The sequence below is a fragment of the Labeo rohita genome, chromosome 24 (genome assembly GCF_022985175.1).
Source record: "Labeo rohita strain BAU-BD-2019 chromosome 24, IGBB_LRoh.1.0, whole genome shotgun sequence".
NCBI classification, from domain to species: Eukaryota; Metazoa; Chordata; class Actinopteri; order Cypriniformes; family Cyprinidae; genus Labeo; species Labeo rohita.
In genome coordinates, this window is record NC_066892.1 from 12,862,327 (window position 1) to 12,933,698 (window position 71,372).

Genomic DNA, 71,372 nt, shown 5'->3' on the forward strand with positions numbered 1-71,372 from the left:
GAATATCAAAATCTGATATTACTATTACAACACTACACCTAGAAAATGACTGAACATTGAGTGCGTATTAGCTGCGCTACTCTGGCAGTTAATCGGTGAATCCCAAATCATCAATTCAGTGGGTGATAAGATCCATGTGATCTCCCAAGAGCGTCTTCTAATGTCATTCTGACCCAAATTTCCACCAGTCGCTCTAACAACTAGAGTGAATTTCTAAGTAAAAATCATACAGTACCTACATCAGCTAAAGCAGCGTTCGCTGTCGAAAAAACAGCGGTGCTGTGGTTCTTAAGGCCCAGCCTTTTACAGTAGCTTCCTCAAAGCAAAGTCTCCTCCATCTAGATCCTTCAGAGAGAGGGATGCTCCGCTACTTTCAGTGTCGACCCCTCCATGCTCAGTTTTAAAATCGGCCACTAGAGGGGGTATTTCCAGATTCTGTCACTGAAGTCTGTTATGTACCTTCCCCTTTGCCTTCTTCCTGCTTGGGTTCGGAGTCGGCCAAGCTCTGGCTTTTCTCTTCATCGTTCCCTGCCTCTAAAGGAGCAAAAAATACAGAGTTTGGTAGTGAAAACGAGATGGTTTGAATAAAAAGCGGATCCTCGACGGCCTACGGCACGACAGGCTGTTTAGCAGTCGCCGCCATGGATTTTTCACAGGGATGCCCTCAGCTAACAGCCCTATATTTGATAAAGCACATCCGTGTTTGTTTCGAGCAAAAAACTGATGTGGGGAGCCACTAACATGCTCTCTAAACTCTCTAGTTTGCCCAAAGCAGGATAGTCTGATACATTATTCATGGCCAGCCTGCCTCTCAGTGCCATATTACATTACTGCAGTGTTTTCATGACACTCCATGTTCTTTCTGAAGACTCACTAACACTCACTTTACTCACCTGCTTTGCTGATATTGAGCTCAGACAGAGTTTGGGAGAGTCCGCTAGCGTCCAGGCCACCGGAGGATCCCAGGATGTCGTGTACAGCATTGCGTCTGCCTGTCCTTCCAGAGGCGATGAAGTCTTCATACGTCACCTCAACATCAGTCATATCTAACGCGTTTCAACATAGCAGTGCCTGTGATGGAGAGAGATGTTTTGAAGGCCCGCTGTGACGTGTGCTTGCCTTGCAAGTCATTTAACAGAAAAAAACTCATGTGACTTTAAGAATATTATCACACTAAATTCCTTAAAATTTTAGTGCAATTATTAAAATATTTATTGGCTTGTTGCTATACATTGGGCCACTGCTTCCCAAAAAATAAAATGTAAAAATGATTAATAATATATATATATATATATATATATATATATTCAAGATTTTTCACTTGCTCTGATGCAATGGTCCATTTTTATTTTTATCAATGAATTTTATTTTTTATTTTACATAGATACAGTTATTAATATTATAATATTATATAATAATTATAATATTATACATGTTAAAAATATTTAATTATTTAATTATAATATATATATATATATATATATATATATATTAGGGTTGTGACGATGAGGAAATTTCCCCACCGGTTAATCGACATGTGACAACACCGGTAATACCGGTATCACCGTGGGGGTGGGGGTTTCCTCTTTTTTTCTGCATTTAAATAGCTTATAAATGCGTGCGTATTATACTTTCACTTTCAGTTTTGCGGGAATTGGCAATTCGGCGTCAATTGTTTGAATGGACGACAACGAAAGTACAAAAAAAAAAAAAAAAAAAAAAAATCACTGATATTAAACAGAACTTTTATTAACATAACGAAAAAAAAAAACACAACGCCATTCTCTTTCTGTAAATTCGACTCCTCTCGTTCTCCTCACGTGATAAATGAAATATGACGTATTGTAGCCATGTTCAGTTTTTAATTATAGTGCATGCTCTCGTCTTAAGTAAATTATTTAGAATTATATTTTCCATTTAATTCAAATAAATATTTAATAAAAAAACGAGTACTTAAAAAAAAAAAAAAAAAAAAATGTGGGGACGGTGTCACGGTGGAAAAGTGATGTCACCGGTGTTGCGTCTTAAAACCGGTAACACCGTCAACACCGTCTATCGTGGCAAGCCTAATATATATATGTATATGTAAAATATAATTTTAAATATTTTGTTTTAATTTTAAAAATTGTAAATAATATAATTTATAAAATTAAATATTATTTGTTTTCATTAAATGTTTAACAAAAAAACAAGAGATATTAACATTCTTATTTAATAAGAAGACATTAAATTGATCAAAAGTAACAGCAAAAACAGTTAAAAAAAAATATATATATATATATGTACAGTCATGTGAAAAAGTTAGGACACCCTATTGAATTTCATGGTTCCCCTTCAGGAACTCGAGCCGCGTCGAAACGCTTTGGGAACGCCTTCAGCGTGATCGCGCTCTGAATCACGTGTGAAATCAAACCAATGGAAGAACGAAACGTCATAGGCGGGTGATGTCACTGACCAGGAAGCATAAAAGCACGTGCGCCAGAACGAGCGTCAGCTTCTGTCTTTCAGCAGCGCTCTGTGTTTGTCTGTGCTGTCTCATTTGGTCGCAAGTTAGCACCACTTTTATTTTGAGGCAGTATGTCCAAAAACTGTGAAAAGACTAAGAACATTAGCAAGCCAGGTTTTAGAGCGTGTGTTCCTCCTTGCTCTCATTACATCTCGAGCGGGGATACACACGCTCTATGCGTGGCTTGCTTGGGAGCGGAGCATGCGGCATCAGCCCTCAAGGGGGGCGATTGCCCGCATTGCGACGCATTACCTATGCGTCTGCTCCGCTCCCGGGAGGATCTCTTCTCCCCGGAGGGATCCTTCATCAGCGTTCCCCGCGGGTCCGGTCCAGCTTCTGGCTACACTCGTGGGGTTCGCAACTGGATCTGGTGGAGGGTATGGAGACGGGTGATCCCCTATCTCCTGCCTCACCCACCAGACCCGCTGCCCGGCCCTCGGGATCGGAAGCCCGCGCTGCGGTTTCTTCCCCCCGGGGGTCGGCCTCCATGCTCCCCATATCTTCCTCCGAGGAGGTTGATGTGGTGAGTGTGGATGAGGCTGCAGCACCTCAGTTTCCCCAGTATGAGGAGCTGCTGGAGGTGGTGACTCGGGCGGTGGCCAAGTTAAGCATCGATTGGCCCGCCGAGCCATTAGTCGAGCCGCAGAAAAGCAAGTTGGACGAGAGATTTCTGCGCTTTCGACCACCTCCAGCACGCCGGAGCTTTCCGTTCTTTCCTGATCTCCACACTGAGGTGTCAAGATCATGGAATGCACCCTTCTCGTCCCGCTTGTTCATCCCTGCTTCTTATAACTACGGTTATGTGGCGGGGTTGGATGAGCGAGGGTACAGAGCGATGCCTCGGGTGGAACAGACGCTCGCAAGCTATCTGTCCCCCGAGTCCGCATCGTCTCTGAAGGCTCCGGTCTTGCCCTCCAAGCCGCTGCGAGTCACCTCAGCGCTGGTGGGCAAGGGGTACACGGCTGCGGGTCAGGCTGGTGCGTGTCTGCACACCATGTCGGTGTTACAGGCGTACCAGGCTGACCTGCTAAAGGAGCTGGATGAAGGCGAGGAGATTAAGGATAGTGACATCTCCGAGCTTAGGAGGACCGCTGATTTGTCTCTCCGCGCCACTAAGGAGACCGCCCGTGCCATTGGGCGGTCTATGGCAGCCCTTGTGGCCACGGAGAGACATCTCTGGTTTTCCTCTTAGACGCCCCGCTTTCGCCTGCTGGTCTGTTCGGCGACGCCGTCAATGCCGTCGTCGACAGATACCAGGAGGCGCGTAAGCAAGCGGCGGCGTTTCAGCGGTTCCTCCCTCGCCGCCATCCAGCTCATAAGGGCTGCTGCGACGGAGCAGCCCCGGCCGTCTACCAGCTCCTCTCACCGGGAAGCACAGAAACAGAGCGTGGCCACTCGCACTCCTCCCCATCGAGAGCGAGTGGTCAAACGCTCTAGGTCGAGGACCTCCCAGGCTAAGCCCGATCTGAGGGTCGTGCTTCAGTCGAAGAGGTCCTCGACCAAACGGTCCTGACGGGTCAGGACCGCCGGGGGCAGCCCCATCTGGGGGGAAACGGGTAGCACCGCAGTACTCGGTGTCCGGGTCCCCCCTGTGCCCCCGGGAGACCGTTCTGCCAACCCTTCCACTGTTTCAGGGCGCAGCGGTCTCCAGCGAGCATCCACCCCAGTTTTTCCCGCCCGGCAACGTAGCGGGGCTGGGGAGCTCGCCACCCCCGCGGGGGTCTCTGGGACCGCTGGTTCAGGTGCTTCCTGCCGGGCAACCGTTTCAGGACACCGTTCCAGCGGCCCACATAACACCAGAGGCCAGCCTCGAGAGGCTGGTTCCCTTAGTAGATCATTTGGCAGCGTGGAAACTACTGCCCAATGTGTCTGCTTGGGTCCTGCATACTGTAGAGCGAGGTTATCGCATTCAGTTCGGCGCACCACCTCCGCCGTTCAACGGGGTCTCTCCCACGCTGGTGGGCCCCGAGCAGGGTCTGGTAATGGAACAGGAAGTAGCCACTCTCCTGAGGAAGGAGGCCATCGAGGTGGTCCCTCCTCACGAAAGAGAGTTCGGGTTCTACAGCCGGTACTTCATTGTTCCGAAGAAGGATGGGGGCCTGCGTCCCATTTTAGATCTGCGTCTGCTGAACCGCTCAGTCAAGAGACTGAAGTTCAAGATGCTCACCATCAAGCAAGTTGTGTCTCAGATCAGGTCCGAGGACTGGTTTGTCACGATAGATCTAAAAGACGCATATTTTCACGTCTCCATCCTTCCTCATCACAGGAAGTTCCTGAGGTTTGCTTTCAGGGGGAAAGCTTACCAATATCGGGTTCTTCCGTTCAGCCTAGCACTCTCCCCCCCGCACTTTTACTAAGTGTGTGGATGCAGCTCTGGCTCCTCTGTGACTCCAGGGCATCCGCATACTCAATTACATCGACGACTGGCTGATCCTAGCTCAGTCGGAGATAGAGGCAGTTCGGCATCGAGATGTCGTTCTCGCTCACATGAAAGTGCTGGGGTTGAGACTGAACGCCAAGAAAAGTGTGCTTTCTCCATTACAGAGGACCACTTATCTGGGCGTGGTGTGGGATTCGACCACGATGCAGGCACGTCTGTCTCCTGCTCGGATCGAGTCGATCCTCACTGCAGTCAAGAGAGTGAAGGAAGGCCGGTCACTCACTGTAAAGCAGTTCCAGCAACTGCTGGGTCTGATGGCAGCAGCGTCCAACGTGATACCTTTTGGCCTGCTGTACATGAGACCCCTACAGTGGTGGCTCAAGACCAAGGAGTTCTCCCCAAGGGGAAAACCCACTTCGCATGATCAGGGTCACGCGGCGTTGCCTACGTGCCCTGGACATGTGGAGGAAGCCTTGGTTCTTGTCTCAGGGCCCGGTGTTGGGAGCTCCTTGTCGCCGCGTAACGCTAGCGAAGGACGCGTCCCTCACCGGTTGGGGAGTGGTCATGAGTGGCCACCCTGCCCGCGGTCTGTGGAGCGGTCGCCAACTCACGTGGCACATAAATTGCCTGGAGATGCTGGCCGTGTTTCGGGCTCTGAAACACTTTCTCCCGGACCTAAGAGACCGCCATGTGTTGGTCCGCACCGACAACACCTCGGTGGTCTCTTACATCAACCACCAGGGAGGTCTGCGTTCGCGTCCCTTGTACAAGCTGGCGCACCAGATCCTTGTGTGGTCCCAGGGCAAACTCCTCTCGCTGAGACCAGTTTATGTTCCTGGGCATCTCAACTTGGGAGCAGACATCCTATCGAGACAGGGGCCGAGGCCCGGGGAATGGATGCTTCACCCCGAGGTGGTGAAGCAGATCTGGAGAGTGTTTGGTCCAGCCCAGGTGGACCTTTTTGCCACGAGGGAGAACACGCAATGTCCCCTCTGGTACTCTCTAGTTCATCCAGCTCCCCCGGGGCTGGATGCCATGGTGCAGACGTGGCCGAGGCTACGTCTGTACGCTTTTCCCCCGATCGCTCTGCTCCCGGGAGTTCTAGAGAGAGTGCGCCGGGACGGGGTGTCCCTTCTTCTAGTAGCCCCGTACTGGCCGGGCCGAGTATGGTTCTCGGACCTGATTTCTCTCCTCGACGGCTCTCCCTGGGAGATTCCCGTCAGGGGAGATCTCCTCTCACAGGCAGGGGGCACCATTCTTCACCCCCGGCCGGAGCTGTGGAAGCTGTGGGTGTGGCCTCTGAGGGGGCACACCTCTTAGCTTCCGGTCTCTCAACTGAGGTTGTTGAGACCATCCTCCAATCTAGAGCTCCCTCCACGAGGAAACTGTACGCCCTGAAGTGGAAACTTTTCACTTCTTGGTGCAGACACCGCCAGCAAGACCCAGTTAACTGCCCAGTTGGTTCAGTGCTGGAGTTCCTGCAAAGCCGGTTGTCTGCAGGGTTATCCCACTCCACCTTGAAGGTCTACGTGGCGGCCATTGCAGCCTACCACGCCCCTCTTGGTGGTCTTTCCGTGGGAAAGGACCCTCTTGTTACACGTTTCCTCTGCGGTACTTTGAGGCTCAGGCCTCCGGTACGACCTTGTGTCCCTTCATGGGACTTGTCGGTGGTGTTAGAGGCTCTCTGCAGGCCTCCCTTCGAGCCTGTTGAGGAAATTTAGGACAGATTCCTCACTTTAAAAACTGTCCTTCTTTTAGCTCTTTCCTCCCTTAAGAGAGTCGGGGATCTTCAGGCCCTCTCTGTGGCCCCTTCCTTCCTGGACTTTGCGCCAGGTCTGTCTAAAGCTTTCCTCTATCCAAAAACGGGTTATGTCCCTAAGGTCCCCTCCTCGACACCACGGCCTGTCATACTTCAGGCCTTTTGTCCTCCCCCCTTTCGGGATGCTGACCAGCAGAAGCTTAATTGTATGTGTCCAGTGCGAGCACTGGATGCATACGTCCACAGGGCTGCCAGGTGGAGAAAGTCAGACCAGTTGTTTGTCTGTTATGGCCCCCAAAAAGGGGCCTCCCTGCTTCCAAGCAAACGTTAAGTCGCTGGGTAGTGGACGCTATTCTTTCTGCTTATGAGGCCTCTGACCTTCCCCCTCCTCTAGGGGTCAGAGCCCATTCTACCCGGAGCATGGCTGCCTCCAAAGCTTTTCTTGCTGGGGTTCCCATGCAAGATATCTGTAACGCTGCGGGATGGTCCTCACCTTTGACCTTTGTCAGGTTTTATGAACTTGACCTGCGGGTCTCGCCCGGTGCCTCTGTCCTTTGTCCTAGCACATCCTAGGCAGGGACTAGGGGTCTGGCGGCGTGGGCATCTCGTTCCCAAAGCGTTTCGACGCGGCTCGAGTTCCTGAAGGGGAACGTCTTAGGTTACGTATGTAACCCCGGTTCCCCGAAGGGAACGAGACGCCGCGTCTCGTAGCCATCTTCCTGCGTCCCTGCGAGCGCTGCTTCTCTCCTGGAAGCTGACGCTCGTTCTGGCGCACATGCTTTTATGCTTCCTGGTCAGTGACGTCACCCGCCTATGACGTTTCGTTCTTCCATTGGTTTGATTTCACACGTGATTCAGAGCGCGGTCACGCTGAAGGCGTTCCCAAAGCGTTTCAGCGCGGCGTCTCGTTCCCTTCGGGGAACCGGGGTTACATACGTAACCTTAGACGTTTTCTGTATCAGGACATAATAAAAAAATGTCTGGTCCTTGGCAGGTCTTAAAATTTGGAAAATAAATCCTCAGATAAACGTCATCACATGACATATCACACGGTGTCATTATTTAATTAAGAAAAATACAGTCAAGATGGAAAGGCCATGTGTGACAAAGTTAGGACACCCTATGAGTCAATTACCTTGGATCCACTTTTAGCAGCAATAACTTGAAGCATTCATTTTTTGTGACTTTATTAGTCTCTCACATCGTTCTGGAGGAATTTGGACCACTCTTCTTTTCAACGTTACTCCAGTTTATTGAGGTTTGTGGGCATTTGTTTATGCACAGCTCTCACCACAGCATTTGAGTCAGGATGAGCTCTGGACTTGGACTGGGCTGTCGCAACACCTTGATTCTTTTCTTTTCAGCCATTCTGTTGTAGATTTGCTGGTGGGCTTGGGATCATTGTCCTGTTGCATGACCCAATTTTGGCCCAACTTTAGATGTCAGATGCCCTCGCATTTGACTCGCATTTGACTTATTTGAAAAATACTTTGATATACAGAGGAGTTGATGGCCAACTCAGTGACTGTGAGGTGCGCAGGTCCTGTGGCTACAAATCAAGCCCAAAATGATCAGTCCTCCTCCAGCATGCTTGTCTTTTGGTATGAGGTGTTTGTGCTGATATGTTTTTTAGGTTTTCACCAAACTTGGCGCTGTACATTATGGCCAAACATCTCCACTTCTGTCTCATCTGTTCAAAGGACATTATTCTAGAAGACTTGTGTTTTATTCAGATGCAACTTTGCAGACCTAAACTGTGCAGCAATGGGGTTTTTTTTATATATAGAAGATGCTTTCTTCTGCCAAGCCTTCCAAACATGCCATTTTTGTCCCATATTTTTCTAATTGTATTGTCATGAACTTCATCATTTAACATGTTAACTGAGGCCTGTAGAGTCTGAGGTGTAGTTCTTGGGTTGTCTGCCGTTTCTCTGAGCTTTACACGGTCTGATCTTGGGGTGAATTATCTGGGACGTCCACTCCTGGAAGGAGAGGTGTCTGTTTTAAATGTCTCCCACTTGTGAATAAACGTCAGACTGTTTGGAAATGGCTGTATTACTCTTCTCAGATTGATGGCAGCAACAATTGCTTCTCTAAGATGATTGCTGATGTCTTACTCCTTGGCATTGTGTTAACACACACCTGAAGGCTCCAGTCCAGCAAACTGCCAAAGCTTATGCTTTTATAGAGGCGCTCAGACTTGCCGATGATCAGTTAATCAAAGGTATTTGATTATCAGTGCTTGACTGTGATTTACCCTCTTAATTCCAATGTTAACAGTAAGGGTGTCCTAACTTTGTCACAGATGGCTTTTCCATTTTGGCTTTATTTTTGTTCAGTAAATAATGACACGGTGCAATTTCCCATGTGTTTTTGTTCATCTGAGGTTTTATTTGCAAAATTTTAAGACCAGCCAAGGACCAGTTTTTTTAATGATATCCTGATACGGAAAACCATGGAATTCAATAGGGTGTCCAAACTTTTTTCACATGACTGTGTATATATATATATATATATATACACTACCGTTCAAAAGTTTGGGGTCAGTACATTTTTATTGTTTCTTTTTTTTTTTTTTTTAAAGAAATTAATACTTTTATTCACCAAGGATGTATTAAGTTAATAATTAAAAGTTTATTATAAATAATTATAAAAGTTAATAATAAATAATTTACATTGTTATAAAATATTTATATTTTGAATAAACACTGTACTTTTTAAACTTGTTATTGATAAAAATTCAGCTTTCATCACAGGAATAAATTCTATTTTAAAGTATGTTAAAATAAAAAACATTATTTTATATTGTAAAAACATTTTGCAATATTACTGTTTTTTTTATATTTTTAATCAAATAAATGCAGCCTTGATGAGCATAAGAGACTTCTTTAAAGACTATTACAAGTCTTTATATGTTTTTTATCTTTTTCAGCAAAATAAAAAAAAAATTTGGGACCATGTGACATTGGCACAATGGTTCTCAAAAATACAATTTCAAATTTATTAGTAATTTATATATTTCAAGATAGCAGTTCCATTTTTCACTTGCTCTGATGCAATAATTAATTTTTACTTTTAGCGATGCATTTTTACAAATTTTATATAGACACAATTATTAATATTATAATAATGTAATAATTATAATATTTTACATATTATTAAAATGTTTAACATTATAATATATCATTATTTGTATATAATATATAAATATTTGTACATTATATATATATATATATATATATATATATATATATAAAAACGTACATAATTTATTTAAATAATTAATTTATACATTTTCATTAAATGTATATATATATATTTTTTTTTTTTTTCATATAATTTGTTTTCATTAAATGTTTTTCTTTAAAAAAAAAACTTGAAAATATGAAACAAGAGAAATTAATACTCTTATTCAGTAAGAAGACATTAAATTGATCAAAAGTGACAGTAAAAACAGTGTAAAAAACAAACTTTTAAATGCTGTTTTTATCTTTCTATTCATCCAGGAATACTGGAAAAAAATTCATTACTATTTTCAAAAATAAATAAATAAAATAAATTTCAATATCATTAATAAGAAATATCCCATAATATTTGTATTATTATTATTATTATTTATTTATTTATTTTTTGATCATATGACATTGAAGACTGGAGTAAAGGCTGCTGAAAATTCTGCTTTACCAACACAGGAATAAATTACATTTTAAGACATATTCAAATAGAAAACTACAATTTTAAATTGTAATAATATTTCACAGTATTACTATTTTAAATATTTTTGATCAAATAAGTGTAGTCCTGGTAAGTATAAGAAACTTCAAAAACATCTTTAAAAATCGTACTTTTGAATGATAGTGATCAAACTGATATTATTACTGACCAACATCTGAACAATAACTGTTCTAGGAATCCCAAGCAAGTAACAACGTAAAGATTATATAAGCAGCCATAATCTGGCCTAGATAAGAAGATAAGCTTGGATAAGGGACTGCTTATTCTGTGCCACATTTGTGTTCTCATGCATTTCTAAATTGTCCTTCTGGATTTGCTTCTTATCAGACATTCTTTTTTCATGTTGTGTGGGAAAAAAATATATCCCATAAAACATTTTAATAATCTGATCCCAAATCAGATGATCAAAACAGATGTGGGACAGCTCTGCAAGATTATCTAGAATTTTGTTCAACTAAATATCACTCATGAGATGTGAGGACGGTCTTCCCTGAGCTGAGAGTTATATTTAGCCCATGTTATCATCTCAGCACAGTCATTCTCAGCTGTTGCCTTCACAATGGTACCACTGTGTGATGAAGCACCCATAAGGAGGTCATCATTAAAGACATGTTCACAGTATTACACCCACACACTTTGTTTCTCTAACAAAAATATTCCATTGTTTTCATTTTGGATACTAAATAAGTGTATTATTTGTTTTACTGGACTCTCTTTATGTAGCTATATGACATACATGAACATCCAAGCATAGGTCATATTTCTGCAGAAATACAGAAACGTTCAATGGCCGCTGTAGTTAATATACCATAATATCACATTCTATTGATGTGCCTCTGGCTGTAAGCACTAAATTAGTTGTCTTTTTCCATTTATACATGGCAAAGAGACATAATCTAAAGCTCACTTGGCAAAGGCGTTCAAGTCCAAGTCCAAATCAATATGGACTTGAGTGAGCTCTTCCTCAAGGCAACCGTGACAACCATGCAGAAAAGTTGTCATACACGCTTACCCTCCCTATGTCTAGGTAGACCTCTGTGGAATCCACCAACGCACCCTCTGAGACAGCTTGTGCAACAGTTTGGACAAAACAGCCCTAACAAACTGAGAATTCAACAATAGAGGTTCAGCAGCTTCACATTTTACATAACAAAGAACAAAACAGGACTGCTGTAGAAAGAGTGCACAGATGGGTGTGCCTCTTTTTTGCATAATGTGTACACCACTAATGTTTGAGTGCTGGGACAGAACAGGTTGCAACTTAGAAAATAAAAGTTTTCATAAGGATTAAATTGTTCAGCAAGGTTTAGGTGCAACCTGTTTCACACTCAATATAAGTCATAGTAACTCGTATTTAAAAAAAAATAGTATTCTGTTATTCTATGGAAGCCACTGAATAAAAAATAAAAAAGGTAATTGCAACTTATCTCACAGTGCTGACTTTTTCTCACAATTGCGGGTTTACATCTCGCAATTCTGAGAAATTAAGTCGGAATTTCGAGACATAAACTCGCAATTTCCCAGAACTGTGACTTCATTTCTCAGAATTGTAAGTTTGTATCTTGCAGTTTTGACTTAATAACATGCAACTGCGAGTCAGAACTGTGAGATATCAATCACTTTATTTATACAGCACTTTTTAACAAAACATATAAATTTGCAATTCTGAGAACAGTCTTTTTTCCCCTCAAAACTGGACTGTATAACTTGCAAATGCAAGTCTATATCATGCAATTCTGAGAAAAAAAGTCTGAATTGTGAGATACAAACTCGCACTTGCGAGAAAACAAGTCAGAATTGCACATTTTTATCTCGCAATTCTGACTTTATTTCTTACAACTGTGAGTTTATACCACGCAGTTCTGAGAAAAAAGTCAGTACTGAGTTTATATCACAATTCTGAGAAAAAAAAGTCTGAATTATGAGTTTATATCAGAATTGTGAGATACAAACTCGCATTTGCGAGAAAAAGTCAGAATTTCAAGTTCTCACAATTGTGACTTTATTTTTCACAATTGCGAGAAAAGTTCATATTGCAATTCTAAGAAAAAAGTCAGAATTGTAAGTTTATATCTTGCAATTCTGAGGAAAAAAGTCAGAATTGCGAGAAAAAAAATTTAACATAATTTTCTCACAACTCTGACTTTATTTCTCGCAATTGTGAGTTTATATTGCAGTTCTAAGAAAAAAGTCAGAATTGCGAGATATAAAACTCATACTTGTGAGAAAACAAGTCAGAATTCCAAGTTTGTATCTCGCAATTCTGACTTTATTTCTTACAATTGTGAGTTTATATCTTGCAGTTCTGAGAAAAAAAGTCAGTATTGAGTTTATATCACAATTCTGAGAAAAAAAAAGTCTGAATTATGAGTTTATATCAGAACTGCGAGATACAAACTCGCATTTGCGAGAAAAAGGTCAGAGTTTTTCTCACATTTGTGACTTTATTTTTCGCAATTGCGAAAAAAGTTTATATCACAATTCTAAGAAAAAAGTCAGAATTGTAAGTTTATATCTTGCAATTCTGAGGAAAAAAGTCAGTATTGAGTTTATATAACAATTGAGAAAAAAAATGTCAAAATTGCGAGAAAAAAAATCATAATTTCTCACAATTCTGACTTTATTTCTTGCAATTGTGAGTTTATATCGCAATTCTAAGAAAAAAGTCACAGTTGCAAGTTTACTATCTCGCAATCCTGACTTTATAATTCGCAAGTGCGACTTTATATCATGCAATTCTGAGAAAACAAGTCGGAATTCCAGAATTCCAGAATCTCGCAATTCTGACTTTATTTCTTACAATTGTGAGTTTATATCTTGCAGTTCTGAGAAAAAAGTCAGTATTGAGTTTATATCACACAATTCTGAGAAGAAAAAACAGTCGTAATTGTGAGTTTATATCTTGCAGTTCTGAGAAAAAAAGTCAGAATTGTGAGATACAAACTCACATTTGCGAGAAAAAAAGCAATAATTTTTTTCTTACAATTCTGACTTTATTTCTTGCAATTGTACGTTTATATTGCAATTCAAAGAAAAAAGTCAGAGTTGTGAGTTGTGAGTTTATTATCTCGCAATTCTGACTTTATAACTCGCAAGTGCAACTTTATATCATGCAATTTTGAGAAAAAAAGTCATAATTGCGAGATACAAACTCGCATTTGTTAGAAATTTGTGTCAGAATTCCAAGTTTTTTCTCACAATTCTGACTTTATTTCTCACAATTGTGTTTATATCCCAATTCTAAGAAAATAACTCGCAAGTGCGAATTTATATCATGCAATTCTGAAAAAAAGTCAAGATACAAACTTGCATTTATAAGAAAAGTTAGAATTGCAAGTTTTTAATCACGCAGTTCTGATTTTATAACTTGCAATTGCAAGTTTATATCATGCATTTCTTAGAAAATAGTAAGAACTGCAAAATACAAACCTTGCATTTGCAAGAAAAAACATCATGCAATTCAGAGAAAAAAAGTCAGATTTGCAAGATACAAACTTGCATTTGTGAAAAAAAGTCAGAAATTATTTTATATCTCGCAATTCTGACTTTATAACTTGCAATTGCGAGTTTATATCATGCAATTCTGAGGAAAAAATCCGAACTGTGAGTTTATATCTGTGAGATTTAAAGTTGCAATAACCTTTTTTTTATTTTTGATTCAGTGGTGGAAATGGGCTTCCATATTATTCAGAATGTACATCGAATTTGATTGTACCTAATATTATAAGGCCCAGTTTCACAGACAAGGCAAAAACTAAGCTAGGATTAGGCCATAGTGCAATTAGGACATTTAAGTATTTTTATAAACATGCTTAGAAAATCTTGAGACAAAACAAAGGCACTGATAATATATTAAGATCAGTCAGTGCCAGTTTCTTTCAGTTGAAACAGCTCAGACTTACATTTTAGTCTAGGACCAGGCTTAAACCTTGTCTGTGAAACCGGGGGTAAATGTTTTCATAAATATATGATGGTCATTTCAATACTAATAAACAGAAGTCAAATGAAGTAGTCATTCATACTGTAGGCCTAGTTATAATTTTTAATTCATTTCAGTATCTTTTATTTTCTTTTTCTTCAATTTTGTCCTTTGACATATTATGATTAAGAATGTTCTGGAATTATAAGAGCTCTGATGTTAGTTACAATGTGCATCATAATAATAGAGATATAATCTGAGATGTGCTTCATTCATAATTAAACCCTCATTGCCACAAACTCTGAATATAAATCACCTTATTAACTGAAGCCAAACTGAAACAATGCATATTGCTGTGACATTCTAGCTCTCCCCCTTTGTCTTTGTTTAAATGAACACACAATCCTGTCAATTTGACAGATTTATGAACAATTCGAGTGTAAAATGCATTATTTTATATGACGTAAAAATTAAAATACAAATCTTTTTGTGATAAGGCACTGCCTACTCGCTCTCGTCCTTGACATATCACGTGTACTCGGTAATAACATCATATCAAAACATAGTATCCAATAAGACATGTCCAGATATGACAGCTACAAGTGCAAATCCCAATGGAGCAATCCTTTCATTTACAGCACAGCGTTTGAGCTTATATGAATGCAGCGGGTTATATAAATCTGACTGGCTATGCACAGATGCTAATGAAACAATTGTGGGAGCGACTCAGTCTTATCACAGAAAACGCCTCAGAGGGCTTATCTACAAGGCCGAGCGAATTCGCAAATCGTACCTGTTTTAAACTGGACGTTTTCCTAATTGTCAAGGCTGTGCAGTTTTGTCGCTCTGGTTAATACTTCAGTAGGATGCGACGGTGCTGTCAGTGGTGCTGTTGCTGCTGCTGGTTGTTCAGTCCATGAGTGTGCATGAGAAGACAGGGATGACGTATGCGCGTTACTGAGTGCTGATGATATGCGAGGATTATCCAAAACCATTCTATCTGCTTATGTTCAGTAGTGCTGAGACGTTTGATTCATCTCAGTGAGTCGAATCTTTTGAACCGTTCAGTTCACTGATTCGTTCAGTGACTCTTTGTTTTGGATTTCAGCGTCCGCCGGTAGGTGGCGACAGTGAGTCGGTTGGTCCTGGCTGCAGCCTGCAGAACGGGGCGGGGCTGTACGTGGGGCGGGGCTACACATATCGCCCCGCCCACAAATGCTTTCATTGGCTAATGACATGTAATAACGTAGTGAACTCCGTAAACAGGAAATGCGGTTACGAGCATAGTTCAAGCTACGATTCATTCGTGATATTAAATATCCGTTACATATAAAATATTAAACAATATATTATAAATTCGTTAATTATCTACATGTGATATTAATAAATGGTTCAGTTGGCTAATGACATGTAATGATGTAGACACCTCTGTAAACAGGAAATGCGGTTAAGAGCACAGCTGAAGCTATATATATATATATATATATCGAATATCATTCGTGATACTAACTTACATACAAAAATAAACAATATATTATGAATTTGTTAATTATCTACACGTAATATTAATCTATACCAAACGTAATACATTTTATTTTTCAATGTTTTCATTCATTATTTTGGGCAAAATTTCATTATTATTTCTAAGCAAGCATCCACTTCCTGCTTTTGACCTGTCATATCTTTGTGCTTTAAGAACTGTATATCGCAACGATTAATGTTTATTTGCAAATTTAAATTGTTTATGGGTTTTTATTTTTATTTACGCATTTACTTGTATTTAATGTATTTTTTTTTGTCACCAACTCAACACTTAAAAATTTCTTTGAAAATGTTGTCTTAGAATTATGAATTGATAAAGTGCCATTTTTATAAGAACTACATGACAGCTATTGCTTTGTTCTGATAACAAAATCTTTCACAATAAATTATGTGTGCATGTAGAGATAAAATATAGAGATTACCTCATGTTAAAGAAAGTTGGACTAAACAATATATGAAGAGGAATAAACTCAAAGAACAAGAAGATAATGCAGTTTGAGTATTTCATTTTATTGGTCATACAAAACAGCAGTTTAACATCACTGTTTTATTAGCAGAGGCCCACCTGTTGTGTCTTCCATTGTTACCACATACATTTAACATGTAATAATACACACACACACAAGTTCCCTTCAGGATAAAAAACAAGACCAACACACACAAACCTTCTGGGTTAACATTGATTCTCCCTTCTACTACGTGCCACAGGCATTCTAGCACTGGCACATAAAACAGGAGTCCATATCCTCTATACTGTCATAGAATCCTCTCAAGCAGCCACGCCTCCCATTACCATAAAACTCAGAGTAGGATTTGAACATTTTGCATTTGTTTCACTCTCTGATGTCAAAGGGCACCCACAATTCAGCCTTGGATGATGCATTCCACTTCTCCCAGTTCACAACACCTGTAGCCAAACACACACACACACACACACACACGTCTGGTTTATTATCCTTGTGGGGACTCTCCATAGGTGCAATGGTTTTTATACTCTCCACACTGTATTTTCTATCCCCTTACCCTAACCCTACCCCTAAACCTAACCCTTACAGAAAACTTTCTGCATTTTTACTTTCTCAAAAAATCTCATTCTGTATGATTTATAAGCTTTTGTACCCATGGGGACCTCAAGCCAGTCCCCACAATGTCAAAAATTTCAGGTTTTACTATCCTTGTGGGGACATTTGGTCCCCACAATGTAGCAAAAACAAGTACACACACACACGAGGGCAGTCTTATTTTAACTACTTCACATCTCCTTATACAATCGCTCATTAGTGACATAATGAACGCAATGTTGTAATCAATCATTACAACTAATCAAAATACTGACAAAACTTGTAGCTCAACTACTCACCAACGCAGCGACAAACGAGTGGAAATAAAATCCTGCTGAGGGCATTGGCGTCATTAACCAATGGTATAATTTGTGGGCGGGGTGACACATGTAGCCCTGCCCCACATGCAGCTCCACCCCGTTCTGCAGGCTGCAGCCAGGACCTTCTCGGCTGCAGCCTGCAGAACGGGGTGGAGCTGCATGTGGGGCAGGGCTACATGTGTCACCCCGCCCACAAATTATATCATTGGTTAATGACGCCAACGCGTCATTTTATTTATCAACTCGATTTTATTTCCACTCATTTGTCGCTGCGTTGGTGAGTAGTTGAGCTATGAGTTTTGTCTTATTTGATTAGTTGTAATTTTTGATTACAACATTGCTTTCATTATGTCACTAATGAGCGATTGTATAAGGAGATGTGAAGTAGTTAAAATAAGACTGCCCTTGTGTGTGTGTGTGTATTATTACATGTTAAATGTATGTGGTAACAACGGAAGACACAACAGGTGGGCCTCTGCTAATAAAACAGTGATGTTAAACTGCTGTTTTGTATGACCAATAAAATGAAATACTCAAACTGCATTATCTTCATGTTCTTTGAGTTTATTCCTCTTCATATATTGTTTAGTCCAACGCTTTTAGACTTCCAACTTTCTTTAACATGAGGTAATCTCTATATTTTATCTCTACATGTACACATAATTTATTGTGAAAGGTTTTGTTATCAGAACAAAGCAATAGCTGTCATGTAGCTCTTATAAAAATGGCACTTTATCAATTCATAATTCTAAGACAACATTTTCAAAGAAACTTTAAGTGTTGAGTTGGTGACAAAAAAAAAATAAAAAATACATTAAATACAAGTAAATGCGTAAATAAAAATAAAAACCCATAAATAATTTAAAATTGCAAATAAACATTAATCGTTGCGATGACACCTTTAAGATATATTTGTATATGTGAAATAAAAAAAAAAAAAAAGAACAGGAAGCGCTTCTGGACTAGTGTTGTTTATATCTAGCGAAATGGTCTATAACTCCTGAACGAAATGAGATATCTCTGCCAAATTCACAACACTTATGTAAGAGCTCAGTCTGAGGTCACAGTAAACAAATCGCGGAGCTTGGCCACTTGGTGGCGCTATAAGAGGAAAAAAACATAAAAATGTTTTCAACTGTGTGCAAGGTCTTGGTCTGAAGTGCCACAAGTATCTACAAGGACATTTATGTATCTAAAAAAAACATGGCTGTCATTGGATGACGAAATTTGAGCACCTGTTAGACAAAGGGCGATCAGAATGACACTCGGTGGGCCTGTTCGATTCACGGCCCCAAAGGTCTGAAAGAAATTTGAAAGAAATCAGCCACTGGAGGGTTGATATCACATTTTTTGAGGGCGTAAACGATTGTACGTCACACAGTGTTTCGCACATGTGCACAATATTCATATCATGCGATAAAAAGTCCTCATTCCAGACAACTTTGCCTCTAGAACCACTGCTGTCAATCAACTAATTTGATTGAGAAGATGTAAAAAACCTGCGAACACTCAGTCTAGAAAATACCACTGCAGTATAATGCTCGAAACTCTCTAGGCCAGTAATTATCAAAAAATGTTTACATTTACCCTTTGGGGTCGTTTAGAAAAGAGGCCTGTCCAAATGTACCCAAAATTCTATAAAGCCTAAAGGAAAACTCAAAACTCAAAACCTGGTGAGCACATGCGACGGGTGATTCTAAACAAGCATGCAAAGTTTTAAGGAGATCGGACCACTGAGGAGCTATAACAGTCATAAACATTACAAAACAAAATATTTATATGGCAAATTACCTGGATTTGACAAAAAAATGTTTTTTTTTAAATAATTGATTTAGGTGGTTACAAGCTAAATAATGTATTTTTTTATATGCCTTAAAGCGCTTGAACCCCGGTAATTGCTGAATTGCTGTATTATTTTCCCATCCACTTTCTCTCATGTTGAAACTGTGACTGATTTACATTGCTGATTCATTCATGTGATGAGAATGAGTTGACTGGTTTCACTAGGCATGAAAAAAGTCTCTCAAAAGGAATGAAAAACATTATTCATTGTATGCAAGCATTCATTCATTTAAAAAACATTGATTTTATCAATGATCCTCAATCAATTTTTCGCTACTCAACATGTGGCATTTCAGATAAAACATTGCTGTCCTGATATTTTCATTAAGTAAATTCCAGACAGTGCAGCTGTTGGTTTGAAATGATTTCCCACCACGCATTGCAGATGCGCTGGGATGCTACCCAACGGCAATCCGGTTTTTAAACAAGGGCTCTATTGTTTGGGATTTCGTCATGTTGACTGTTGCTGGCCGGGGCCATGTGAACAGGACCCTTAAAACAGAGAAATATGGTGCAATATGGCATCTGCCATAGTCAACATTCCTTTATTTTGCTTTTGCTAATAGTAAATCTGGGTCTAGAAATTTGCCAGTAAATATAATAATAAGAAAAACTACTTGTATAAATACGTGTCAGAGAAAAGTCATGCAGAAAATATTTTCTTTATCTTTTAAATAACGTCAAATATCAGTGGAAGATTATTAACCTTTCTATTGTAATGCCCAGTCTGGTCGCCTCCCACGTCCCACCTAGCGACCAGTTACAGGTACTGCACGTTTATTTCTGCAGGGAAACGGGAAAAGACCAATCAAAAATAAGGATACTAGCATGTGGAGCGGCTACCTAGAAGAGCCTAGTTGCTACAGCATCGTCCTTAGTGTCTTACCAGGCAAGAAAGATGGAGGAAATAGAAGGTAAGGCTTTAAAGAAACAAAAGATGCTAATGTAAATATTTTGAATATGAGGCGTCTAACCTTTAACAATTATTCCGTGTGGCTGTACAAAGGAGAGCAGCTTTGTTTTATTCGGTCGATGTTGTTTGAGGTTGTCACCATGGAAGAGAATGACGTCTTGTAGGAAAATACTGACGTTTAACTGTTATTTGAACTGTCGTTTTAAGGGTTCATGCATCCAAACATAAATAGATGGGTAGATGGATATCTAAACTGCTTTTGTTGTGATATCTGATTCGTGTGAAGTGAGCATTTGATTATTTGTTTTGGTCTGTATAAAAAAAGCAAATGTCAGATTCTTTACATATCATTCAGGAAATATTTACTTTTCCCCTGCATCCTTTACATTCCTGTCTTCAGCCAGTCCCTCAGTTATCTTACATAGACTGACACGAGTGACCTATTTTCACATGCTTCTGCTTGATCTGTGCTCACTTGTTTAGCTAATCTAAAACCACTGTATTTGAGTGAATTGTACGACACACCCAAACAGACTGAACTATTGATGTTTATCAATTTTTTGTGTTTGTTTTTCTGTTTTATCATGTTGATCTGTTATTATTTGCTTTTGTGTTTCCTTTACAGAATCTCCTCCCGTTTCTGAAGATCTGCTGCCCTGCAAAATATGCGGAAGAAGTTTTTTCTCAAAGGTTCTTGTAAGTATTTCCGAACTGATGATGGACTGACAGCTGCTGGTTGATAGATATCTTGCCATTCAAATATAAAATTAAAAATGACATTTTAAATTAAACATATAACTCTATAGATATAATTTTTTTCACTGTGTTACAGTATGTGCATTGTTATGTGTTGCCTAGCAAGTCGCAGTATGATACAAAATGTACACTACAGTTCAAATGTTCAGGGTCTGTAAGATGTTGTTTTTAATGTTTTCGAAAGAAGTCTTTTATGCTCACCAAGGTTAAATTTATTTTAGTAAAAAAATACAGTAACACAGTAATTTTAATATACACGACCAGTCAAAAGTTTTTGATGATTTTCTTTTTTTATTATTATTTTTAAGACTCTTTTGCTCACCATTGCTGCATTTATTTGATCCAAAGTACAGCAAAAACAGTACATTTTTGAAATATTTTTACTATTTAAAATAACTGTTTTCTATCTGGAAATATTTTAAAATAGAATTTATTCTTGTGATTTCAAAGCTGATTTTTTTAGCATCATTACTCCATTCATATGATCCTTCAGAAATAGTAATATTCTAATTTGGAGCTCAAAAAAACGTATTATTATTAGCTATTATTATTATCATTATTATTTTTGCTCACCATGCCTGCATTTATTTGATCCAAAGTACAGCAAAAACAGTACATTTTTGAAATATTTTTACTATTTAAAAAAACTGTTTTCTATCTGGAAATATTTTAAAATAGAATTTATTCTTGTGATTTCAAAGCTGATTTTTTTAGCATCATTACTCCAGTCATATGATCCTTCAGAAATAATGTAATATTCTAATTTGCCGCTCAAAAAACATATTATTATTAGCTATTATTATTATTATTATTTTTGCTCACCATGCCTGCATTTATTTGATCCAACGTACAGCAAAAACAGTACATTTTTTAAAATAGTTTTACTATTTAAAATAACTGTTTTCTATTTGGAAATATTTTAAAATAGAATTTATTCTTGTGATTTCAAAGCTGATTTTTTAGCATCATTACTCTAGTCATATGATCCTTCAGAAATAATGTAATATTCTAATTTGCAGCTAAAAAACATATTATTATTAGCTGTTGTTATTATTATTATTATTATTATTATTATTTTTTTTGCTCACCGAGCCTGCATTTATTTAATCCAAAGTACAGCAAAAACAGTACATTTTTGAAATATTTTTACTATTTAAAATAACTGTTTTCTATCTGGAAATATTTTAAAATATAATTTGTGCTTGTGATTTTAAAGCTGATTTTTTAGCATCATTACTCCAGTCATATGATCCTTCAGAAATCATGTAATATTCTAATTTGCAGCTAAAAAACATATTATTATTAGCTGTTATTATTATTATTATTATTTTTGCTCACCATGCTTGCATTTATTTGATCCAAAGTACAGCAAAAACAGTACATTTTTTGAAATATTTTTACTATTTAAAATAACTGTTTTCTATTTGGAAATATTTTAAAATAGAATTTATTCTTGTGATTTCAAAGCTGATTTTTTAGCATCATTACTCCAGTCATATGATCCTTCAGAAATAATGTAATATTCTAATTTGGCGCTCAAAAAACGTATTATTATTAGCTATTATTATTATCATTATTATTTTTTGCTCACCATGCCTGCATTTATTTGATCCAAAGTACAGCAAAAACAGTACATTTTTAAAAAATATTTTTACTATTTAAAATAACTGTTTTCTATTTGGAAATATTTTAAAATAGAATTTATATGACAGTGTATTTTAAAATGTAATATATTCCTATGATGGAACAACTGAATTTTCAGCAGTAATTTCTCCAGTCTTTAGTGCCACATGGTCCTTTAGAAATCATTCTAAAATGATGTAAAAACCTGTAAAAACCTTCTTTCAAAAAAACAGTATTTAATTAAAAAAATACAGATCTTTTGTAACATTGTAATGTCTTTATTGTTACTTTTGATTAATCCCTCATTGTTGATTAAAAATAGGAATTTAATTTAGTTTACAGTGCATTATGTGTTGCCCAGCAATAAACTAACCAATTATGTTATGTTGATGGTATATCAAGATTAGCAGCAAGGCATGTATTTCTCAGGCCACAAAGTAAACACACAACCTTTATATTATTACTCAACCAACGCAGTGCTGTCACAGTTATCTGATACCTGCTTGTTTTATCACCTGTTGTAGAAAAAACATACGCCGATCTGCCAGAAGACAGTGGCAAAGAAAAGGAAGGTGTTCGACTCCAGCAGGCAAAGAGCAGAGGGGACCGATATTTCTACAGTCAAACCCATAAAACCAAAGGTGAGGAAACAACCAGATGTAAACATTACAACACTTTTACACTAGAAGTTTGGACCTGAATCTAGTTCACCTTGTACTGTATATGTTCCTTTCATGTTCACAGTTGATGGGAAGTGAGCAGTGAGGCATTACCGTGATTTATGAGTGGTCTTTTTTTTTTTTTTTACGTTTACGTTTACATTTACATTTGTTGATTTTGTTACCCGACCATGACCACAAACCATAAATTAGTCCTTTATTGTATTATTATTTAGTTTTTGTGTGCACATTCCTTGTGGCATATTTTTGCCAGTACATATGTTCCTGGGAAACCAAGACCGTGACGTTTCCGTTGATTGTACCTTTATCAGTTAGTCTACAGAGGAATATCATGCTTGGCTTCCCCCACAACCTCAAGTGTTTTGGGGCAGTGTGAACATGACGGTTATTTCTCAACTGTCTGAATGCACCAGACCACTTGTTTGAAACTTCAAAATGTTGCTTTAGCAAAACGATGTCAACCTACCAGTTCACATGCTTTGATTCAGAACAGTCAAACTCTGTTTTGGCCTCAAGCAAGCATACAAAATGTGAAAAAGACATCTGTCTCAAACAGAGCCCACTATTCAGGGCTGTTTTCCTCCACGGCTAGCCTCATATGTCATGAAATATTCTAAAACACATTTTGGTTATGTTTCAGTTACAAAGTTCTTCCAGCAGCTCTAAGTCTGATAAAGTAAGTTGAATGTTTGATTTTGTATTTTTGTTCTCATCACTGAATTTTGTGTCTCACCTCGTCACGTCTAATATTAAGGCTGAAGCGTTTATTATTTGCTTACTTTTGGGGGAAAAAAAGAAAAAGACTAAGATGAGAGCTTTATGATGCATGCATGAAGTCTCCAAGAATATTAGCTATATTAGAAAGAAATAAGCCATAATGGAAATCTGTACTACTTCTGTCAGTTCTTCTTATCCTCAAAGAGGAACTGTGTCCTTAGCCTGAGGAAGTAATATTTTATATATATATATATATATATATATATATATATATATATATATATATATATATATATATATATATATATATATATATATTCAAGATGTTTGTCTCAAGTTTACCTATTGGGATCGGTTAACAATGTTTATCGACCTGTTCTGACTCACAGAACACAGCTATTGTCGTTATCCAGTGCAATATTCAAGATATGTCCTTTAGTATTTCAGCTGTATTGATGGTAAAACTTGTTTTCAAACTTTTTTATTACCAGAAAATATGAGAATAAATACACTGAGCAAAATTATGAATGCAACACTTTTGTTTTTGCCCCCATTTTTCATGAGCTGAACTCAAAGATCTTAGCCTTTCTCTATGTACACAAAAGGCCTGTTTCTCTCAAATGTTGTTCAAAAACCTGTCTGTGTTAGTGAGCACTTCTCTTTTGTTGAGATAATCCATCCACCTCACAGGTGTGGCATATCAAGATGCTGATTAGACAGCATGATTATTGCACAGGTATGCCTTAGGCTGGCAACAATAAAAGGCCACTCTAAAATGTGCAGTTTTGGGGGGGTCTGAAAACCAGTCGGTATCTGGTGTGATAACCATTCTCTTCAATGGCTGTGTGAAGTTGCTGGATATTGGCAGGAAATGGAACACGCTGTCATATACGCCAATCCAGAACATCCCAAACATGCTCAATGGGCGACATGTCCGGTGAGTATGCTGGCCATGCAAGAACTGGGATGTTTTCAGCTTCCAGGAATTGTGTACAGATCCTCGCAACATGGGGCCGTGCATTATCATGCTGCAACATGAGGTGATGGTCGTGGATGAATGGTACAACAGTGGGCCTCAGGATCTCGTCACGGTACCTCTGTGCATTCAAAATGCCGTCAGTAAAATGCACCTGTTTGTTGTCCATAACATACACCTGCTCATACCATAACCCCACCACCACCATGAGCCACTCAATCCACAACGTTGACATCAGCAAACCGCTCACCCACATGACGCCATACACGCTGTCTGCCATCTGCCCTGTACAGTGAAAACCGGAATTCATCCATGAAGAGAACACCTCTCCAAAGTGCCAGACGCCATCGAATGTGAGCATTTGCCCACTCAAATCGGTTACGACGACGAACTGCAGTCAGGTCGAGACCCTGATGAGGACGAATAGCATGCAGATGAGCTTCAATATTCAAGTTCAGATTTGTGAAAAATATTTGAGAGAAATAGGTCTTTTGTGTACATAAAAAAGTCTTGAAAAATGGGGGCAAAAACAAAAGTGTTGCATTTATCAATTTGGTCAGTGTAGATTAAAATTAACCATGATTAATTGTAAATTAACCATTGTAATTCCAGATTAAGAAATCTGTTTTTTTTATTTTTTTTTTTAAACAGCAGCTGTTGATCAGAAAAAAATAAAATAAGAAATGTTGGTAGATGTTGTACGTGATTTTTAGAAAGTGTTTCAGAAAGCATTTTACTTTATTTTATTCTAATGCTTATGTATATATAAATACACACAAATTAATGTATATATTTAAGAGAAATGTGTTATGTACAAAATATTTTTATTTATATATATAAATGATACAAATTGTAATAAATACATATACTTGTAAATATTTCTTAAATGTATACATGAATTAGTTTGTAATTATATATTAATATATAATTACATAATAATCACACACAGTACACACACATATATTAGGCAAACTCAAACTTTTATTTTGTATTAATCATTTGACAACCCTAATAATAACACAAAATCTCAAAATGAAAATCAAATATATAATGTTGTGATGTGTAAATTCACTGAAATATACTCTGAAATATGATTTGTTTTAGTTTTTTATTTTTCGTTTAGAAAAAATTATATAGAATTTTAACCCATGCTACGTTTATTATTTTTGGTTATAACCTGAAAATTACCTGAATTTTAATAATTGTACATTCCTACATTTTATATAATTAAATCATCTTATTCCTTATATTATATTATATTATATATATTCCATTTTATATAATTAAATCATCTTATGTAGTAGCTCATTTAGGAAATTTATATATTATCCTGCATTCCTGTTTGATTTTGTTAAAATTGCACCAGATTGTCTGTTTTTAAACTAAATGTTTGTTTTAAACAGCCTGAACCACCGAAGAAGCAGTCCAATTGGCGGCGAAAACATGAAGAATTTATTGCCACCATTCGCGCTGCCAAAGGTTTAAATCAAGTCATGAAAGACGGTGGACCACTTCCTCCACCCCCTCCTCCGTCCTATGATCCAGGTAAAAGAAAACAACAACAACAACACTAGTTTATTACACTTGAAATAGTTACAGCAAGATCGGTAACAACGATTGTCTTTTCCAGATTATATCCAGTGTCCCTATTGCCAGCGACGCTTCGGTGAGAATGCGGCGGATCGCCACATCAAGTTCTGTAAAGAGCAAGCGTCCAGAATCTCCAACAAGGGCAAGTTTTCTGGGAGTGATAAAGCCAAACCCGCAGCCAGGACCCAGGTGAGGCTTCACTCTAAAGAAAGGTATACTATTTTAACGTGAAAGACACAAACAGAATTATATGAATACATTTTAAAATTTCTAAATCAAAACACTATCGTTTGGGACTAAGGTCTTTAATGCTTTACTAACTTGTTAGACCTCAGACCAATCACTGAGAATCCTTCTAAAAAGAGGAATACACCGTACACTCAAAAAATGCTGGGCTAAAAACAACCCAAGTTGGGTTATTTGGCAACCCAGCGCTGTGTAAAGATTGGCCAGCTGGTTGGGTTAAATGTTTTTACCAAACATGCTGGGTTGTTTTATTTAAGTCAGCTATTGTTAAAAAATTATTATATTGTTGGTTTAAAATGGACTGCAACTTATAAAACACACACAGAATTACTACACTGTAAAAAATAAAAAACACAATTTGTTGAGTCAGCTTAAAATAATTGGTTACCCTGCTGCCTTAAAATTTTAAGTTCAGTCAACTAAAATAAGTTTAGTCAACTTGAAATGTTAAGTTGTACTAAGTAACAACTTAGATATTTGTGTTTGCTAAACTTAACAGATGGTTAAGTAACCCAGCTGCCTTAAAATTTTAAGTTGATTCAACTCAAATATCTAAGTTGTCACTTAGTATAATTTAACATTTCAAGTTGAATAAACTTTTTTTGAGTTGACTTAAACTTTTAAGGTAGCCAGGTTACAAATTATTTTAAGTTGACTCAATAACTTGTTTTTTACAGTGTAGAGGCAACAGAAATAATTAATGAACATTTATTATTAAGCAAAAACGCATGGACAAAATGCAAGACTAATTTAATTCACTTGTACCATGTCTAGGGACCAACCAACTTGCATTAAAAAAATAAAATATATCATATTTTGTTGCAATACTGTTGTTAACCAGTAAGATGGCAGTATAATGAAATGAATAGTGGGTTCACTGGGGGTAGGACAGGTGTTTGTTAAACAAATATTGAAAGTTTTAAAGGCTTTAAAGGAATATCATTACAAAGAGGTCAAAAACTTTGCTTCACTTAATAAAAGGAGTGTGACATTAGTAGAACTGTAGTGTATTCAACCATTCTCTGTAATTGCTTTTTACCGAAATAGCCCTAATTCTCATGCTGGTGTGTCGCTGAAATCTGACCTGGTGAAATGCTGCTGTTCGCCGCGTTAACTGCGAACTTCAGACCACTGCCTCGCGTTTCACTCGTAACTGAAAGAGATGCCAGTACTGACAACAAAACCTGTCCTTATACAAACAGTACTGACATCAGAGAACATATTTTAAGATTAAACTTAATACAGTAACAAATAAAATCCATTTATTTTATGCAAGGCAGAAGGTGTTTCCATCCTGTGAAACAACCGCTGCTGACGCAGCTGATTGACATCCCGTCATGTTACGCTGCGTAAAATACTACAGTTTACAGCACAGTAAAGACTTTATAAATAAAATAAAATGTATAAAAACTACCCAGAATCTGGGTAGAAAAAATAAAAAAAAATTACCCAATAAAATGAAATAATGGGCTGAACCCAGCATTTGGGTTAATAAAATAACCCAGCATTTTTTAGAGTGTATAGGTGCATAGCAAAAATGTTTTCTGAAATGTAGTTGTTTCTTCCTATTCATCAATTCAACAATCCCCTGTCTGTTACTGGCAAAGCAGTTTGGGTTTTGCTTACTTCAGCTTGTTACTCATGGGTTGTTATGGTTTTTCAGACAAATGTCTCTCCGCCTTGTCCATATGCATCTGTTATTGCAACACTAACTTTGGAGTGTTTGTACATTTTGTTCTTAAAAGCATATAAATGTTAAGCCTACAAAAAAAAGAAATGTTAGTTATGATTTATGAAAAAAAAAATCCTTCATAATCCCCGCTCTGATCATTTCTCTTACACAATCATCAGCCTTCATTTATGAAATTTATTCGACATGCTTACATGTTTTTACATGCTCTTCACCATCTTCTCCCAACATTCTATCTGGAGCCATCCTGTTTTCAAAATGTACAACAAAAGACTTTTATAATTTTTACAGATTCAAAATCTTGTTTTCAAGAAATTTAAAAACTGGATTCCCCATAGTAAATTGCATATTAACTACAGTAGACCCCTTACAGAGTCAGTTTTTACCATCATCTGCTGGATTTCAGATCATGTTGGTCTTTTACAAGGAAATTACGAAGCTGATAGTGCTGCAAACGAAGCTGTCAGTTTGGGTACAAAATGTCAAGTTTTTCTGTAGAGCTTGCTCTGAATTCTCTGAATTCTTTGGGACATTCAAGACCGATAAATGCATTTCTTTTCAAGAACGAAGGTTCGGTTTTATGCATGTTCAGCACAATGTCACTTTAGTGCTGTCAAACGATTAATTGGCATTAATCTCATCCAAAATAAAAGTTTTTTTTGTTTTGTTTTGTTTTTTTTACACATAATATATGTGTGTATATTATAAATATTTATATGTAGTATCATGTATGTAGTATTAGCCAATGTTTCTTTTTGCCCTGATTTACGAGCTTTTATCGGATTGCATATACTGACCTGGTCTAGGTGACTTAACACACATTCTCTTGCAGAAATAAGAAATGACTTCATCTTTAGCCACCACTGTCTTTATTTTATTTTTATCCCCAGTACCATATCTAGGGACCAACCAACTTGCATTAAAAAAAAATAAATAAATAAGTTTGTTATACAGAGTTCAGAATTGGCTTAAATGTGGAACTGTATATTAAACTACTTTTTTTGATAAATAAAAGACAATGAGCAGTGAAGAGCAAACTTGCCTTTATTGACACAAGCCCATTACTTGTTCACTCTTCAATCCAATTCATCTCTGGCTTTAAAGGAAAATCATTACAAAGAGGTCAAAAACTTTGCTTCACTTAATGAAAGGAAATTGTTTGTATGTTTCAATGCATGGGAGGTTATAACGGATAATATGGATTTAAGTACTTTAAGTACTTGCCGGATTTGTTTGGATTGGCTTTGCACTCGTCTGGATATTAAAGGACAAGCATGATCAACTGGATTGTAGGTATGTTTGTTGTTGCATCGTTTATAATGGTTATGTAATATTACGTGTGCACGTAATTCAGTTAGGTGTAATTCCAGTATGTTGATTGCAATGACTGATAGACATTGTATATGTTTATGAACTGCTTGCATTGATAGACATCTTTAAATAGAGCAGATACACCTTCACCTCTCCTAACGGCTCTGCAGTCATAAAAGTAAAGTTGGGGGGGGCTGTTTCAGTGAGCACTGTTGCATTGCAGCTGTCTTCTAGTTTCAGTTAAAAACAAAATCTAGGTTGTTTGAGGTTGTTAAGTCATTGATCAGAAATGATTTATTTTTTAGTGAACGAATACTTCTCTTCAGAAGGGTATCCCATAAAAGGAAGATTGGAAGGCTGACAACAAATTTGACAACACTGGCTGTGATCTGCAATGTTTTACTTTAGGTGGCAAGTAACAAGTTTACTGGGGTCTTGCATGGTGTTTGACCTGCATGTCATAAAATAATAAATTTGTATGGAATATTAAAGTCTAAACTGAAATGAGAAATGATGAACTTTTCTTTGGCTGATGGTGAAGTCTGATAAGGTACAGGGACTTGGTCTCTGCTGACTCTGATGGACCCTTTTCAATTATAGGTACCCCTTTCCCTCTTCTCTTAGATCAGGGGTGCCCAAAACCGGTCTTGGAGTACCAATGTCCTGCAGAGTTTAGCTCCAGCTTGCCTTAACGCACCTTCTGGGAACTTTCTAGTATGCCTAGTAAGTGATTGAGTAACTGGTTCAGGTGAGTCTAATTGGGGTTGGAGCTAAACTCTGCAGGACAGTGGCCCTCCAGGATTGAGTTTGGGCATCCCTGCCCTAGATGTTGTCTACACTCTGAGATGGAAGTTAGGTGGAGGGGACCCGACCTGGTCAGGCTTAGGCGACCAGGTCTCTGTAAGTGGAGCTCTGCTCCTCTGATTTAAAATCTTTGAGGCTTTCAGGAAGGATGTGGTGGATCTCTGCTAAATCATTATCATCCTTCCTTTCATTCACTCTGGATGTGCTACTACTCTGACTACCCTGTTTACAGACATTGTCAGAGTGGCCTCTACATTTTCTCTGTCTTTCCCTCCTGATCTTACACTGCCTACTCTCCCTAGCAGGGGCATTTCAGCCATTCTTGTGTCTCTTGTCACCTGAGAGCTTATGGCTTTGGGTGCTCTGCTGTAGATCTAAGGACTTTTATTAGTGGGAATTGCTGTTGACCTGGGCAAACCAGTTTTGGTGAAGTTCTAACATTCCGGGCTTGTAACCGAAAGATTGCGGGTTCGAGTCCCAGGTCCGCCAGGGATTGAAGGTGGGGGGAGTGAATAACCAGCACTCTCTCCACCCTCAATACCACGACTAAGGTGAGTCCCTTGAGCAAGGCACCAAACCCCAACTGCTCTGCAGTATGGCTGCCCACTGCTCCGGGTGTGTGTTCACAGTGTGTGCGTGTTTGTTCACTACTCACTACTGTGTGTGTGCATTTGGATAGGTTAAATGCAGAGCGCAAATTGTCTGTCTTTCCTGTGAGTGCCTACTTTCCGACTGTCCTAACCTCACATAGCGAGCTGCCTCAGTTGCCCTGCCAACATGCAATCAGTGCCTGCCAGGAGTGTGAGTGGTTTCCTAACTCTGGGATACAGGTTACTCACAAACAAACTCTTAAACATGACATCCTCCTCCGCCCTAGGGCAGCGGTAGGCAAGTTTGGTCTTAGAGAGCCACGGTCCTGCAGAGTTAAGCTCCAACCCTGGTCAAACACACCTAAACAAGATGAACAATGTCTTCAGGATTACTAAGTCTATAAGCAGATGAGGTTATTTTCAGGGTTGGAGCTGAACTCTGCAAGACTGCGGCTCTCTAGGACCAAACTTGCCTACCCCTGCCCTAGGGTCATCTTTACCAGCAAAACACATCTGCCTTCCGTGAAACTATTGAAAGCTCATGCTGTCGTCTTCAAAAGGAAGAGTTTCTCTGACAACAACTCCTGTTTCCTGGTGTTTCAGGATTATGTCCTTTGTTAGATCTCTAAGAAGAGATAGTTTGTTGCTAGATGGCAGCATGCTGGGAAGCTTGGGAAGGGAGCGGACAGTTTTAGGCCGTAGAATGTAGAGAATGTAGCTTCTTTGTGTTAGAAGGTCATTTTGAGTATGAGCCAACTCTCTTTGCAGAGTGGCAATGTGTGTGTCCTGGTTCTCCATTAGCACAGTCATACTTAAATGCTCCTCCTTAAGCTGTTCAAGTTAATGTGCTGTACACAGACTGGTTTTTTTTCATCATTTTTAACTCTCCTTCCTGGTTGCTTATGACATATTGAAGGCTTTTAGCTTCTGCTGACAATCTAACAGTCTCTGCCCTCAACTTCTTATTGCCCCTATTGTCATCCTTCATTGTCCACAAAACCTGGATCTCATCAAAATGAATTTTCCACACATTGTGTGGAAAGGGGGTTTGCCATCTTGACTGCTGTTCAATACAGAAGGGTGATTAATGTGACTAATAACTTCCAATGTGTTTCCTTTTCGGCCAAAGAGTTTGAATCCTGCTCCAAATGAATATGTGCCAGTAAATTTAAAGCCAATGAACTAGAGCAGCTGACATCTCAGCATCATATATCATCATAGAGGATCGTCAAATGGTCCACACGTCTGAACAACTTGGGTTACATTTTTCTAATAAAGTTGCAAAAGGTAATATGGGAGCCCATCAAGTGGCACATGTTCTTCCTCCTCTGGGTGATCCCCTGCTTAAAATCTTGAAAAGGCAAGAAGAATTAGCAACTTATCTTCTTCAGCAACAAGCACATCATCATATCTTGCCTAAAAGGGAAATCCCAGTATATGATGACGATCCACTGCAGTATAATCATTCTTCAGAGCATTTGAACATGGCATTGAAGAAAAGACTAACAGCGAAAAGTATCATTTGTATTTTCTTAAGCATTTACTAAGGATCAGCCTCAAGACCTGGGAAGAAATGTAGTTCAGGGAAAGTATATATTACAATGAAAACTATATATACATATGTAAAGTTATGAAATATAATATTTTGTGCATAGCCAAAACGATATGACCTAGAACAAATAATAGAATAATGAGACCAAAGATTACCTGTTAGCTTTACCTTGATAAGTCAGACATGCCCATTGAAACTAATCAGCATGTATCACATCTCATACTTCGAGACATTCTTGAACAGCTGGGTCATGGAGGCAGAAACCAGATGGTTTCCAAACTCTGGTACACATACTGGATTACAAATGTTAATTCTGTGGCAAGAATGATTGCTTCCAAATGTGTCCTCTGTAGATGCTAGAAAAGAGGTTGGGTGAACAAAAGATGACAGGCCTTCCATTGACAAAGTAAAGTGAAATACAGAGTGATATTTACTTGTATAGCAAGCAGTCCATTTGGAAATGGCATACTCGCATAATAAGGCATTATGCATCAGTGCCTTAAGGAGATTTGTCTGACACCATGGTCTGGAATCTCATAATGGGACTAATTTCACTGACACTGAGCAGGAGTTAAAGGGGAGTCTCGCAGGATAGGTATTCTCGTAGACATCTTTTCCATAAAAAAACTGTTAGATTGTCAGCAGAAGCTAAAAACCTTCAATATGTCATAAGCAACCAGGAAGGAGAGTTAAAAATGATGAAAAAAAAAAAACAGTCTGTGTACAGCACATTAACTTGAACAGCTTAAGAAGGAGCATTTAAGTATGACTGTGCTAATGGAGAACCAGGACACACACATTGCCACTCTGCAAAGAGAGTTGGCTCATACTCAAAATGACCTTCTAATACAAAGAAGCTACACTCTCTACATTCTACAGCCTAAGGCCCCGATCACACCGAACGCGTTTTTGCAGCGAGAGGCGCCTTTTCTGAATTGTTTTCTATGGGCAGTGAGCGTTTTTGCCGGAGCGCTCTGAGCAGAAAAGCGTCCGATGTCATCACGGTTTTTTCCATTATCCAGTCGAATGAATGGAGAGGCGGGCCTTCTGTTGTGGTGACGAAAGTTTTACCGTTGCTTAAAAAGTCCGGAGATTGCAGTGATAGAGGAGAAACTTTTGTTGTCTATCGCGGGTTACCTGGAGCTGTATGTTTTTAGTTTTTTGCTGATATGACAGTTTATTTAACAGCTAAAAACCAAAGATTTTAGAGCGCTCGCGCTATAATCCTTTGATTAGATTGACAGGACGGCTGAGTTGATGGTTGCCTAGCAACATAAAAAACCGCAACGCACTGCTCTTTTTTTTAAAAGTCACCAGAAAAAGGCAGTGCGGTGCGCCTCGCGTTTTCAGAACTAAAAAACGCGTTCAGTGTGATCAGGGCCTAAAACTGTCCGCTCCCTTCCCAAGCTTCCTAGCATGCTGCCATCTAGCAACAAACTATCTCTTCTTAGAGATCTAACAAAGGACCTAATCCTGAAACACCAGGAAACAACACCGAGTTGTTGTCAGAGAAACTCTTCCTTTTGAAGACAACAGCATGAGCTTTCAATAGTTTCACAGAAGGCAGAGCCCAGCTATCTCTAACAATGAGGCCCTTGTATCAAGAGTATTCTTTGTATGAAAATCCAGTAGTCTTTTATCTTTCAGTTTTTTAAATTAAGCAAGGCCACCACAAGTCTTTAGAAAGTATGAGCGTTTAAGGAAGATGTGTTTTGCTGGTAAAGATGACCCTAGGGCAGGGGTAGGCAAGTTTGGTCTTAGAGAGCCGCAGTCTTGCAGAGTTCAGCTCCAACCCTGAAAAAAACCTCATGAAATATATCACATATCTTTTTTTTTTTTTGGAAAAGATGGCTACGAGAATACCTATCCTGTGAGACCAATAAGTAAAAATAACAAAAGTAGAACAAAGAATGTACAAACTTTCTCCCAGAGACATTGTGATCATTGATTCTATGGCACCACATGGCTCATTAGTACTTGAAAGTGTTTTGGAGACCTACTCAGACATTAAAAAAGTTCACTTCCAGAACAAAAATTTACAGATAATTTACTCACCCCCTTGTCATCCAAGATGTTCATGTCTTTCTTTCTTCAGTCGTAAAGAAATTATATTTTTGGAGGATTTTCAGGATTTTTCTCCATATAGTGGACTTCTATGGTGCCCCCCGAGTTCAAAATGCAGTTTAAATGCAGCTTCAAAGGGCTCTAAACGATCCCAACTGAGGAAGAAGGGTCTTATCTAGCGAAACAATTAGTTTTTGTTCTACAAAAAATTGACAGTTTATATACTTTTTAACTTCTTGTCTAGCTCTGCGTCAACTCTGTGTATTCCGGTTCATGTCGAAAAACTCCCATCTTCCCATTTTCTTCTTCAACTTCAAAATCATCTTACATGGCTGTTTTACCTTTTTTTGTGAAGGCCATTTTATCTTCTTTGCACGTTCACTTTGTAAAGACTGGGTCGGTACTTCTGCAGCGCTGTAGGATGATTTTGAAGTTGGAGGAGAAAATGAGATGGGAGTTTTTCGACCTACCCTAACTGTCATGAACAGAAGAAAGAAAGACATGAACATCTTGGATGACAAGGGGGAGAGTAAATTATCTGTAAATTTTTGTTCTGGAAGTAAACTTCTCCTTTAAAGGTTTTGGAATGACTTGAGAGTGATTATTGGCAGAATTTTCATTTTGTGAACTTTGCCTTTGATCCAATTCTGTCTATGGCTATTATTCCGTTAAGCATATTCTGCCCTGTGGGTCCATTTGTGGTGTAAAACATGCCGCCACTGGACTCTGGAGCTGTGGAAACTTATATTGTGGACTTATATTGATGAATCACACTTCTTGGTTAGGCAGTTAGATGGTGAGTGTAGGTTTGGCAGATGCCAGGAAATGTTTAGCACTGGACAACATTGTGACAGTTGTGAAGTTGGCTGGAGGAGGGATAATGGTATGGGGCTGTTTTCCAGAGGCTAGGCTAGGACCCTTACTTCCAGTAAAGGGGAATCGTAATGTTTCAGCATACCACAACATTTTGGACAATGCTGTGCTTCCAACGTTGTGGACTTTGCTTATTCAAGCATGACTGTGCCCGGAGTACAAAGCGAGATCCAAAAATAGATGGTTAGATGAGGACAACTTGACTGACCCACACAGAGAATTGAATTTTTTTAAACTTTTTGTAAACATTATAACATTCAACTCCTGTAACCTGTGACTGGGCACAATGTATTATACAAAAATAAATGTTAAAAAACAATTTTTTGTTCATTAAAACAAATTTTCATATGTAAATACTAAAAGGTTTCCTGCTGGTTTCCTGTTTTACCCCAACATGAAATGTATCAAGTCCAGGTGCCACATTCACTAAACATCTTAAGGCTCCTAACTTGCCTATTTAGGAGAAACTCTTAAAAAATAATGAACATGTCAATCCTAATTGTTGAGGACTCACTAAATCACTAAAACCAAATCACTAACCATCCTAACATAGCTGTTGCCAGCAATCCACTTAGAAAACAAAACGTATCAGAAACATTTAGCTTTTTTTTTTTCATGTACAGGTTGAGACAGAAGTAACAGCTGTTCTTAAGTCCAGTTTGGTTTTCTTCCATGTTTGCACAACATCTTAATATCAGCCATGATCGTTCTAAGCTGTTAATTCAAGGGCTGCTTGTATGCATACCAATTTGGTCTTAGTCTGCTTGGCGTTCTTGTTGTCCTGTCTTCCTGTTTTTGGTTTGTTCATATTTCATTAGAGTTTGTTTGGTCTCTGTCCGCTTGTTTGGGGTGCACCAGGGTTCGGATGGCGGTGTTCACACTTACTCAAATGAACTGCACTAACAGAGCAATCGCACCAGGGTTCGGATGGCGGCGTTCACACTTACTCAAATGAATCGCACTAACAGAGCAATCGCACCAGGGTTTGGATGGCGGCGTTCACACTCACTCAAATGAACCGCACTAACAGAGCAATCGCACCAAAGTTCGTTTTAAGTGAACCAAACATGACAAGTGTAAACACACCCTTAGTCCACATTTTAAAAACTTTATTTAAATATGGCAACATGATAACTTGTTCTGTAATATCTCTGTGATTAAATCACTGACAGAGCCTTATCTTCTATCAGCCAATCACTGTAAGCATAGCTAGTAAACTCATACTTGCTAGTGATTCATACTTTGCCTTAATTATATTCCCCTCAGTTGCATCATTTGTTTAGAGTTCTTTGAGTGGATTGATATAAACATTGCATGTTTCTGTATCTGCAGTACAAACCTCCTGCACCAAAGAAGACAAACTCTCCTGCCGTATCCACAGTGTCCACCGCGTCTTCTCGTCTACCTCAGCGCTCAGCTTATGGGCAGGGTGCTGGCACAGGTATGGACTTGTTTTAATCAATTATTTTCCTCTGTGATCAACCATTTTCAGTCTTGTTTCATCAAGAATTTAATCAAGTGCTGTCAATCGATTTAAAAAAAAAAAAAAAATCATATTCAATATTCAAACTAATATAGAAACAACATAAAGCAGTTATATTTTATTGTTTGTTTAATACCATCATTTATTATGACTGAAGGCAAGTATACTGATACCAACTGATATCTTTATGATTTTTTTCCTAATATTTAAACATTGACTATAGTCATTTAACAAATACAGTATAACAAATTACATTTTACAAATTGTTACATGATAAATGTCATATGCGCCCTTCAGCAAGAAAATACAGCCTGATTTAATAAAATTATCAAACACTTGACACAGAAGTCAGTAATGAGCAAAGTCATTATTTTTGCGCAAATAAAGTATTCTCGTAGCTTCATAAAATTTATGGTTGAACCACTGATGTCACATGGACTATTTTAACAGTGTCCTTAACTTTCTTGCCCTTGAATGTGGTAATTCGGATTTCATTAAAAATATCTTAATTTGTGTTCCGAAGATGAACGAAGGTCTTGCGGTTTTGGAAACGTGACAATTTCACAGGCTGCATTCATTGTTGCTGTTGTAAATATAACTCAGAGCATATGGGATTATTTTTGTGCCAATAAGAATGAACTTAACTTTATAAAACTGAACGTAACTTTCCAAGAAACGATCAAAAATATGCCACTGCAAAAGAAGAAAAACACAATGAAAATGAAAAAATGAACTCGGTCGCACGAAATTAACATGCTCTTCAAATATGCTTCATTCTTTGTTAATGATTTTCAAAGAATCGTTTTCACGAATCATGGATTCTGAATGCGTTGCCACAGCTTTCGCTTACGCTTCGCAAATTTTCGTTTGCTGTTTTGGCACAAACCTCTCGTGGGGGCGGGCTTAACAGCGATCTACTCTGATTGGCTAATGAGCTTTTGATGGACAGTTGCTCTCTGACCTGGAAGCACAGACGGTGACGTCAGTGGCGCACATATTGGAAAGTTGTTGCGGTGTGCAATATGTCGTGCTTTGTTTATAGAAACTATCAGAACTGTTGCACACTGTACATGAATAAAACTTTTATCGATGTTATGGATTAACGTTACTTTAGCAACACGAACTTACATCAAAATGCCCTGAGGGACAAGCTGAGGTGGAAGATGATGCCGCTCCATGTCTCTCCTGGGAGCTCATCTTTAGAAACTAAGAGAGGACCGTAGGTGAAATACTAATAACATTAATACTTAATATAAACAAAGCACGACGTATTGCACACCGCAATATGCGCGCCACTGACGTCACCGTCTGTGATTCCAGGTCAGAGAGCAACTGTCCATCAAAAGCTCATTAGCCAATCAGAGTAGATCGCTGTTAAGCCCGCCCCCACGAGAGGTTTGTGCCAAAACAGCAAATGAAAATTTGCGAAGCGTAAGCGAAAGCTGTGGCAACGCATTCAGAATCCATGATTCGCGAAAACGATTCTTTGAAAATCATTAACAAAGAATGAAGCATATTTGAAGAGCATGTTAAATTCGTGCGACTGAGTTCATTTTTTCATTTTCATTGTGTTTTTCTTCTTTTGCAGTGGCATATTTTTGATCGTTTCTTGGAAAGTTACGTTCAGTTTTACAAAGTTACGTTCATTCTTATTGGCACAAAAATAATCCCATAAGAGCACAGCTCTCAATGTCTTCTGAATGTAGATTGCTTCATGTGTCCCTCAGCTGGCTGGATCAGGAGACGAAGATCTGTGTGGTGTCTCTCAAAAGTTAGCATTTCTAATATTACAGCTGCGTCCGAAAGCCTAGTCAGCTGACTTGCTGGCTCGCTGCCTTATCAGGCAGTGACTTCGAAGGCTGCAAAGGCAACTCTAGAAACAGTTTCGGACAGACTTCAGAGGCAGCAGAACGTGACGCCCTTGCTAGGTTAACTAACGGTTAAGTTGTAGATTTTGTAGAAAAACAATCTTATACAGTTATATATAAATGCTTTAATAATACATAAAGACTTAAATGTCATTACCCACCAAAGGTCTGCGCGTTGGAGAAGACGACTGAGAATGGCAGCTACTTTTGCTTAAAAAAATAAAGGCACTGATGCAAGTAATATTGCACAACAGGTCATTAGTGGCTGTTTCGTTATTATTGGTAGTATATTGTAAATATTATTCTTATTCACTACTCATTTGAACCCTTTTAACATTTTATTAAATACTATTATTACAAACAATATTATTTATTATGCTTTTTACACTATTACGATTCATAAAGTATATTATGGTCAAGATCTCATCTATTATATAAAGTAATAAATTTAATTTCACCAGAATATCTTTATTTATGTGCGCCTATGTGACGCACACGCACAGGATTGTGGGAAATCGAAGGCAGCGAAGGATACATCTATGCTGCCTTCAAAATTCCATCAGAAGAAGGTACCTCTGGAGACAGGAAGTGAAGCAGAATTAGAATTCGGACGTGCCTTGATGCCTTCCTGCCTTGGAATGCTGCCTCAGAAGGCAGCATTTTAGAGCTTTCGGACGCAGCCTACCTCTTTAATGCACAGGTAGTTCCAAGTCAGTTTAATCACCGCTCTATATTAATGCGCTGCTTTATCTGATTCACGTAAACGCACACACACGGGGAGAGAGAGAAAGAGAGATCGCGCACATACGTAAACTTGTTGTCAGCGCGATACTTATTAATAAAATAGCCTAGATACTAGATGGCTACATTATATTCCTCAGCAACAAGGTGGCAAAACTGCTGTTTTTGAATAAATTCGTTGTTTATAGAGAGAGACGTGCGGACGCACAGCACGCAGGCAGGTACGCACACACACAACTGTCATCTTCCTCTTTCTCGCTCTCTCGCCTTCTCTCTCTCGGTCGATCCATAATTTGCTGAAATAAATGCTATAATTCATTCAAATAAATGTGATCTTACTGCACTATTTCATCTCTGTGTCTGGTTTGAAGAGGGCAGATTCGGTCTATATATATATATATATATACTCCTGAACAAAATCTTAAGAGCAGGGGAAACATTACAGGTATTTGCATTTTGCGCTGGTGGATTGTAACCAGGTTGTAAGTACTGCTTCAAAATGGCAAAAGAAGAAACAGGAGAAAGAGCCAAAAAAATAGAGAGCAGGCAATTTATAGAAAACTGAAGAAAACCCAAACAGGCTGTTTATCAGCTGATCAAAAGTTTAAGCCCACAACAGAGCTAAAAGTGTCAAAAAATTACTTAGTAGTGAGTAGCTCCACCATTCTTGTTGATTACTTAAAACATTCATTTTGGTATGCTTGATTCGACTGTTTCCAGGAGGCTGGTGGGAATGTGTTCATGTGGTGAAGATGGCCTCACAAAGGGCATCCACAGTCTGGAACTGATGTAATTTTTTGTGAACTTCCCTTGCCATCCATCCCCTCAATGCAATTTAGATCAGGGGAACACACAGGAATGTCCAAAATTGATTCTGCTTCGTCAGGTGGGTGTTGTGAACTGCAGCATTGTCCTATTGAAAGACCCAGTCAGACGAGGGCCCTCAGTCAAGTGACCAACATGACGCCCATGCACAACCTGAAGCTCCATTTTCCCATTGAAGGATAAAGCACCTCAGATCATGATGGAGATCTCCATGTCATGCCAGTAATGTTAGAAGCCATCAGGACCGTGCAGCTTAAATTTTTTTTCTCGTCAGAGAATAAAACTTTTTCATCTTTCAATGTCCCATGTTTGGTGGCCCCTTGCAAATTCCAGATGGGCAAGTTTGTGGTGTGGGAGGAGATGTGAAGATTTTTGGCCTTTGAAGATTGCCTTTGGCAATGTGGCCTTTGAAGTTTTTTGTTCTTGAAGCCCTTTTCTTGCAGATGCTGTCTTGTGGTTATTGGGCTGCAGTAAGCATCAGTAAGGGCCTTAATTTGGGTCAGGGATCGGTCTGTGTCTTCATGGACAACCCGTCGGATCGTCCGGCTCAGTACAGGTCAATTTTCTTTGGGTCTACCACTTGACTTTTTTTTGTCCCATAACTCTCAGGATCTTTTGAGAAACGTAAAATGGCTGTCTTACTGCGTTCAATCTCGGCAACAGTGGCAGGTTGTGCGAGGTGCTGTGCATGCAGCTCAGCAATCCTGCCCCGTTCAAAGACAGAAAACATTTTTTCCTGTGCCATCAGGAGGTCATGACAGTGTGAGTGCCTAAAGAACAAGGACAGCTTGAGTTTTGTGTTTTTTGCTTTACTTTTTTATAAATTGCTTAATCTCTCTTTTTTTTTTTTTGGCACCTGCTCCTGTTTCTTCTTTTGCCATTTTGAAGCAGTACTTCTAACCTGGTTATGGTCCACCAGCGCAAAATGCAAACATTTGTAATGTTTCCCCTGGTCTTAAGATTTTGTTCAGAAGTATATGTGTGATGCGATCTAGGAAAACCCAATACATGGTGAAATTTTAGCTTTTTTTTTTTTTTTTTTTTTTTTTTAATACCATATGTTTCCAAAACCGTTTTTATTTTGTCCATAGCTTAAAGGTAACCAAAGTTATGGCTGTCTTAAGTTGGCTGATAGTGATTATTTTCAGGAATGGAATTTTGAGAAAAAGGGTTTTAACGTGAGACGGCTTTCTCTTTAACCTCCGTGAAGTTGGCACCCCATAAAAAGAAATAATCACCAAAACTATGCCATTCGTTTGTGCTACGTTTGTGCTGATTTGGGGCAGTGACGTCACTCACCACCCCATGCCTTCCAAATCTCTCCAAACCAGTGTCGTTCGTTTTTGCTCGATTTGTGCCCGTTTGTGCTGTTAAAACAAACCTGGTATCTCCAAGCCTTTCTTAAATACAATGGGGAAAAGACTTGTATGGGACTGTTACGTAACTCTCCACCTCATATCATCGAAATCGCTCCAAAAGGTGTCATTGGTTTGCGCTCGATTTGTGCCGGTTTGTGCCGTTGAAATAAACCTCAAATATATTTCCCCTTCTTAGAAATGACAAAATCAATTCGGGGCAGTAACGTCACTCTCCACCCTATGCCTTCCAAATCTGTCCAAACCAGTGCCGTTCGTTTGTGTTCGATTTGTGCTTGTTTGTGCCGTTAAAATAAATCCTGTAACTATGACCTCTTTTTAAATAGAACAAAAAAAAAAAGGTTTACGAACAGTGCGTCATTCTCCACCCCATGCACTCTAAATCATTTCAAAATGTTGCCATTCGTTTGTGCTCGATTTGTGCCCGTTTGTGTTGTTCAAATTTATATTGTATCTATTTCCCGTCCTCAGAAATAACAAATACAAAACGGGGCAGTGACATCACTCCCTACCCCATGCAGTCCAAATCGGTGCCATTGGTTTGTGCTCGATTTGTGCCGTAACTTCATATTTCAAGTTGACTAAATTTAAATTTCAAGGCAGCATGAACACTAACTTAAACTAAAAAAAAAAAAAAAAAAAAAAAAAAAAAAAAAATCGTTATAATTTGTTTGTGCCCGATTTGTGCCCAATTTGTGCCATTATTAAATATCAATTCCCCACGAATATTCGTTAATATTTTTAATGGCAAAGTGGCTGTATTTATTTTCGTTTCTTTAAGTTATTTCAGAAATATGTTTGGAACATTTTACGTTTGTTAATTTCTTTTTTTTTTTTTTTTTTTTTTTTTTTTTTTTTTTTTTTTTTGCCGACCAAGCCGCCAGCAGCAGACAGTGAGCTGATCATAGCCTATGTTCTAAATCAACACGACTTGCCTAAAATAAAATATATATAAAAAACATTCGTTTTTTATTAAACTGTTTAGATTTTTTACAACATGCATTAAAATATATACAAGTACGTACAAATATAGTTTTATATAGATATGTAGCTACAGTAGTATCAATTCCAATCAATTTCTTGTAGTCTTTTTCCAATGACCGATCATTTGTCCTGCCATGCACATATTCAGTAGCCTATAGCTTAAGCCCTTTTTCCACAGTCCGTTATGTCCTTTTTCATTTTCTTACGCAGTGAGGTAAATGATCGTTTGTAAGGGGGACAGAAAAACTTTATTTAATTTAACTATTAGCTATTAAATGCAGTCATACCATGCAATTACATGTTTCCTATAATGGCATATTAAGTGCTTCGGTTTTCTCCTATTTAAGTTATCTTATTTAAGACACAAATCGAGCACAAGTAAACACGGCATTTGGTGTGAGGAGCGCTTTAAATTAGGCTATATATATATATATATATATATATATATATATATATATATATATACATATATATATATATATATATACATATATATATATATATATATATATATATATATATATATATATATATATATATATATATATATATATATATATATATATATGTATATATATATAACGAATATTCGTGAAGAAACGATGTTTAATATTCCAACGGCACAAATCGAGCATATTATAACAAAACGAATTATAACGTTTTTTTGCTTGTTTGTTTGTTAAAGTTATTGTTCATGCTGCCTTTAAATTTAAATTTTAATTTAACTTTAAATATGAAGTTAGTAAAAAACTAACCTAACCCTTTTTTAAAAAAAAAAAAAAAAACTGCAGTGGCGCTAACTGGCGTGGAGAGTGCAATTTTCGTTATATTTAAAAAGAGGTCATGGTTACATGGTTTCTTTTAACGACACAAATCGAGCACAAATGGACGGGGCCGGTTTTGTGCGATTTGGATTAAGTGGGGTGGAGAGTGACGTAACAGTCCCAAACATGTATTTTTCCCATTATATTTAAGAAAGGCTTGGAGATACCAGGTTTGTTTTAACGGCACCAACGGGGACAAATCGAGCACAAACAAACGGCACTGGTTTGGACAGATTTGGAAGGCATGGGGTGGAGAGTGACGTCACTGCCCCGAATTGTTTTGGTTATTTCTAAGAAGGGGAAATATATTTGACGTTCATTTCAATGGCACAAACCAGCACAAATCAAGCACAAACGAATGACACCAGTTTTGTGTGATTTAGACGAACTGGGGTGGAGAGTGACGTCACAGCCCCGAAAATATTTTGGTTATATCTACACTGTAAACCCCGATAAGTTAACAGAACTCAAAAAAATTAAGGCAACCGATTGCCTTATTTTTTTATTGCCTTAAAAAAAATAATAAGTTCTCAGAAGTTAAAAATTTCTGTTACATACTACTTGTAGTTTTTGATTATAGTTTACTTACATTTTTTTCATTGGGTCTACTCAAATATTTTAAGTTATTATGACTTTTTTTTATTATTATGAGTTTTTAATCATTTGTACCATTGTATTAAGTTAACAATACTAACAATTAAAAATTAAGTTATATAAACTCAAAAAATGAGTATTACTTAACTCAATATTACTTAGTAGCAGTTAACTCAAATACTTTAATTACACAATACTCAAAATCATGTGGCTCAAAACTTAAAAATTTTGTGGCAACCGATTGCCTTAAAAACATTGAGTACATGTAACTCAAAAAATGTAAGTAATGACTTTTATTGAACAGAATTTTCTTAACCTCTTCCATTTAACAGTGAAAATTAATATTTAAAATACAACAATATATTGTTTATCGTGGAAAATAAATTTCTACACACTGTAGAATTAAAAAAAAAAAAAAAAAAACATCTTCCACAATACCACAAAACTTTTACAACCTCAAAATGCAAAAGCATTTCATTAACAAATATCAAATGTAGATGTACTTTGGTAGATCTCGATAAATGAAATAAGAAATAAGTTTTTTTTAAAGACAGCAGCAACAATAAAAGTACAAAATGTAAACATTTTACAAAATGATTTCTTTTTACAGGTTTACATTAAATAACTGTTGTTAGTGATAAGGCTGGGTGCATATATAATGCCAGAAAATTAGAGCAGACAGTAATTGTGCAGACAGCTAACCAATATCAAGTCTAATATATCACATTTTATTTTTACAGCACTTTTTAACAAAACAGGTTGTGTCAAAGCAACTTTACAGTTTTAAAAAGGACATTAGTGTGTCAATAATGCAAAAGTTCCATGTTGCAGCAAAGTCAGATTGCAAAGGACTCATCTGGGTCCAAAAGCATCTAGGTGACAAGTTCCTCACTGATGATCCATCTCTGGGGCTCATTAAGTTGACGTGGTCCCCGCTGATGACATGTAGAGGTCATCTCAAGATGCTGATCCACCATTTGGGCTGGGTACAGACTGGATCTGGTGGCTGCGGTGACCTCGGAATAAGAAGTAGAAAGAAATATTAGCGTAGAAACAGAAACAGACTAATATTAGCGAAGATGCCATTCTTCTTATGATGCAATGAGTACATCAGGTGTTATGGGAAGTGTTTCCGGCTCCGGTTGACCTAATTAATGCAGCCTAACAATTCTTTAACAGATTTGAATTATAGAAATGTGTTAATGTGTTATGTGTAAGCCAGGTTAAAGAGATGGGTCTTTAATCTAGATTTAAACTGACAGAGTGTGTCTGCGTCCCGAACAGTGTTGGGTAGATTGTTCCAGAGTTTGGGCGCTAAATAAGAAAATGATCTGCTGCCCGCAGTTGATTTTGAAATTCTATGTATTATCAAACCGCCAGAGTTTTGAGAACGCAGCGGAGGTGAGGGACTATAATGTGATAAGAGCTCGCTCAAGTCAATCAAGTACATTTTTTTTTTAACCCATTTTTAAAATTCATTTCTGTTTAATTAAATACTGTTGATTCAGCAGAAAGGTAAGTATATGCACTTGAAGACTGCAGAATTTAAAGATCCATGAAATAAAAGATACTGTTAAAGGAGTAGTTCACTTTATAAAGATAATTTAAAAAAACCCTGATAATTTACTCACCCCCATGTCATCCAAAAAGGAAATGTCTTTCTATTCTCAGTCAAAAAGAAATTAAGGTTTTTGAGGAAAACATTCCAGGATTTTTCTCCATACAGTGGACTTTAATGGTGGCCAATGGGTAGAAGGTCCAAACTGCACATTCAGTGCAACCTCAAATGTCTCTACATAATCCCAGTTGAGGAATAAGGGTCTTATCTAGCGAAACGATCAGTCTTTTTCTTAAAAACATAAATAAATATGTATATACTTTAACCACACCTTGTTGTGCACTAGCTTATGTAATCACGCACGTGTGATGTAGGCAGAAGTTCCGACTCAGTGTTTACAAAGCTAATGCACAAAGAAATTTAAACGATGCCGGATGATTGTGAAGTTGGAGGAGAAAATGAAATGAGTTTTTCGCCCTACCCTACCTTCTTGACCCTAAGTGCACCGATGACGAACAAACTGCACGAGTTTTCCTACATGACCACGTAATGCGTAAAGTTGTGGACGAGCAAAATGAGCACTTGTGGTTCAAAAGTCTGATTTTTTTTTTTTTTTAATACTGATCACTAGATAAGACCCTTATTCCTCAGCTGCGATCTTGTAGAGCCATTTGAAGTTGCATTTAAACTGCATTTTTAATCTTCAGTCCTCTGACCACCACTGAAGTCCACTGGAATGTTTTCCTCAAAAACATTAATTTCTTTTTGACTGTAGAAAGAGAGAAAGAAAGAACATCTTGGCTGACATAGGGGTGAGTAAATTATCAGTAAATTGTGATTCTGGAAGTGAACAAATCCTTTTAGTACAATCATGTTAAATTTGTTTAGGGTAGAAAGCAAGATTAGGAATTAGAGCAAGTGCTGGGTTGAAAAGCTTAAGTAGTACAAATGTAATGATAACACTTTGCTATGCAGAACATTTAAAGAAAAATGGCCCACTTCATATTAATCAAACAGACAAATCCCATACTGAATGCTGGTGAAAATGTCATATATACTTGTGCTCATAAATTTACATACCTCTTGCAGAACATGTTAAATGCTGATTTTAACAAAATAAGAGGGATCATGAAAACTGTATGCTATTTTTATTTAGTACTGTCCTGAATAAACAGTTTAACACTACAGATGTTTATATACTCCACAAGACAAAATAATATCTAATTTAAATTACCCCGTTCAAAAGTTTACATACCCTTGAATCTTAACACTGTGTGTCATTTCCTGGATAATTCATGACTGTTTTTATCTTTTGCAATAGTTGTTCATGAGTTAATGTCCTGAGCAGTTCATCTGCCTGCTGTTCTTCAGAAAAATCCTCAAGCTCCTGCACATTATTTGGTTTTCCAGCATCTTCTACATATTTGAACACTTTCCAAATGTGACTGTATGATTTTGAGATCCATCTATTTACATTGAGAACAACTGAGGGACTCATACATAACTAACATTTACTGATACTTGAGAAGGCAACACAATGCATTAAGAGCCAGGTGGTGTAAACTTTTGAACAGGAATGTTTTGAATGTGTACATTTTTCTTGTTTGCAGATTTTTTTTTTTTCATTTAGTATTGTACTTCAGAAGGTACATAAATATTTACATCTCTCCCAGAAGACAATGTAAGCACAATTTACTCTGATTATCCAATCCAAATGCTTCTTATTGCATTGTGTTGCTTTCTTGAGCATCAGTGGATGTTCTCATCTTTTGCAATAGTTATGTATGAGTTCTCAATTGTCCTCAATGGGAAAACATGGATCTCAAATTATACATTCACTCTTGAAAAAGGTCCAAGTATGCAGATGCTGCTGGATTTTTCTAAAGAAGAGCAGGCAGCTGAACTGCTCAGGACAAACAAAGGACTCATAAACAAATATCATAAAAACAGTCATGGATCATCCAGGAAACAACAGTATTAGGATACAAGCATGTATAAACTTCTGAATTGAATCATTTTTATTAATTCGGTCATTATTTGGTCCTGTGGAGTGTAAATAAACATATTTTTCTAAAATAACTTATTCAAGTCAGTATTAAATGATTAAACTAAATTTTATACAACTATATATACATTTTTATAACACAAACATTTTACATATTCTGCAAGGGGTATGTAAACTTATGAGCTTATGAACTTTACATGATCATTGTACATTAAACTTAAACATCCAGAAAACAGAAACCAATAAGACAAACTCAAAGCCTAAAAAGCCTAGTTCCTTAAAAGTTTTCCTTCTAAAAGTTAGAAACTTACTTTCTTTAGTAGAACACTAAAGACCCATGATCCTTTGGTGGTCCCTTGGTGGTCCACTGGTGCTTGGCGATGTAGTGAGGTCTTCTGAAACAAAACAATTGGTCTGTGTAAGAAACTAAACATTATTTACTACATTACTCACATAATGACATACAGTACTTGTCTAGTTTGTAAACATTACAATTTGTAAATGTTTACAAAGAACATACTTCAGCTCACACTGTAAAAAATAAAAAACACAATTTGTTGAGTCAGCTTTTTTTTAAGCTCAGTCAACTAAAATAAGTTTATTCAACTTGAAATGTTAAGTTCTAAGTACTAAGTAACAACTTAGATATTTGTGTTTGTTAAACTTAACAGATGGGTAAGTAACCCAGCTGCCTTAAACTTTTAAGTTGATTCAACTCAAATATCTAAGTTGTCACTTCGTATAATTTAACATTTCAAGTTGAATAAACTTTTTTTGAGTTGACTGAACTTAAAATTTTAAGGCAGCCAGGTTACAAATTATTTTAAGTTGACTCAACAAATTGTTTTTTACAGTGCACCAAGGCTGAATTTATGTGCTTAGAAATACAGTAAAAACACTAATAGTGTCAAAGAGTTTTAAAATAACTGTTTAAACTATGTACTATGTAGACCTGCCACAATATCGTATGGAAATATCCATCCTAATTTTACAACATGGCACTTTTTTTTTTTTTTTTTTTTTTGAATGTGAGAGACTTCAATGGCTACTACAGGCAATCTAGGGTAAAACTATATCTGCACTACAAACCAGCATGCAATATATACAATAATAAATTAATTAAACAAAGAAATACCTATTTGCAGTATCAAACATCAAAACAGACCATTTTCAATTGAATTTACAAATGTATGTGCCACTTTTACGTGTCACTCCTGTTACTGTGAATGTACAATAATGCAGTACAGTACAGTAAAACTGCAACGCTCTAGTAATATAACTCCCGCCTTCTAAATGACAGAGTAAATAGAAGAGAAGCTGCTGCTTAAGTTATACGCTTCTGTTCTGGTAAACACGAGTCAAAAAGACATTATACATTAACTGGACTAAACCAAAATGAACGTCGTTTAACGTCATTTGAGTATATGAAAGGTTTCTTTTCTAGCAGCTTTGCCTCGTCGCTCATATTTGCACTCCCATACACTTATAACACGATCTTTAGGCAACTATATGATATTTAAGTTTATTCGTTAGCACATTAATACATGTACAACCGCTGTCATTTAAATTTAATTGTTATTTCCCCTTCAAAGCGGCATACAAATTCCTCCTCACACCTAATATAACCGTGTTTACAGTATACCATGGCAAGTCTACAATTACTCCATAAAAAAAGACTACAAACTACCACATTTTTTCAAAAGCCCTCTTAAAACACATTTAAAAATACATATTAAACACTTGCTTTGAGACCCGTGATGATTATCGTCGAAAAGTTAACAGCACAGATCCAACTTGCTGCAGATTCAGTCAACGTCTTCCTCAGAGTCGATTCCCGCCGGCGCCTTCACCAGGCGGGAGCTTTTTCTGAAGCTCGTTAACACCACCTACTGCTTTGAAACTTCGTCGAGTAATATACTCTATCAATTCTGATAAACTCAAAACTCACATCAGTGGCTCGCACTAACGTTGAAACAATTAAAAAAATAAGTAGCGTAAAATTATACATTTAAGTGGTGCCTCATTCATCAACAAGTAGTTCAGTTTAATTAAAACAACTAAGTTTTATTAACTCAAAAACTAAAAATAGTCACAGGAACTCAAAATATCTAAGTTAGTAGAACTTTTTTTGAAAATTAAGTTTACTGTACTTAATCTATTTAAGTATTTTGAACGTTTGGGTTTACAGGGAAGGAAAACAGATACAGTGTTTGTTTTAACGGCCCAAACGGGCACAAATCGAGCACAAACGAACTGCGCTGGTTTAGAGCGATTTGGGCAACATGGGGTGGAAAGTGACGTCACACGGTCAAAAAAATAATGTTTAATATCTCAAACACCAAACCAGCACAAACGTTCATTTTTGCGGCACAAATCAGCACAAACGTAGCACAAACGAATGGCATAGTTTTGGTAAATATTTCTTTCTATGGGGTGCCAACTTCACGGAGGTTTCACACTGTGGGTTTAACGAGAGCTGTCTGTCAAGTCAGGAGCACTATACTGAATCATTACACAGACTATCGTCTGCTTTCCGTTGTTTATCATGGGCAAAGTCTCCGAACTTTTGATCACCCCTTTTATGCTTAGATAGCACGAATAATGCAGCAACCTTTCGTGCGTTTAACACACTGTTATTGGACTCCTCCTCTTTAGTATCTTAATCATCCGATCCTTCATCTCTGGATGTGAAGTGAAATAGTCCATTATAACATCGTTTAGGGCACTGACATTACCAAGACTGAGACGAGTAAGATCGGGTAATTGAGCAACTGCAGTACTTCAGACTGCATTGTTGCACTCCACCATCTCACGATATTAAACGATAAATAAATAAATACGTAAAAAAAAAAAAAAAACTATGCGTGCCCTAGTTAACACAGGACTGGCGGAGAATGTGAATTGATACACCTTTATTAAATATGTTTTTTTTTTTTTAGTTTTTGTGGAGAAAGCACCTACGCAGCACCTTAACATAAGAGAAAGACACAGTCATTTCAGCTTTTCTGCACTAAACAAGTGAATTTCGCCGAGATGTTGGTAACAGTAACAACACTGAACCTCTCCATGTATTATTCTAATTTCATCCCACCTCCAGTTGTCTCCTTTCATATTTTCATTTTTCACATGAATAAAAAAGTAAAATAGTCTTTGGACTCTCTTCAGAACTCTCTTCAGAACATTTAAAATGCACATTAGTGCCACTGAGTTTAAGCATCCACATATATTTGATATATTTTGTTCCTCGCACAAAGCGAAGAACATAAAGTGTACTGTTTTTATTCATATTAACATAAGGACATCAAAGAAAAAAAAATCAAGGCTCTGTCAATGTTCCATAAGCTTATTCCCCTCTCCCTCCACAGGTATTCCTAGCAGCAAAACCTCATCCACTGTCTCAGTGAGGAGCGTATCATCAGGATACTCTCCATTACGGAACACCTCCTCTGGCTTGACCAGCCCTCCATCCGAGTAAGACACCAGCTCACTGGCTTAAACTGCTTAGACTAGTCTTAAAATATTAGTCATCTCATTTGTTTTCTTAAAGAGTGGTAATAACTTTGTTACAAAAACTTGGTTACAAAAAGACGGATGACTAATTTGAGCCAGAAAAGCAAGATTGATTACCTCTTGCCTAACTGCCAAAAGTCTTGCGAAAAGGAGAAGTCCACTTCCAAAACATCAATTTACAAATAATTTACTCACCCCCTTGTGATCCAAGATGTTCATGTCTTTCTGTTTTGAGTCTTCGGGTTTTTCAAGTCGTTTGTTCATTTTATGGGGCTGTCACATGACGCTGATTTTGCTAAAATGAACGAAATGACTCAAGATTCTTCAATTTTGCTGAATGAGACTCAAAGGTCCAAGTCAGTAAAATGATCCGAACTTCCCATCACTACTACAAATCACGTCTAAGTTCACTGTCTGTGTACTCCGGCTAAAAGAGATAGAGTGTGGCAAAAAACTCCATGTTATTTTCTCCTACAACTTCAGAATCGTCCGACACATTGTACCTTTTTGTTTGTTAGCAGCGTTTGACTTACTTGCACTTTCTTAGTCTTTGCGCGTTCGCTTTGTAAACACTGGGTCTGTAGTTCCGCCTGCATTCCGCGTGACCTTTCGATGATTCAATAGTATGTCGTGAACGCGCATGCCAGAACCTGTGCTACACAAGCTTTTGTGCTTAAAAAGTATACAAATTTTTATTTTTTCGGGAAAAAAACAAAACAAAATGACAGATCGTTTCGCTAGATAAGACCCTTCTTCCTCGGCTGGGATCGTTAAGAGTCCTTTGAAGCTGCATTTAAAACTACAAATCGGGGACACAATTGAAGTCCATTATATGAAGAAAAATCCTGAAAAGCTTTCCTCAGAAACCTTGTTGTTCTAAAAGTGGAGTTCTCCTTTAACATAGTGGCTATGTTATGCAACTGGGCCCTGAATATTTGACATTTTCTCCACGTTTTGAAACCATCATGTTTATGTTTGCAGAGGGAACATGAAACCCAAGGGTGTGGTTTCACAAAGCTCACTGAGAAATCCACCTTCTGGTATAGGCATGAACAAGAAGAAGGTCCAAAATGCAGACAACTGTATTTCAAGGTATGACATTGCAAGTATTGCTGTACAGCTCTGCTGTACTGTTTGTGAGTGACTTCTTGGTACTTGTAGTGATGGATGCAAGTGAAATGGACTGGGAAATCAATCAACTGCTTTTTTTCAATCTTTTTTAGTCTTTTCTACTTCACAACATCACTTACAAATGGTCAGCTGTCAATATTCTAGGCCAGTCTAACTTGGGTTTCAGTTTTGTTTTAAATAGTCCACGTTGACTCATTCACATCTTCATGATCTCTTGTTAGGAATGATGTGAAAACCGAAAATGAAATAGATTTTTCCACAACGGGCACCAAGTTTTGTCACGAGTGTGGGACCAAGTACCCTGTGGACTGGGCCAAGTTCTGCTGCGAGTGTGGAGTGAAACGAATGTACATTTAATAAACACTCATAAAAGTAAGACTGACTCACTGTAGCCGCAAAAACTGAGTATTCCTTTCCAACTCACTAGTGTACTTGACGAATCCTTGTGCTGTAGAAATACTTCACTTGTAATCAGCTTATGTTTCTATGGAATGAATCCCATCCCAACCTTATGCTCAGTTTTTTTTTTTAAATATGAAAGTGCAATATGATTGGTTACTGGTACAAAAGGAGTAGTATTATCACCATTATAGTTATGATGAAAATATTGATATGTTAAATTGACTTAAATTAATTCAGGCCCTAAAAATGGGACCATACCACACAAAATGCCACTATTCTAATGTTAACAGGGAAATGTCTTAGTGTCATTTTGAGGGAATTTAAATGCTATTATTTTATTTAAAACCTTTTCATTAGGTTAAAAAAAAGAGTCCTATTTTAAATGCATTGACGACAGTTCTTTCACTGAGCAATCTGCTTTTGTATTTCACTTTGTTTTTATATGTTCTTGATTGTTTTGTGTGTTTTTAACAGTATTGAACATGAAAATGACTTGTAGAAATCAACATCATATATTTATTAGATATACAATCCATCACATCTGTTCAACCTTGGTTGATTTAGTCTGTCCAACATATTTACACATCAACACAACATTCAAAACTTAAAGGCAACTGAAATGTCTTGTCACATCCTTCAAGAGCATCCAACATTTAAAACCATACAAAAAGTAGCTTTACAATGGTATTTTATTGCTTCAGAGCCTTTAAGCTTTATCACTGCTGTTCCAGGATGAGAGAGGTCGAGGCGTTGGTGTGTGTTTGTGCCGATCTCAAGCTCATGTGCATTTCAGGCATCACTCTGTACCTTGTTATGCTTGTGCTACTGCTGCTCTGGCAGGAAATATAGCTTATGAATAACTGCTATATGGATTATGACAAATTTTGCCTTTTAAAGGACTGAATGGTTACAATGGATAAATAAAGTGGAAACAGAACTCAGATTGTGTCCTGTTTGATGTGTTTATTTATTAGTTTATTTAGGGCTGCCATTTTAACATGTTTAGTACAGTTAGCTGTTTATTAAAAATATTAGCATTTCATCACTGACCCAGTAGCACATGTACACAGAAACGTCTGTTTGACATCTACATTTACATCTGCAAGATGTATTTTTTTAGAGTGTTCAATAGGTCTGCAATAGGTCTGTTGGACATTTCCTATCAGATGTCAAATAGACGTCTATTAGATGTCTTTAAGATGTTCATGATTCAGAATGAATGTAAAACTGACATCTTACAGACGTCTGTCAGATGTTTGTATACAGCAGACGCTTTCCGGATCAAGTGATCTTTAACAGACATCTTGCAAACGTACATGTGTTATTTGTGTTTATAATGCCTATTCAGTGATGTACTCACAACAATGTCCTTTATTTAATGTAGTTACTCAGTAAAGCATTGATTGGCAGCCCTAGTTTCAAATTTAGTTTTGTTTTACATGCTTCTGTTCCATATTTCAGTTTCTTTTTATGAACCCAATGTTTTCCTTGTAGCTACTGGAAATGAAGTTACACAGTAAATGGAAAATTAAAGTGGAAATTCAATGTTATATAGCAGGGGTGGCGAACTCCGGTCCTGGAGAGCCGCAGCCCTGCAGAGTTCAGCTTCAACCCTAATTAAAACTCACCAGCCTGTTGCTTTCTAGTAACCCTTCAGACCTTAATTATCTTGTTCAGGTCCGTTTGATTAGGGTTAAAGCAAAACTATGCAGGGCTGACGTTCGCCATCCCCGTTATATAGCAGTACAATAATATTTGTAAAAAATCACCATTAATGTCAAAGGTTTTAGAAAAAAAATCAGTGCTGTACCGTTTTATATAAAAACATATTTGTGTAATATAAAAGCAGTGAGAAGTGAACACATAGTTCTTTATACAGGGGAAGTGACCCTAAAAAGCCCACCTCTGACAGGCACCTTGTTTTACAGCAAAAATCTGCCAAGTAACTGTAGAAGCTGCATTAAAAAACAGTATTTGCTGATACAAACTTTTAAATAAAGGCACTAAATATCACCGTGACCGCAAAACAAGCTGCTTTACAAATCCATTGGATAATGGAGGCTGAGACCGAGGAAACTACGTGTGGAAGTTCTGTAATAACACGACTGTCTGTATAATGTGTTGAAAACGTACCACAACTGCAAGGAGAAAGATAAGTGCTGGGGTAAAAAAAAAATCGTCTCAGTTTTTAACATGCCGGATGAGTGTATGAAGCTGCTAGCACGTTAGCATATGTAAACAGAGGCGTCAGTGATCTGCTGTGTGAGATCACCTGAGGCGTTCCCTGTGGCATTGTCTAGCATGTTTAAGATTTAAAATAAGAACATTTGCGAATAATAGGTTAAAACCATAACAGGGTAGGATTTTAAAACTTATTTCTGAGCCAGGCTTAACCCACTTAACATTATTTGTCATCGAATGCTGGGTTAATAATGGAAAAAAGACAAGACTGGCTACCGGAGAATGGGGATGGACATTTGCTACAGTTGTTGTGCCTCCAAGAATAAGAAACACTGGCCTTAAAATAAGGTAAGATTCACGCTTTCTTGAAAACACGGTTTCTAAAAAACAGCCAGAGATAAAATGGTTACCGAGTGACTTTACAGCGGATCATCAATCAGCCATTTTGGCGGCACCCAACAGTAGACTGCCAAAAGTCATACTAAATCTAGGAGATTAAACATTTGTGGTTGGCCAAACTTAACCAGAATTTCCAGAGAAAAATTCTTGACAACATTCCTGTTTGTTCTTTTAGGTCTGTAGGCAAAATATTAGGCTACAATTTTAATACTGCTTGTAAGTTTAGTTTTAATCAAATATTGCACCCTTTCCTGCTTACTGAGTCTTTCTTTATATGATTTAACAGTTTCCACACATATTCTCAATGGTTTAAAACGCGTAAATTAACAGAACAATGTATTCAGTAGTATATTAACCGTGCAGTCCATGCTGCTGTTTACATCCGAGTATCGCCAATATGACGGCGCATCAAGGTGACTAAATAGTGATGTAAGTGCAAACCCTTTATAAGGAAATAACGAGAAGAATAACAGCAGTGAACAGCAAAACTGTTTGCACTACAAACCAGTATGTTCATAATTAAGATAATGGATTAAAACAAGTGGAAGACACACCAATTTTCAATATCAAGCAGCAAAATAAGCTGTTTTGTAGAGCTAAGTATAGCTGGACGCGGATGAGACTGGAAGCCAGACCCATAAAGTATACAAACAGCCAACAGAAAAAGGTGGATACATATGTACTTATATGCCCATACCAGAGATTTCAATAAGAGGTTAATCTTTGGTTTTATTGTGATGACTTGAATTAGGATGGGCTGAATAAGTTCACTTCCCCAAAAAAGAAGCAAATGAAGACCATAAAGTTATAACTTGAGGCCTAGAGTACATAATATAGACTTTGAAACCAACTTTGTGTCACTCGTGCAGTTAAACTATGCAAGTTTCATTTGCTGCACCCTCCATATTCATTCAACAATCAATGGCAAAGGTAATAATACAAAGTACAAAGTTTTAAAACTTTTTCATGCATAGTAGTATCTTTTACATGTTTACGCTTAGTACATATTTTCCCATAAAAAAGCTTTTTCTTTCAGTCAAATACGGAATGGTGTGAATGGCACATGGTGCATCCAGTTACTTCATATTCTCTACACTAACAAGATAGAGGGAAGCCAAGTGTTATATACCGGTTTTCTGTGAAGTATTCCCACGCTCTGGAAGGTCTGTGCTGAGTGACAGATATGCATTGTATTGTTCAAAGTGTCTCTGTAAATTGGCGAGAATGCCTTTCACTCTGCAAAGCTTCCACTTTCGTATTTTCTGTATTGGCTTATTTGTCCCCCGCCTCTGTTCATCCACAAATGAAACAAAAAGGAGGTTGAAATAAATGAAAATCATGCTAAAGAAAACTGAATGTGAGGAAACGGGTTGTTTCAGTTACCTTTCGATGGCACCAACATCTCAAGGACGCGTTTATTTCTTCCTCAAGTTTATATAAAGCATTTTTCACTTGTTCATTTGCATTCTCTGATTCCCTAAATCTCCTCAGCTTTCTGTTAACCTTGCAGATCTTTTTGTGGATGGACTGTTGTGCCTGCGAGCAGATCAGAAGCAAATCATCAGCTGAGTGACGAGAATTGAGGAGAAACTTGTGTCTTGAAAAAACAGGGTTATTAAGCTAACAAGGTTCATCCGTGTCAATGTGCTGTGAACAGCACTCAGCTGACACTTAACTTCATATGGATAAGCTCTGGAATGAGTGGGAAGGCCAGGTCAGAACATTTACTAACCAAATATTCAGAATACTAAAGTGAAAGAAGCAAACAGCGTCACATTTTAGTGAACGTGCTTTCTGCCACATCTTTTAACTTTCGGTTTAAAAGAGAAATGGCTAACATAAGAGTAAACTCTCTCGAAAAGTTGATTTTCTTACATTTTTTGGTTCTTTTGACACGATGACATGTCTTGTGCAGTTTGAATTTAGTTGGTTAGTAATGACCTCCTGAAAAGTAAAAATAAAAGAGTTTTGTTAATGTTTAAAACATTTTATTTTGTGGATAACACACACTACCAGTCCAAAGCTTTTGAACAGTACGATTTTTAATGTTTTTAAAGAAGTCTCATTTGCTCACCAAGCCTGCATTTATTTCCACAGCAAAAGCAGTAAAATTTTCAAATATTTTTACCATTTTAAAAAAACATTTTTCTAATTAAATATATTTAAAAATGTAATTTATCACTGTGATCAAAGCTAAATTTTCAACATCATTACTCCAGTCTTCAGTGTCACACGATCCTTCATCAGCCATTATAATATGCTGATTTACTGTTCAAGAAACATCTATTATTATTAATAATAATAATATTATCAATATTTAAAACAGTTAAGTACATGTTCAGGATTCTTTGATGAATATAAAGATCCAAAAATCCAAATCTTTGTAACATTTCTGAGTCTATTCAGGTAAACGCTGTTCTTCTAAACTTTCTGTTCATCAAAGAATCCCCAAAAAAATTCTACTCAGCTGTTTTCAACATAATAATAATAATGTTTTTGAGCAGAAAATCAGTATAATTACTATGATCATGAGACTGGAGTAACGATGCTTAAAATCAGCTTTGAAATCACAGGTATAAATTGCATTTTAAAATACATGCAGTTAAATAGTAAACATATTTCAACATTTTACTGTTTTTGTGTACTAGACTGGTAGTGTTAGCCATAGTTAATAAAAAATCAATTTATCTTTCTATCCTCTATCATGCGGTCACATTATGGTGGTTATTATCAATAAATTGTAAGGTACAAACATAGTTCAGTCAGCTCAATGCTAATGTATCTGTTAATGATATGACGATTATATAATGTAAATGACAAAGGCGCAAATATCACATATTTTATACACATAACTCCTGCCCATTTTATTGTAAATTTAATACGATATGTATGCACATAAATGAGAACAGGCCAATTTCAGATGAGCTGTTTAAATGCCGTCACCTGGTGGAATGCATGTGATACTGATACTTACAGCGTACTTTAGTTGTGGCATTATGATATTGCGGTAATCCTCGGTGATCTTGTTTTTATTCTGCTCACTTTCACAGGAAAACGCAAGAGGTAGTATAATAAGCATCAAAACAGAAGTACCAAGACGATGCTGCGGATAAAAAAAGAACACACGCACATGTGTAAAACCCTAAAAAGTTACTATACACGGTTTCATTCAGTCGTTTGCAGATTTACATAACACTAACACGCGTACGCGTACGCGTACGCCCCACTCACGTTATACTATGCCATTAATTCTTCCTGACTGACCCTTCAGGATGACAATTTCCAAATGAATAAACCCTCGTCAACATTCACTTTCGTAATAAACACGCTTTCTTGTAAATCACTTGTAAACGAGTTTCGTTTTGATTGTCGCTTATAACCACCGGGAATCCCCAAGTAATGATAGCTATAAATACAAGCTTTTCCTGTAGTCTGGTTCAAACTATGTTGTGCTCCTGAAGGCTCCTGACACGGGACGGGGACACTTGTCCGTCTCTTTGCTTTGCGTCAACTTACCATTGGTCATTTTTGAGCCATATTCACATGCAGACCGAAGCCGTCGCTGCAAACTCGCCTCAAGATGGACAAATGGAAATTCATGTTTTCCTATTTATGTTCCACGTGAAGAAGACTTGGTGGTCAGTTGCTTTTATTGGTTTGGATGCTTTCCTCGTCTTTCAGTCATTGAAACGCTCACAGGCAATTGGAAATAAACTTCCGTCAGTGCTGGATCTCATCGCTTTCGTTTTGCCTCTGCACGACTGGGGCTATATCGCTTCGAGCCATGCTCTGTGTGATTTGTGAACGACCGGAGAGAACAAGTTACCGAAAGGAGGGGCCTTCCCGGTTTCCACATGACGGCTGGTGACAGCTACAGTCAGTCTGGTTTGATCGCATTATACAGGCTAGTTGGAGAGCGTCAAGTGCGTGACTAACTGTATCTGTCGTTGTCTGTCAACGACACACGAAAGTTGGTTTCAAAGTCGTGTTTATTTAAGGAATTCCTAAAAATGTATTATCCAAACAGTACCATGATTCGCGCGCCTCAGTGGAACAAATTCCTTTTTTAATCTTTTCACAACAAGCGTCAGGTGATGATGACAGTGCGGTTTTTCATTTATCTTGTAAATCAGATTCTTGTCTCTAAATGTAGACAGATTTTAGATTAGGTATTTGGGATTTGCACGCAGTGGTAGGCCAGCGATCAATAGCGGCCGAGGGGCCGACAATCAAACTTGATTTAGGGCTGTGGGCCAAAGGTTAATGTTGCACTATCCTACAGTATTATACTAAAAAGTGCTTAGTTTTTAATTTTTAAATTATTTTTAAATGACTAAATAGTTTGAATTGTTACAGCGGTTTAATTTTTAAAATCATATTAAAAGTTTTTCAAATTGTTGAAACAAAAACATAAATGAGAAATATGCTTCAATGGCATGTGTTTTTTTATTTTGATATAACATGGCGGACCAAATCAAAGGTCGTTGTAGGCCAACATTGGCTTGTGGGTCCTAGATTGCTTATCTGTGGTTTATTTGTCAGGCAATACATAGCGCAAATCGCAAATAATAACTATTAGGACACTCTAAAAACTGCTGGGTTAAACAAAACAAAACAACCTAATCGCTGGGTCAAAACAACCCAATCGCTGGGTCAAAACAACCTAGCCATGTGTTCTGTCCAATATTTACCCAGTGCTAGGTTGTTTTTAACCCAGCATTTTTTAGAGTGGATCTTCCCTCATTCTAAAATACATTTATAGGACATTTTGCCATTCGTTGTCTTTCGGAATGTAGTTAAATGACTGGACGATCCATAGGCCTGTTTTATTTTATTTTATTTTCAGTGGTATTATTTACAAATGCTATTGTGTACAAAAATGTATTTTAACCATTATAAATGTATATTGTGGTGAACTAGCCTGTGTTCAAATTAGTATAAATTACGATGTTCCCATAAATGAAAAACTTAAAGGACGCTGAGGTTTCAGATGTGATAAAATGTTATTAAATAACAACATATGCATGAGCATGCAAAGAAAAACTGAATGAAGAAATACAAAATTCAGAAACAAGATACTTGATACATGGTGAAACACATTAGACACTTTAACTGACAGTTTGATAAATGACATAGTTTAACAGATCAGTGGTTTGGAACATTCAAATACGAATATATGAAATTAATCAAACATTCATGGCAAACATATTGCATGCACATGAATGCATTTTTAACTAATAATGTTAATTAATATGCAGAACTTAAAAGCACATGTGTTATGTGTTAATTTTAGTTATGTGATGTTTGCTCAGCCTTGCTTATTGACTTCTTAAAACTTTGGCTAATGTTCTGGAAAGATTTTCTTAAAATTAAGAACATACATTGTTTTAGTAATGTAAGAGGTGTTTTCAAAATAGAACAAAAACATTATATGTTATTCACTTTTTTTGGAACATTTTAGTTGGACATTCATCTACAAATGTTTGAATGTTACTGCTTACTTCCGAATGTTCACAGAACATTTAAAAGTAGCATTCCTGTAATGCAAAATAATAACATGGAATGTTACCTAAACGTGTGCACCAAGAAAAATAAAAAAGATGTTTTGAATCATTTAGAAATAACACAGTAAGAACATATTTTTTAGCTGTGGCTGACCTGTAATGGAGGATTACTCAGTGAAACAAAAGTTCTGGTTAATCAACTTTTAACTGTTGATAGTTAATAGTTATGACGAATGTTGAACGCAGTTATGTTTGGCAGTGAAATCTCAAACAAGTCTTGTCAACTTCATTCATATGCTTCTCAGAAGAGTTAAACTGAGATATTAGTAGTAGTTAGATATTAGTAATAAGTACAATATAAACTAACAATACTAACAATAAACAATAACATAACTAACTACTAATTTTAAAATAAGGTTGTTGTTTTTTTGTTGTTGTTGTTTAACTGCAATTAAAACAAATATGAAATAACAAACGAAACACAACAAAAGGAAAGCTCAAATTAGAAAATGCTTAAACATACTATATATATGTGGTATCAAAATATTTCAATGTGTTATAGACCAAAGGCAATAATTTAGCAGCATATCTTTTTTTTTTATAAAACCACAGATCTGCCAGGGATCATTTTGGATGCAGCATTCTAATTTAATTTCTGTAATTTAATTATTCTAAGCCTGATCCAGGAGGTATTCATTTTGGTATCAAAAATAAAAATAAGCTTAAAATCAAGTTATGTAAACATTTTAATAACGGTAAATAAACATGAATGATCTCCCATGACATTCTGGCATTAAAATCTCAAATTTTAAGAAAATAAGAAAAGATAAAAAAAGGATACAAACAAAGATACAGTATCTGAGAAATGTTTTATGTGAAATCAAATACAAGCGGGACACAAAGATGCTGCATAATTAAAAACATCCATCACAGGCTGTCGGCTTTCACCTGGGTACCTGGATGACTTATCAGACAGGATTGTACTTGCTTCTAAAACACAATATGATTCACTGACAAACTATTTCTACGCCTTCACAGAAACAATGCCGTTTCTTGTTTGACTGCAATTAAAACAAATATGAAACAACAAATGAAACACAACAAAAGGAAAGCTCGAATTAGAAAATGCTTAAGCATACTATATATATATATATATATATATATACATTGTTGTGTATATATACATATATATATGTATATATATATAGCAATAATTTCACATTCAATCTTCAAAAATATATATATATATATAATATAGAAACAACATAAAGTATATTTTTGATATTTGTTTAATTCCATCTTTTTTTATGACTGAAGTATCGCTGATACCACCTGACATCTCTAGGAATTTTTTCCTAATATTTAACCATTATATAGCCATTCAACATTACAGTATAATTGAGAGCTTTTAATTTAACATTTACTAGACTTGTAATTTAAGTGAGCTTAAAACAATCTTCGCATAAACCCATTATAATAACTGTCATATCTGCCTGTGCGCTTCAGCAAGAAAATATAGCCACATTTAATAAAGTTATCAAACACTAAAATTTAAAATAAACGATAAAGCTTAAAACTACAAAAGTTATTAATCTCCTTCGAAGAATCGATTCCTCACTGTTGTTTTCAATTCATTTTCGATTCTTATTTTTTTTAATTTTGCCGTGACTGAAGGATATAAAGGTCTTAGAAAGTAACCTTATCATTACATGAAGCTTTGTTTTTTAAAAAAAATTCTGATATATTTCTGATTTAAATTATAATTTTGTCAGCATTGCCCATGAAATTAGTCACAGCCCATGGCTCAGCAGTGGACATGTGTTTTTAAATGAAACAAGACATGTACAGTTCAGCTGAATGATGTTTACTTCAACTGCATACTTTGCACAAAATTAACAAACTGGACACCGAAACAAAATAAACAGATCATTAACAACAACATTGATATAAGAGCTTGTGGTTTATCTGTCAGTCAGACGTGCACTCTCTGCCACTTATCTGTGCTCTCTGCGCTTTCTTTTAGAATTATCACAGGCTGATAGAAAGGTTAAAAATAACATTTTATTTAAGATGAAAATAGGATGAAGACCCTCGATCACGTCATGATCTATTCTATTGTGCAGCGCTCATGTGGACAATATAAGCCAATTCCACTGTAAAATAACTTGAACTGGTTCATTAAAACGATCTATCCAAAAGAATCTTTTCGTGGAAACGAATCCGACTTCTAATCACTATTAGCGAGCAAGAGGCAAATTAATGAGTGCTTAACGAAAGGCTGCATCCTCAAACTCAAACGTGCCCAGTACCGACTCTTTTCATTCAGTTTATTTTCGTAAATTGACGTTCAGCAACGTTTGATGACAGCAGCCGAGACATGCAGCTGTTCGCTTGAGAGGCGCCCATATTTAAGCTTTGTTAAACTGAAAACGGCTCTGAATGGGGAGTTGATTACCACTGACAGAATCGATTCCAACTTTTGGAATTGACTCTCAATTCCCAACGCCTCAGAATCTATTCTTTTTGGAATCGATTCCCAGCCCTAGTTATTAGGATATATTGGCTGCTGTTACTTTAAAAGCTGCCGCTGCTGAACTTGAAGTGGATCTGACACTGCTTTAAATGTGACTCTTAAATAATAAACACTTACATGCACGGTTTTAAGGCAGCTTTAGCAGCCTTTTTTGTTACTTCATGACTTAACTGACAACATATCTATGACTAACTACATACTCTTAGTTTCATTTGGGTTTGAATATGATTCAGCGCTTTAATGGGCTGTAGCCTAAAGGCCTTTTCACACGGGACGCGGCAGTCGTGAGTCGTGAGGTTTTGCTGACGGCAGGGAGACGGAACGCAAGCAGTGCTAGTGCATCCCAAGCGGCAACCTCCCGGGCTCCCTCTTGCAATTCATCGACTGGCCACTAGAGGCTGGCTGCAAAAGGGAGTCAATCCCATAGACTCCCCATGTTAAAATGCTCAACTTTACAGCAGAAGAAAATAAGTTCTGCATAATTTAGGGCGTGGCCACTTGAGTGACTGGTGAATTGCTGCTGCTGTCACCACCGTCGTGCTAGGCAGGCGTGGTTTCAGCAACCAGCTCCACCCACGTCCCGCCTCTTTGCCCATTTTCGATTATCCGGGAGTGACTTGCAGTGACGCGATTCCAAGATGGCGACGGCCGACTCCTGCCCACTAAGAGCTTCAAAAATGCTCTTCAGAAACCTACGGGTGGCATCACGGACACTACGTCCATACTTTTTATAGTCTATGGTGCACCCAGAATCCTGCCGCTTCCACGAGCACGCTTTGCGTCAGGCGCGGCCAAAGATAAATATATTTTATCTTTTTGTGAGCGGCAGCCACATTGGCTTTAACCAATCAGTGAACAGATTATTAACAACCAATCATAGAACATTTAACTGAAATTACAACGGACAGTTGAAAATGGAGGAGAAGATTGTTTTCTTTATGCTCTTAAGGCAATTCTTCAAAAACTCCACTTGTGCCAAACAGAAAAAATTAATAATGACACATGACACAAACACAGGTTTGTGACAGGATGACACAAACACAAATTTCCGTTACGTTTTATTTAGTTTTTAGTAAATATATATGTGACCTTGACAGTTGTAACTATGGCAACATGCACCCAGAGCGTCGCGAACACCGCCTCAACGGCACAAAACGCTACCACTACAAGAGAAGGCGGCAGCCGCGTGGTGATTTCACCGTTTTCCGCATCCTGTGTGAAAGGGCCCTGAATACATGCAATTCCTTAGTGGTTGTGGGTGTTTTGGCCAAACCTAGCCCCGCCTCTACGTTAATTGCGTATTTTTTATTTTTTACGTGTTAAAATGAAAAAAAATAAATAAATACTCGCCTGCGTTAACACCAAGCAGCTCTCTCTATTGAAACAAACACGGAAGTAACTTAAACTGCAACTGGCTGCTAGAGACTGGCTCCAAAAGGGAGTCAGTCCCATAGAGACTCCCCATGTTAAAATGCCCAACTTTACAGCAGAAAAAAAAAAATGTTTACAGCCTGGTTCAAAAAGTGATTTTGGTCTATATAGCTAATTTTGCCCTTCATGTCAACTGTGAGGGGGGTGAATTTTTTTTATAACTCATCCATTTAAATTATATGAAGCCTTAAAGTTCTGTATAATTTAGGGCGTGGACACTTGAGTGACAGGTGGATTGCGCTGCTGTCATCACGGTCGCGCTAGGCAGGCATGGTTTCAGCAACCAGCTCCACCCATGTCCCGCCTCTTTGCCCATTTTCGATTATCCGGGAGTGACGTGCAGTGACGCGATTCTAAGATGAGCTTCAATTACACTAAGAGCTTCAAAAATGCTCTTCAGAAACCCACGGGTGACATCACGTATATATATATATATATACACGCACAAAACAAAATGGCTCACACTATCAAGCTAAGATTTTTGCATATTGAATATTGGAATGCACCAAAAGAACCCCAGTTCAATATTATCTGTTTGTATATTTAATCAAAACATGGTTTTATTATTTTGATCAGCAGTGATATTTAATCATCAGAGATGTACAAATATGTCTCTTTAAATTTCTTCAGCACATTAAATGTTCATCTTGAAATATTACTAACAATAAAAAAGTCATTCTTACATTTACCGCAGTGTGGTTTCCCACAGCTTGGGAGATGGCATTCACAACTTTATGAGAAAAATAATAATTGCGCAAAATATTAATTCAACTGCCAACAATTGATTCCCAAAAGGCATCTATCACACCTGTGCAGGCATGTGTTGTACACAGTTTACAGTATACTACATATTTCTATATTCTGAATGCACAACAAATAAAAGATGGCATAGCATGCTACATGCCACGGTGGTTATTTATAGCTAACTCAAACAAAACCATAAAACAATTTCTATTACTTAAAAAATACACTTACCAGAAATAATAATAATAATAAAAAAATCGTTTTAACTATTGTTATTCACATTTCTCATTTTTATTTAGCTTTTATGTAGGCTACTAAATTAAAAAAATAAAAATGAATTAAAACTACTGACATATTAAAAAAAGACAAAAATTACAAAACAACAACAACAAAATGACTAAATTAAAACAGAAAATATAAAAAAAAACTTTTAATGTAAACAGTTGAACTAGCCATTTGTTCATGCAAAACAGCTTATATTTTAAAATCTGAAGATTAAAAAAAAAAAAACACACACACACACACACATTTCACAAACGGAAACGTTTCAAACCAAATATTTAAATAGTACTTGAGTCACACAAGCACACAGGATTCCTTCTGCATTTGGTACTCGACAGCCAAAGCACCTATTTTCCTTCCTTTTTGACTGCACTGCATTTAAATCTAAAACAACATACTGTGCAAGTTTAACACTGCAGTCAGTATTCATGATTTCATTTGAAGATTTAATCTAAATCCATTCAGCACAAGGCCACTTTAATTTGAAAAAGGCACAGAAATGCTTATTTATGACAAAAATGGTCAACAGAAGCGTCAAGTGTAATGCATTGCAAACTGGTTTTAATAATTATGGTGTTTAAATCAATCTTATGCTCTTAAATATACAGGATATTAACCTACAATCACTGAACTTAAACTCATTATATTTGACCCAATTAAATAATGCACCTTTTTCATCTGTAATGCGAATTTTTTAGATCAAACAAGATATTGCATGCAAGGAGGACTGGTTTTAGCCATCAGCTATTGATTGAACTATAAATGTTCAATACTCTAATAGAGCCAGTTGGTTGGAAGGAAGGCTTAAAATGCAAAAAAACATCCCCTATATCCTGTTTACAAATTCTACCTAGCTAATAAGGGTCACACAAGGTTTGGCACTTCCTTAAATACCTGATGCATTAGTCATAGGTTTGTTTTGGCATCACAAACAGGCCCAAAGTAATTCCCATAATTGCCTCTGAAAGGCATGGTAGCCTTAAGTGTAATATTACCACATACCTCAGGACTATTGGGCTTACCTTGTATTATTTCACTGTAGTTACAGTGTACTAATTTATTGGCATATTGGGTTTTGACAGAGTCAAGATGTCACTGTTACTTATTAACACATTTTTGGGTTTTCAGTATTAATTTAAGACAGGTAGAATAAGTGAACTACACATTTGTTCATTCAAAATAGCCTGTTTATCCAAAAAGCTGAAGATTGAAAAGTAAACATTTGAAGTATCAACAAGTTTTCAGCCAAATATTTAAATGAAGTCAGTATTTACACAAGCACAGAGGACTCCTTCTGCATTTGGTACTTGACAGCCAAACCATTTTTGCTCTTACTTTTCAAAAACACTGCATTTAAGTCTAGAACATCAATGTGCAAATTTAACAACTTCCGTCAATAATTACATTTACCTATTTTCCCTGACCTGCACTCTAAAAAATGCAAACAAAGTGGAATTTTCTGTATTGATTTTCGCAAGTGTTTTATCATTTTGAATTAAAGGGGTCATATGATGCGCTTTTATGTTTTCCTTTGTCTTTGGAGTGTCACAAGCTGTTTGTGCATATATAAGATCTGTAAAGTTGCAAAGATTAAAGTCTCAAACCCAAAGATATATTTATTATAAAAGTTAAGACTCAGTCACACCTTCCTAAAATGGCTCATTCAATCACGCCCCCACAAATCTACATCACGGTGTGGGGAAGATTATCATAACACCGTCCAAATGTATACGCAACAAAAGAAGGCATAATTTTTATTCTCGCTGTAGTGTTGTTGTTGCCGCCGCCATGTCATGGAGACGCTGTGTGTTTTGTTTTGCGAAAGCGAAACTACTTTGCTTGGCTTTCGAAATGAGTACACAACCAGAAATCAGTAGTTACAGTCCAACGCAAATATTTGAGTGTGTGCACTGCATTTTACAGAGGACTGTTTCCTGATGTGAAAGTTTGGCCTACAATGCCAGCTGTGCATAAAAACTGTTTCTATAAAGTGAGGCAATTCCAACTTTGCAAGACAGTCTGGAGTTTCTGACTCACAGCCTGTAAGTACATTTTCATATTTAAAGAATTTGCTACTGACTATTCAAACGTGATTTGGGCAGTGAAGAGTAGTGCTTGTTGTTTGTTGTTTCTAAGATCACAAATGCAGACATGGTTTTATGTTTACATGACATGACGCAACAAGTCATTATAATCAGTAATTACGTCTTCACTGGATGCATGCTTAGTAGAGGACTGATGCCATTTTAATCACAATACTACATCAAACACAACTACAGCAATTTGTGTATTTATATATACATAATAATTACACACAGTACACACACATATATTAGGCAAACTCATACTTTTATTTTCTATGCGATTAATCGCGATTAATCGTTTGACAGCCCTAATTGAAATTCATTTAGCCTAAAACATATTTATTCTATATATAAGATAATACAAATATGTTATGTTAATTCTTTAATTTTTATATTTTATTAATAGCGTGGACATTTTTCGGTCCCCATGAGGAAATGAGCAATGAAACAAGCAAATAAATGTAAATGTTAAGAAGACCAGACATCTACAGAATGCCATGATTAACAGATCAGAATATTTACGTTGTGGGATCTAACAAGAGTTTTGTAGTTTAATTGTCTGGCTCTGATCTAATTCTCTGTTTCAGTGTTGATGTCTGACCCCAAATAACCGTTTTTTACCATAGGTTCAATTTTACAAATGTCACCGACCGAGAGTTTGTATAGGGCTTTGAAGAAGTAGTCATGGAATCTGGGAAATGAAAACATCAGTGAAAGTTCTAAAAGAAGACTCTAAAAGAGTCTTTCTGGTATGAATAAACAGTTCAAGCTTGCGCTTTAATTGGTTCATTCAATTCAGTGTTCTCAGCCAATTGGATTCACATACTCATAACCAGGACATAATCAAAGAATGCCATGTCTGCATGCTATGCATGTCCTCATATTAGCCCACCACCTCCCCAGCTCCACCTGCCTAGATCTGTTAACAAGGATCTATGAGATTTATGGGGAATTTTTGGGGGAAACTGCTAGGATTGGTCCTCATATTCTTATGTATGTGGATGAATGTTCGCTGTTGCTTCTCGCATCTGTTCAAGTCTGCATGCAAATAAGTGAACCTGAAGTTAACAAATGACTTGAACTGCCAGCTGAATAAAGACAACATCAACTCCCTGCTGTGTGAGGAAAAACGGGGAAGCCCTTCCAAGGAGACTGGAATGTTTAGTCCGTGTGAAAGTTAAATAGAGTGCAACCTGTAGAGGGAGAGTCACCACTCTCACTCTTCTTAGTGATATTACTCATTCAGACATGGGCTATTTAGTCTCAACTTCTTCAAAGTTGAAATATTCCCAAGCTCTAGCTAGGTCAAGAAATGTACCCAAATATAGTGATAAGATACTTTCTCACAGTTAAAGATTCAAACAATGTTCTTATTTTGTCTCTGTGGAGAAGTTAGTGCTTAAAACTGTGACTGGTCACACAGAGTAGGGCCTGTACATGTGACTTGTCAGCAGGAGGGTTAAAAATTAATTTTGTGTTGCAAGATTTAAGAACCTAGAGATGAAGAATCGTAATGCTACATCTGCTTTATTATCATTAAACTACAGAATTTATTAAAATCATTTATATCATCACTGCTACTGCGCAAATAGCATATATAATAACCTGTAGCAGATCTATACAGGTGGAGCTGGGGATTTGGAGGGTTTCAGAGGAAAACTCTGAAAGCATGCTGCAAACTGCTCTAGTGTATGCTAATCATCCATCTACATGTAAATGTAAAGCAGCAAGCTCATTGGCTGCGTACGCAGCATCATGCAATCAACATGTGCCAAGTAGTTTAACGCTGTGAATATCATCATTTTGCATTAATGACCCATCAGTCTGCACCATGACATGAGTTTCATAACAAAACTTGCCATTTGTAATACTTAGAATGATAAATATTGATTATTAACTGATTAGAATCACTCCAAAGACCAGTTTTAGACCAATGTGCAAGCAGATTTGAGAAGCAAAAGCGAACATTCACCTACAAGTTAATGATTCTGTCATTAATGGCATTCTGTGGTCAAATACTGTTGTATAATGGCTGTTGTATAACAAGTATAACTAGATAAAAAAGTTCGTCAAGACAAACTTTAAGTTGGCTTGAGAAAGCCAGACCAGAAAGTTTAAAAAGTTTGAAAAGTTTGAAAAGTTTGAAAAGTTTAAAAAGTTTACGAAGTTTTTAAAAGTTTTAAGTTTGGATGGTTTTCAGTCTGAAATAGTTTGAAGTTTTAAAGTTTGAATGCAGTCTGTCAGATAGATAGATAGATAGATAGATAGTAATGGTTTAGATGATAGATAGATAGATAAATAGAAAGTAATGTCAGATGATGATAGATAAATAGCAATGGTTAGATGAAAGATAGATAGATAACATAATTAGCAAGTTACTAGAATGATTCTAGCATGATTAGCATTTTACTAGCATGTTGCTAACATGTTTACCATTTTATTAACATGATAACAGGGGTGGTTGCTAGGGTGTTGCTATGCGGTTGCTAGGGTACTCGGGGAGGTTGCTAGGGCACTCGGGGTGGTTGCTAGGCTGGTTACTAAGGTACCCAGAGTGGTTGCTAAGATGTTGCTAGGGTATCCAGGGTGGTTGCTAGGGTGTTGCTATGCAGTTGTTATGGTAACCAGGGTGGTTGCTAGGGCGGCTGCTAGGGTACCCAAGGTGGTTGCTAGGGTGTTGCTATGCCGTTGTTAAGGTAACAGGGTGGTTGCTAGGGTGTTGCTATGCCATTGCTAGGGTATCCAGGGTGGTTGCTAGGGTGTTGCTTTGCGGTTGCTAGGGTAACTAGTGGTTGCTAGGGGGGTGGTTGCTAGGGTACCCAGGGTGGTTGCTAAGGTGTTGCTATGCCGTTGCTAGGGTAACAGGGGTGGTTGCTAGGGTGTTGCTATGCGGTTGCTAGGGTACTCAGGGTGGTTGCCAGGCCAGTTGCTAAGGTACCCAGGGTGGTTGCTAAGGTGTTGCTATGCCGTTGCTAGGGTATCCAGGGTGGTTGCTAGGGTGTTGCTATGCTGTTGCTAGGGTAACTGGGTGGTTGCTAGGGTGTTGCTATGTGGTTGCTAGTGTACTCGGGGTGGTTGCTAGGCCGGTTGCTAAGGTACTTGGGGTGGTTGCTAGGGCGGTTGCTATGGTAACCGGGGTGGTTGCTAGGGTGTTGCTATGCGGTTGCTAGGGTACTCTGGGTGGTTGCTAGCGTGGTTGCTAGGGTGTTGCTATGCGGTTGCTAGCATGATTAGCAAAGTTGCTAGCATGTCTCTAGCATTATTAACAAGTTGCTAGCATGTTTCTAGCATGATTAGCAAAGTTGCTAGCATGTTTCTACCATGATTAGCAAAGTTGCTAGCATGTTTCTAGCATTATTAGCAAGTTGCTAGCATGTTTCTAGCATGTTTCTAGCATGATTAACAGTTTGTTAGCACATTTCTAGCATGATTAGAAAGTTGCTAGCCTTTTTCTAGCATAATTA

General features: G+C 37.4%; 2 protein-coding genes across 3 annotated transcripts in view; one reads left to right on the plus strand and one right to left on the minus strand.

Annotated features, from left to right (window-relative positions):
* pkia (cAMP-dependent protein kinase inhibitor alpha) overlaps window positions 1-15,393 on the minus strand; it is a 15,863-nt gene extending 470 nt beyond the window's left edge. The window contains exons 1-3 of the mRNA XM_051098764.1: window positions 15,093-15,393; window positions 894-1,071; window positions 1-534 (exon numbers count right to left, since the gene is read on the minus strand). The exon at window positions 1-534 is cut by the window's left edge and continues 470 nt beyond it. Of these exons, the coding sequence (XP_050954721.1) occupies window positions 452-534; window positions 894-1,044 (234 nt within the window). The 5' untranslated portion in view covers window positions 1,045-1,071; window positions 15,093-15,393 and the 3' untranslated portion in view covers window positions 1-451. The remainder of the gene's footprint in view (window positions 535-893; window positions 1,072-15,092) is intronic.
* A 4,475-nt stretch (window positions 15,394-19,868) lies between these two features.
* zc2hc1a (zinc finger, C2HC-type containing 1A) lies at window positions 19,869-53,691 on the plus strand. 2 transcript variants are annotated; one of them, XM_051098761.1, is made up of 10 exons: window positions 19,869-19,978; window positions 20,603-20,673; window positions 22,881-22,997; window positions 23,677-23,712; window positions 26,133-26,274; window positions 26,360-26,508; window positions 36,782-36,890; window positions 51,073-51,178; window positions 52,199-52,309; window positions 52,570-53,691. In XM_051098761.1, exons 1-10 carry the CDS (start codon window positions 19,963-19,965, stop codon window positions 52,703-52,705), a joined length of 993 nt encoding a protein of 330 aa, XP_050954718.1. In that variant the 5' UTR covers window positions 19,869-19,962; the 3' UTR covers window positions 52,706-53,691. The 2 variants fall into 2 exon arrangements, with proteins under 2 accessions (XP_050954718.1, XP_050954719.1); XM_051098762.1 differs by lacking the exon at window positions 23,677-23,712.
* Window positions 53,692-71,372: the final 17,681 nt, after the last annotated feature.

Excerpts from the sequence above, each read along its gene's own strand:
- zc2hc1a (XM_051098761.1), top strand. Across the intron at positions 22,998-23,676 it reads TCAAACCCATAAAACCAAAG|TTACAAAGTTCTTCCAGCAG; the intron begins GTGAGGAAACAA and ends GTTATGTTTCAG. Across the intron at positions 36,891-51,072 it reads TGGGCAGGGTGCTGGCACAG|GTATTCCTAGCAGCAAAACC; the intron begins GTATGGACTTGT and ends CTCCCTCCACAG.